Source organism: Drosophila elegans, unplaced genomic scaffold (assembly GCF_018152505.1).
Source record: "Drosophila elegans isolate 14027-0461.03 unplaced genomic scaffold, ASM1815250v1 contig_111, whole genome shotgun sequence".
Lineage (NCBI taxonomy): Eukaryota > Metazoa > Arthropoda > Insecta > Diptera > Drosophilidae > Drosophila > Drosophila elegans.
This window is the reverse complement of record NW_024545475.1, coordinates 1-61,960: the sequence shown is the minus strand read 5'-3', so window position 1 is coordinate 61,960 and position 61,960 is coordinate 1. Positions and strand designations below refer to the sequence as shown.

At 38.5% G+C, this 61,960-nt stretch overlaps 5 protein-coding genes, 1 long non-coding RNA gene and 1 other non-coding gene across 9 annotated transcripts; 4 read left to right on the top strand and 3 right to left on the bottom strand.

Moving 5' to 3' along the window:
- Positions 1-9,523: 9,523 nt before the first annotated feature.
- Positions 9,524-45,506, bottom strand: LOC108147015 (nuclear pore membrane glycoprotein 210). Of its 2 annotated transcripts, none has more exons than XM_041707642.1 (19): positions 45,291-45,506; positions 44,173-45,232; positions 41,998-43,368; positions 41,185-41,935; positions 40,806-41,123; positions 38,731-38,862; positions 38,462-38,661; positions 38,132-38,395; positions 36,989-37,114; positions 36,576-36,687; positions 34,198-34,319; positions 34,046-34,144; positions 33,754-33,987; positions 33,502-33,648; positions 26,336-26,488; positions 21,149-21,284; positions 15,526-15,576; positions 10,029-10,103; positions 9,524-9,959 (listed from the first exon to the last, which is right to left on the bottom strand). In XM_041707642.1, the coding sequence occupies exons 1-19, from the start codon at positions 45,443-45,445 to the stop codon at positions 9,826-9,828; spliced, it is 5,640 nt and encodes a 1,879-aa protein (XP_041563576.1). In that variant the 5' UTR covers positions 45,446-45,506; the 3' UTR covers positions 9,524-9,825. The 2 variants fall into 2 exon arrangements, with proteins under 2 accessions (XP_041563576.1, XP_041563587.1); XM_041707653.1 differs by having other exon boundaries at positions 36,576-36,681.
- On the bottom strand, positions 40,635-40,771 carry LOC121466878. Its single transcript, XR_005977041.1, has one exon.
- A 58-nt stretch (positions 45,507-45,564) lies between the features above and the next one.
- Positions 45,565-47,294, top strand: LOC108147018. Its single transcript, XR_001774509.2, has 3 exons — positions 45,565-45,642; positions 45,706-45,811; positions 45,869-47,294. It is a non-coding gene; the product is annotated as an uncharacterized LOC108147018 (long non-coding RNA).
- Positions 47,295-47,481: 187 nt separating this feature from the next.
- LOC108147016 (mitochondrial intermediate peptidase) lies at positions 47,482-50,485 on the top strand. The gene is made up of 3 exons (XM_041707666.1): positions 47,482-47,708; positions 47,776-48,305; positions 48,357-50,485. Exons 1-3 carry the CDS (start codon positions 47,574-47,576, stop codon positions 49,786-49,788), a joined length of 2,097 nt encoding a protein of 698 aa, XP_041563600.1. The 5' UTR covers positions 47,482-47,573; the 3' UTR covers positions 49,789-50,485.
- Positions 49,826-50,161, bottom strand: LOC108147017. Its single transcript, XM_017273274.2, has 2 exons — positions 50,044-50,161; positions 49,826-49,980 (listed from the first exon to the last, which is right to left on the bottom strand). Exons 1-2 carry the CDS (start codon positions 50,100-50,102, stop codon positions 49,884-49,886), a joined length of 156 nt encoding a protein of 51 aa, XP_017128763.1. The 5' UTR covers positions 50,103-50,161; the 3' UTR covers positions 49,826-49,883.
- A 1,369-nt stretch (positions 50,486-51,854) lies between the features above and the next one.
- Positions 51,855-53,557, top strand: LOC108147019 (glutamate-rich WD repeat-containing protein 1). Its single transcript, XM_017273275.2, has one exon. It carries the CDS (start codon positions 51,939-51,941, stop codon positions 53,295-53,297), a length of 1,359 nt encoding a protein of 452 aa, XP_017128764.1. The 5' UTR covers positions 51,855-51,938; the 3' UTR covers positions 53,298-53,557.
- Positions 53,558-55,030: 1,473 nt separating this feature from the next.
- LOC108147020 (hydroxysteroid dehydrogenase-like protein 2) lies at positions 55,031-56,445 on the top strand. Of its 2 annotated transcripts, XM_017273277.2 has the most exons (5): positions 55,031-55,155; positions 55,228-55,323; positions 55,378-55,541; positions 55,616-55,829; positions 55,894-56,445. In XM_017273277.2, exons 2-5 carry the CDS (start codon positions 55,310-55,312, stop codon positions 56,360-56,362), a joined length of 861 nt encoding a protein of 286 aa, XP_017128766.1. In that variant the 5' UTR covers positions 55,031-55,155; positions 55,228-55,309; the 3' UTR covers positions 56,363-56,445. The 2 variants fall into 2 exon arrangements, with proteins under 2 accessions (XP_017128766.1, XP_017128765.1); XM_017273276.2 differs by having other exon boundaries at positions 55,043-55,323.
- Positions 56,446-61,960: the final 5,515 nt, after the last annotated feature.

The following is a 61,960-nucleotide window of genomic DNA, read 5'->3' as shown; positions in this document are numbered from 1 at the left end:
AGGACTAACTTGTACTTTGTATACTCTGCCGCTCCACAAGTAGAGTAAAAGGGTATATTATATTCGTTGAAAAGTATGTGACAGGTAGAAAGAAGCGTATCCGACAATATAAAGTATATATATTTTTAATCAGGATCAATAGCCGAATCGATCTAGACATGTCCGTCTGTCTGTCCGTCTGTATGAACGTCGAGATCTCGGAAACTATTAAAGCTAGAAATTTGCGACTTGGCATGCAAAATTCTGATTTTTATCTACGCAGCGCAAGTTTATTTAAAACAGAGCCACGCCCACTCTAACGCCCACAAATTGTGAAAGTATGTACTATCACTCTGAGACATTTTAAAAGGTTGGGGTTGTTGTCGTGTATTCGTTTCGGTCATGTCTATCGGTAGACCCCAGAAATTTTCAAAATCGAGCTATTATTATAAAAGTTATGGGGCTTATGAAGTTCTCTGCCGCCCCTCTGCCGCTGCTTAGCCACTGATCGGCCACTGTTCTACCGCTGCTAACAGATGGTAGAAAGAGAAAGAGAGAGAATTACAAAACTGTTAGTGGGGGGTAAGGCTGCTGCACGCTCTTAGCTTCTAGTGTTGGTTAAAAAGTTCGACAGATGGCGCTAAGATTGTGTTGTAGGGGAAATAATTAGGTTGAAGCAACATATGTTGTATGGTTAGTGGTTGAAGTTTTTTGGGTGAGTAACGGGTATTGACTATAGCGTTCTTTCTTGTTAAACTTAAATACTCTGCCGTTACATAAGTATAAGTGTATGGACATAAATGAACAACTTTGAAACTTTGGACTTGACGAAAGAAGAAGGGTGATAAAGGCCAAAGATCGAGAGGAATTTTGTCACATTTACAACGCCACGCCGCCCTTGATCTTGTGTAACTGCCGATGAACAAGTAGAACATCGCCGCAGTCGTTTTTATACTTACGTAATCTGACGTTGTACAAGTATTAGAACACGGATCGGATTTTAAAGAAAAAAGAAAGGAAGCAAACTTCGGCAAGCGGATTTCATATACCCAAAAAATTAAATACTCTTAAAAACACTAAAATTGAAGCTATGATGATTTGCAGCTCGATTATTCGGTAGTTTCCGATTTTAATAAAACTAGAAGCGTAATTCTGAACTGTCAAATTTTAATAAGTCAAAAAGAATTTAAAACAAGAAAGAAAGCAAACTTCGGCAAGCCGAAGTTCATATACCCTTGCAGCTATTGCATGAATTAAATACTTTTGAAAACATTTAAATTATGATTTACTTGAGTATATGCTGAAAAACATTGAAACTATGATAATTTGCAGCTCAATTATTAGATAGGTATCTTATATATTTTTATTATTTCTATGGGAGCTATATGCTATAGACGTCCGATTTTGATAAAATTTAAACCATAATTCTGAAATAATTAAACATTGCTATATGTCGAAGAACTAAACAAAAAATTAAAAAACAGAAAAGTTATAATTTTTTTTCATTTATTTTTCCGATTGTTCCTATGGGAGCTATATGCTATAGTCGACCGATTTTTATGAAATTTAAACCGTAAATCGGAAATATTTAACCATTACTATATGTCGAAGAACTAAACAAAAAATTAAAAAACAGCAAAGTTATAATTTTTTTTCATTTATTTTTCCGATTGTTCCTATGGGAGCTATATGCTATAGTCGTCCGATCCGGCTCGTTCCGACTTATATACTACCTATAATAGAAAGACAATTTTTGGGAAAGTTTCATGCAGATAGCTTTAAAACTGAGAGACAAGTTTGCATATAAACGGACGGACAGACGGACGGACAGACGGACGGACAGACGGACACGGCTAGATCGACTCTACTAGTGATGCTGATCAAGAATATATATACTTTATAGGGTCGGAAACGTCTCCTTCACTGCGTTGCAAACTTCTGACTGAAATTATAATACCCTCTGCAAGGGTATAAAAAATTACAAAATAGAAAAGTTTGTATTGTTACCATGGAAGCTTTATGTTATAGTCCTCTGACTTTGATTAACTTTAAACCGTATTTCTAAAATATTTAACTATTACTATATGTCGAAGAACTAAAAAAACAAGAAAGAAAGCAAACTTTGGGAAGCCGAAGTTCATATACCCTTGCAGGTTTTGCAAATATTAAATATTATATTATTATTAAATTAAATTAAATTATGATTTACCTGCGTATATGTTTAAAAACATTAAAGCTTTGGTGATTAGCAGCTCAATTATTCCATATGGCTGCTATATGATATCGTTTTTCGAAATTAATAAAAGCAAAAGCGTAATTCTGAAATGTCAAAATATTAAAAAGGCAAAAAGAATTTAAAATAATTACTTTACTCCTTTGGGAGTTTCGTCGTATTTAACCATTTTTATAGATCGAAGAACTAAAAAGAAAAAAATGAAAAACATTTGCTATAGTCGTCAGATTCGGCTCGCTTCGACTTAGAATAGAAAGACAAGTTTTGGCAAAGTTTCATGCTGATAGCTTTCAAACTGAACGACTAGTTTGCGTAGAAACGGACGGACACGACTCTCCTAGTGATGCTGATATATATATATATATATATATATATATATATATATATTTATAATACTCTCAGCAAGTGTATAATTAAGATTGAGAGGAAATTCAGTGCCTGTCGTCACAGCGGCCACACCGCGTTTCTTCTTTTATACTCTGTCACTGTATAGGTATAGAAATCTTCTAAGGCTCGACTTAGTTCTGTTTGATCAAATACATGAGCATGTACAACATAAGGAAGAAAAAGATGTCAGAAATAGACTCGGATGATCTTAACAACACAATTCTTCAAAAAATTACGAAAAGAGAGATTAGTACAGGTGAAACTCTTTCTAACGATCCCAACACAGAAATCTCGGCTCTGTTATCACCACTGCGAGCAGATATATCGAAGATTAAAGATGGTCAAATGGTCATTCAATCCGATAAAAAAAAGGACACCTTGGAATACAACATATTCAAAATGGAATAGAAACGTTAACCGCCCAACAAAAAAAACAATACGAGATGTTTACACAGAAAAGTGACTGTGAAAAGTGAGTGAAAAGTGAGCCATCAGATTCAACAACAAGTCAACTCTGAGGTTCATAATATACAGAAAATAGAAAAAGAGAGGTCTGCACGAAACCATTCTATCCGACATAGCGTAAATCTGGAGGGGACATTGCTTAAACACAGTTTTGATGACTCTGCTACTTACTTCCAATATTCCAACAACAACAGAACTTAATACGCTGGCGTAAGTGCTTTGTATGTGAAGCCAAAGAATTAGTATCATATATGATGATATATCCAAACAACATCCAAGATATAATGGAAGAATTTGAGTTTTGGTTTGGAAGGCCAGAGTTATTAATTAGAACCCAATTGGCCAAGATCAAAGATTTTCTAAGATATCTTTGTTTGTTTCATGTTTAACAATTGTAAGCGAAGTAGTCAACTATCTGTATCGAGCTGTAAACAACAACTGTGTAATTCGAATTTGTTGGAAGAACTTGTTGGTAAGTTGCAAACCAATTTACAAACGAGTAGAACAATACACAGTGGATCCGCTTGTATGGTGACGTGAACATAAATACCTTTAAATGTGCTAAAAAAATTGTATAACTATATACTAAAAAAATTTCACAAATCGGACGACAATATTCCACAGCTTCCAAATAACTGAACGATCGAAAATGCCATAACTTTGGTGTTTTTTTAGTAAGAAGGATGGGTCGTTTTTTGGATTGTATTTTTATCAATTGAACCGATCTACAAAATAAATAAGGATCGGCCAATTATATCCTATAGGTAGCACATAACTGAACGTTCGGAATCGCCATAGTTTTGGTGTATTTAGAATATACGTTTGGGTTTTTTTAAGGATCGGATGACTATATCATGTAGCTCCCATGAGAACAATCAAAATAAAAAGCACAACAACCTTGGTTACAACACATAAATTTCACATAATACAAAAATTAAATTAGTTTTATATTTATTACACAAGATAAAGTAAATACCTGTAGCTTTAAAATCTATTTAAAATAATTTTAAGTTTTTAACTTGAACAATAACGAAACCAATTTGAAATGCGCTATTGCTTCGCAATTATTTAGCAAAGAACAGCTATGCTTCGGAAATTAACATGTGTTCATGCTTTTAATTCTAGTGCTGGAAAGTACGGTTAGATTTCTAGCAAAACCCGGTTTGAAAATAAAAAGTTTAGACATTTTTAAGTCAAATTGTGTACATGGAATCAAAAATTTTATGATCAATAAACACGGTCATCACATTTTTTTGGCCTATGGGCGGAACCACTGTCCAATTGGTCGAAACAACTAAAGAAGAAATGTCTAATATAGAATTTTCTAAATGTACCACCGCCAAAGTTATATGTCCGTTATCGACGCTCTTCTTAAAATCCCAAATAAGCAAGCGACAAGCCAGTGTTTATAGCGAAAGCCTTGAACAGGCTATCGAAATGTCCATTATGTGAACTGCAACATAACTTAAATTACTGCCTAATCTGGAACGAAAACATAAAAGTTGGGGCTAGTTTTGCGTGTCTGTCAAAGTGGAGAATTGTACAGAATTGCCAAAACAAACGAAACTGCAAGATTGACGGATGTAACCGTTCACAGCACGAAAATCTTCTTTACGAGATGCCCAACCAGGACTCGTCACACCAAAGGACACAACACAGCACATGCTTAATTGTAGTACAAATGAGAGGACAAGTGTACATGGACCACAGCGTAATTGAAAAAAACGTCCAAATAATCACACGTCTATATTTTCTGAGATTTAATTTAAAACTGTTTTATTTCATAAAGTTTCTTGCAAGTAACGTTCCAATTCTATTCTTACCTATGGCCTACGAAAATACCGCATCTGTTTGCCTTGAGCGGGAGAGCTATATTATGACCCCCGCACAAGTCCTTTGTTCAGTGCGCGTCACATTTTAATTAATAATACTTTGAGGATCAAGTGTCCTGCACTTACAGATTACCAGTGCTAACAACTGTTTCCTTGCATGGTTTAGGTTACAGATCGTAAATTATGGCTCTGGATCGATTGACAAATTGGTATGCACAGAGCTCAAAAAATCTATTAATCGGCATTATTATCTTATTTCTTAGTAGCTTTCGTCACCAATAACCCGTTTTAGAGTCTCACCCCAGCTTTCAATATACCTACAAAGATAGGTCCTGCCAAAGGAATAAAAAAAATAAAACCTAAAATAAACTGTATATAATTCTTCTAGCTCCCTATCTATCTCCAATTCTATATTATATACGGATTGCTAGAATCGTTGATTGTTACCTCCCGAAACAATCCACCCAAAATCGGGTTTTTGACCAAGGAATCCATCTACACCACTCCATTCTGCCGAATGTGATATAAATTTGTCTCTTCCGTGTCCAGGTTCGAGTCGGTTTCGGGAAGCTTCACCGGTTCACTTGTCCCACTATTGTCTGCACTGGCAGCAAGTAACACTGCGCGCTGAGATTCACTAGGTGAAGGGTGCTGGTGGGCTCGAGGTTTCCACCAAGGTGCTGCCTAGATGAACTTAGGTGGCAATTGAGAATGAGCTCCACGTGCCAACATCGCCAACGGTAGCTTTTCCTGATAGCGGCATCAAACGTGAGAGTCGCTGTATGGCGGTATACTGGTGGGCACAGTCGAATACATCAAATTCCGTTCCGATTAAACAAATAAACAAAATCATATAGCAAAAAAAAAAGAGAACTTCGAGGCCATAGAACGGATTGCGGAACGAAATAGAGCGATGTGTTTGGAATTTGGTCATTGTTAAAAGAGATGTGACCCATGGAAAAATATTCCTCCAGGGTCCTTTGAAAATTTTCAATTATTATTGGGGTCAGATTTAAACGGCAAGCGAACCGAAAAACTAACGGACGACAATCGTTGAGTATTTTTCACAAAGTAGGGAGTAGGAACTTTAGCCTTGGTAGGCAAGTCCTCCACAGACTAACATTTTTGCAGGGTTATGTCAATTGACTCCAACGCATACTTTCGCAGCAGAGATGTACCATTTTTCAGCCTTTATGATATTTTCAAAGGCACATCTTCCTGATTCTATCCAGTCGAGAACACATTTGTACGATGCGAAGCTCAGGCCTCGCTTTATCTGGTCAACAGATAAGAGCTCATATCTACACAGCATTTCTACTTTTTATGGCTTGAAGAAAAAGGATCTGCCAACTGAATATTTTCAGTGACCCTCAACCCGCTTGTGTTCACTGCTTGAAGCGGTTGATAGCCAGAAATATTTTTCATGATCCAAAAGTCGGACCACGACTGACTGTTCCCCTCTGGCGACTTCGCAAGCTCAAGCACACGTCCTCTCTTGTATTCTTGAGTCTTTGAGCGGTCTTAAAGTTTATTTGTGAACCTGAGCTCGCAACAGCAGTTGCAAGAATGACTCCATCCGATGCATTTGCATGCAAAACATGCGAAGTGTATGGAATCGTCTGCATGAGAGTGAGGTAAGAAGGGGGTGGCAACGCAAGATTTTTGTAGAAACGTACTGTGTGAAGAATTGAACGATTTGCATTATTGACTTAAAATGTCCTAAAGGGTATCCCGCTATACCCGAAATTAATTGATTGAATTTTTAAATGTCGTGCCAAGTGTAAATTAAGTCAACGAAATTTTTAAAAAGGCTCATTCAATTTTTTAATTGGTAACATTTTTTGCCGAATGTGAAGAGCGACGCTCGGCGGGGGTCATAGAGGTGGGCGATTTGCCGCCGGAGGGGATCTACCAACGTTATTTTCCTTGTCCTTAGTTTAAATTGATATGAGCAAACATTTTGTTAAAGCGGCTCTCTTTCCACTCTTCGCGGAAAACATATTTTGGATCTTCTACTTCTATTTTATTTTTAAGAAGTGAAGCATTTTCAACGTGCGTATTTTCTTTTTTTTCGTAAACAAAGTTCGTTCCGATCATGCGCAGATAATTTTTATGCACTTCATTAAATTAAAATTAGTACTGACAATAAAATTTTACACAATTCATAAAATGCTAATGTCAGTTGCAACGGATTTCTGATTGCAGAGGGTATTATAATTTCAGTCAGAAGTTTGCAACGCAGTGAAGGAGACATCTCCGACCCTATAAAGTATATATATTCTTGATCAGGATCACTAGTAGAGTCGATCTTCCCATGTCCGTCTGTCCGTCCATTTCTATGCAAACTAGTCTCTCAGTTTTAAAGCTATCTGCATTAAACTTTCCTAAAAGTTGTCTTTCTATTGCAGGTAGTATATAAGTCGGAAAGAGCCGGATCGCACGACTATAGCATATAGCTCCCATAGGAACAATCGGAAAAATAAATGAAAAAAAATATAACTTAGCTTTTTTTTTAATTTTTTGTTTAGTTCTTCGACATTTAGTAATGGTTAAATATTTCCGATTTACGGTTTAAATTTCATCAAAATCGGACGACTATAGCATATAGCTCCCATAGAAACAATCGGAAAATTAAATGAAAACCAAGAAAGCAAGCAAACTTCGGCAAGCCGAAGTTCATATACCCTTGCAGCTATTTCAAAAACTAAATACTCTTGAAAACGTTAAAATTATGATTTACTTGCGTGAATGTTTAAAAACATTGAAACTATAACGATTTGCAGCTTAATTATTCGATAGTTCCTATGGGAGCTATATGCTATAGTCGTCCGAATTTGATGAAATTTAAATCGTAGTTCTTCGGCTTGCCGAAGTTTGCTTTCTTTCTTGTTGAATTTAATGTTTTTTAGCACATCACATCACGGCACTTTTGATTATACTTCTTCAGCGTTTCGGAAACAGCAAAAAAAGAAAGCCAAATTGTGTTTTTAAAAATCCGAAATTCCCGCTTCCCGCAAATTTAAAAAAAAAAAACAACCAAATTTGACGATAAAAAAGCGGAATTGGAATCACGTCAAAACAATTGAACATTTTATTTTGTAATAGCAAATCGCGAAACTTGTGAGATTTGCAGTTTAGTTTTTATTTTTAGTGAAAATCGCGTAGTAGTAGTGAAAAAACAATGAAATTCAAAAGATCACTGACTTTAATCTCCAATCAATTTCTCTGTTTTAAGCTAAGTGGTGAGGTGAGACGCGCAGAGTATTTGCAAGAGCGAACGAAAGCTTTATTGGGTCCAGCTCATGCCTTACAAACCACCAAAATTCAAACAGGAGCGCCAAGTGCGCAAGCAACAACCAAAAAAAAAAGAGTTCGATTTTCGCAATAGCTGCAAGGGTATATAAAGTTCGGATTGCCGAAGATTGCTTTCCTTCTTGTTTTAATTTAATTTGTTATACCCTTGCAGAAAGTAGTACCTAATTTCAATCAGAAGTTTTCAACGCTAGTTGGTCTAGCCATGTCCATCTGTCCTTCTGGCGTCCGTCTGTTCGTAAACTAGTCTTTCAGTTTTAAAACAATCTGGATGAAACTTTCCCAAAGTTGGCTTTATATTGCAGGTAGTATATGAGTCGGAACGAGGCGGATCAGACGACTATAGCATATAGCTCATCGACTTAAAATTGTAAGCCAGTGTTATTTAAATATTTAATTTAATTAGTGGACCGTTAAAAGAGCGCAGAACTTTTACGGCATGATCCTTACCACGATTCATATATTGGAAAAATCCGATTAAAATGTCGCTTGCAAACAATTTAGTCAGCTGTGTAGTTATGACCGTGTTTTCCTCCTAGTTTGTTGGCCTTCAATGAACTGGAAATGAGCAAATCAAGCATGTTCGCCCACCCACACACGCACACATAAGTGAATTTATGTTCAACCATCTTGATCAGGCTGAAGTGGGTGGCAAAAATATATAAGCGCTCGGTGTATTTGTCAGTTGTCCAGCCGCGTCAACTCGGGGCACAGTAAATCTTCTCAAGATGCTAAGAGTGAGATTCGGTGAGGGTTCGTAGGTTCTTTTCAGGACAAGCAAAGGACTTACGGTTCAAAACGCCCAACCACGATTAAGTTATTTATAATTTATTAGAATGGCCGAAAGCTGGAAACGAAACTGAAAACGAGAACCAAAATTTCCATTTCACTGCTGAGCAAATTGTGTTAAAATGATGAATTGATGCGGGCATGTGTATGCACATACCGTAATCGTTATCCCTCCATCGCGGGAATAGTGAATATTAATGTCCATAAGTCAGTCGATGTGTCATGACTAGTACTTTAAAAAATTGCCTGATCTGGGGTCTCAAAATGGCGTCAAGTACTACCCCATTTGACAAGTGTTCCTGTGGGGCGTAACACCCTTTGAAACCGCAAATGTAGAATTAATAACGTATTTGATAATAAAACTGCAAATTAAAAAAATCGTAGCACACACGTAGAGGGACAACAAAAGATACCATTATTAATGCCAAAAAATGAATTCGGTAGTGGGTTTGCAGCACTCAAGGCTTAAAAGGCATAGGGGTTCAGAGAAAGCTGAAAAAAATTTAAGTGGCAGGCATACGCCTCGTTTTCGAAGTAGAGCTTCAAGAACAAGCTCGCTTTTTAATTATTTATTTTAGCATCATTGACTTATATATCAACCCCCGTGTGTGTTTATGTATTTTTTTGTGTCCTTAAACTTAAACTTATAATATTTGTGTATCGTTTGCAGTCGTTTGTTCATTCCTACAAAAACAAATTATTGATCAAGCCATTCAGATTCACAAACTACATACATATAAAATTACAGCCTGAGTTAATCTTATTTTATTTTACATTTTTCCCGAGACGGATTGGCGCGGGTCCTAATATAATGTATCCACGAAGCAATCAATTAAAGCGAGTCGAGTTGCCTGACCTATTTGGAGTGTTTAGCCGTGGGTGTCCGTAAACATAGGCCTCCGACAATGTATCGGAGTTTTGGCTTCGTCGACCTGGAGAATAGTTTCGCAAGTTGACGGAATCTAATAACATTGGGAAAATTGTTAACTAAATGCAATTAAACTGCATTATGACTAGACTAGTAGACTCACCACCAAAACTGTCATCCTGATGCATCGATCTCGGAGATCCGTTAATAGGGGACGTTAACTGTTTTTTTTGAAATACTGTAATTATAGAAAGAGTATTTATAGTCAATGCATAGTTATTGAAAAACAAAAAGGTTTGCTCAGCAGAGTCAGTAAGTAAATAAATCAAGAAATGTTTTATGAAGATTTTTTATTTTTTTTTCAGCAATCACAAAAACTTTGCAAACACAAAACTACTCGTTTTTATACCCTTGCAGAGGCTATTATAATATCAGTCAGACGTTTGCAACGCAGTGAAGGAGTCATTTTTGACCTAGCCATGTCCGTCTGTCCGTCCGTCTGTCCGTCCGTCTGTCCGTCCGTTTCTACGCAAAATAGTCTCTCAGTTTTAAAGCTATCTGCATGAAAGTTGTCTTTCTATTGCAGGTAGTACATAAGTCGGAACGAGCCGGATCGGACGACTATACATATAACTCCCATAGGAACAATCGGAAAAATAAATGAAAAAAATTATAGCTTTGCTGTTTTTAATTTTTCTTACTTCTTCGGCATTTAGTAATGGTTAAATATTTCAGATTTACGGGTAAAATTTCATCAAAATCGGATGACTATAACGTAAAGCTTCCCTAAGAACAATAGAAATATTTAAAACAAATTTTTTTTTAATATAACTTCTAATTTGTAATTTTTTTTTTAAAATTCTTTTTGACTTATTAATAATTTTACAGTTTAGAATTACGCTTTTAATTTTATTAAAATGGGAAAACGATATCATAAAGCTGTCATAGGAACTATCGAATAATTGAGCTACAAGTCATCATAGTTTCACTGTTTTTAAACATATACGTAAGTAAATGATAATTTTTATGTTTTCAAGAATATTTAATTTTTGCAATAGCTGCAAGAGTATATGAACTTCGGCTTGCCGAAGTTTGCTTCCTTTCTTGTTTTCAGTTAACTTATGCTAATATTCTTAATGTAAGTGCAATTTTTAATATAATAAAATTAATTATTAAAATCCCATTCTCTTAAAATGTTTCAGCTTTGTCCTAGGACTCTTTCAACAGTGACGTTAAAATGGATCGCGAATCTTTTGTCAACGCTTTATTGTTTCCGCCAATTTTTCGGAATCTTTATGTACATTTCTTGATCGGAGAAAAACTCTGCTCGCCTACAGCAGCTGCCAAAAACTTAAATGTTGTATTTTTTAGCTAGGGCCTGACGAATATTAGCCCATCTCATTTCCTCATTTCAAATGTCCTGCGACGCTTTCCAATTTTGTGGTATTTTTTTGTCGGTCTGAGAACCGGGGTGTAGAAAGACGCTGATGAAAAATGTGACGAGAAATAATAATAATCGAAAAGTACCGCTAAATGAATAAGAATTGCTCACCAAGACTTTAAGAATATTGATTGGTTGAGGAGAAAGGGCGGTGAAGGTGACATACTGTACATTTTTTTAAGTTGAGTTCCTGAGCTTTGGTTGGTACAACATTACACTTTTTTAACAGTTTAAATTTTATTCAAAATACGCGTCAAAAGACACCAAATTTGCTTGGAACCGATGCTCCGTTCAAAAGTTATTCCAAAACTACTTTTTTGGTATATTCTACGACTTTTTTAAAAACTAGCTAATTTAGCGAGAAATCGCTAAAAACAGCTAAATTTGCACGGCTTCTTAACTAGTAAGTTAAGCTACAAACACGTTGCCTTAACATAATTGGTCTATACAAAAAAGATTAAAAAATTATTTGTTCTTTTTTTTTTACTTTTTTACTTAATTTTAAAAATTGTTATATTTTTACGTATATAGCCCTTGAGATTCCTCAGCTTTTGGTGAATAAAAATTTTTCGAAATGTTTTCGAAAGCTATTAAATTTAACGCTGCTTAGGCAAGAGTAACCTCCTAGAGTAACCACCTCCAATTTTGTGAGGAAAATGACGAACAATTTTCATTAAATAATTGTAAAATATTAATTATTGTTTTAAATTTAAATTTAAAACTAACCCAAATTAGCAAACTTATTTGAAGTCCATATGTAAGCACATATATTAAAAGCAACGAAACTTCAAATTTTAATGTTCTATAGGGCCAGATAAAATTCTCGTTAATTTTTATATCCTTAGAAATGTTATTTTAATTTCATTCCGCAGGACTCATTCCCGACCCTAACAGCATAACAAGGAGAGTCGATCTAGCCATGTCCGATTGTTTGATTGATTGTTTGATTATAATTTGGCTGTTTTTTTTCAATTGATTTAAATATGTTTCGATACAAAGTAATGTTTTTTTGTTTCAGAATTACGGTTCTTATTTTATTAAAATATCAAATAGCTGATTGTAATACATAAAAGCAAAAGAATCAAAACATTGTTGTTTTAAAACATTTTAATTTTTGGAATAGTTGCAAGGCTTGGACTTTCATAACTTTTTGCTTCCTTTCTTGTTAGTTAATCTTTTAAGTCATGTTAAATGTAGTTTGTTTATACAATTGAGATATAGTAATGGTTTTGTTTTTCAGTATAGTATTTCAGTACATTACGGTTTAAATATCTTAAAAATCTTTGATGAAGACAATAAAAATTAAAAAAAAAACAAGAAAGAAAGCAAACCTCGGCAAGCCGAAGTTCATATACCCTTGCAGCTATTGCAAGAATTAAACATTTTTGAAAATATTAAAATTATGATTTACTTGCGTATATATTTAAAAACATTGAAGCTATGATGACTTGCAGCTCAATTATTTGATAGTTATTTTATATATTTTTATTATTTTTATGGGAGCTATATGATATAGACGTCCGATGTTGATGAAATTTAAATCATAATTCTGAAATATTTAACCATTGCTATATGTCGAAGAACTAAACAAAAAAATTAAAAAACAGAAAAGTTATAATTTTTTTTCATTTATTTTTCCGATTGTTCCTATGGGAGCTATATGCTATAGTCGTCCGATTTTGATGAAATTTAAACCGTAAATCGGAAATGTTTAACCAGTACTAAACGTCGAAGAACTAAACAAAAAATTAAAAAACAGAAAAGTTATAATTTTTTTCAATTATTTTTCCGATTGTTCCTATGGGAGCTATATGCTATAGTCGTCCGATCCGGCTTGTTCCGACTTATATACTACCTGCAATAGAAAGACAACTTTTGGGAAAGTTTCATGCAGATAGCTTTAAAATTGAGAGACTAGTTTGCATATAAACGGACGGACAGACGGACGGACAGACGGACGGACAGACGGACATGGCTAGATCGACTCTACTAGTGATGCTGATCAAGAATATATATACTTTATAGGGTCGGAGATTTCTCCTTCACTGCGTTGCAAACTTCTGACTGAAATTATAATACCCTCTGCAAGGGTATAAAAATGTAACATATCTATTTTTTTATTTTTTTTTATTGTTCTTGTCACAGTAAAAGTTTATAGTTTACAATTTTGCTTTTACTTGTGTCCAAATCGGAAAACGATTTTCTATTGCTGTCATACGGATTATATTACATATTATTATTATTATTATATTATTATATAGCCATCATAGCTTCAATGCTTTTAAACATATACGCAAATAAATAAAAATGTAAACGTTTTCAAGAATATTTCATTTTTACAATAGCTGCAAGGGTATATGAACTTCGTCTTCGCGAATGTATGTATAATCTTTGATGCAACATAAATTGTTTATTTTAAATCGTTTATTTTTCCTCAAAGTTTAAGTTTAAAAAAGTGGCGAATAAAACAAATATAGTGCAATTTTTTTAATACAGTCCAAATATTTTGGTTTCTATTATGTGTTTGTAGGCTGAACTATTAGTAGGTTGTAACTCTAAAATAACTAAAGACTGGTAGTGTTTTGTTTATTTTAAACAGAGCTATAAATTATTGAACTGTTCTTTATAGAGCACTTTTCCGCACTTTCTCTGCAATTCAAAATTTTAGGTCACATTACATTTGCCATTTGTAAATTGCTTCACATATGGATAACAGAGGTATAAAAAAATGCAAACAAGGTCGCCATTTTCGATTATATGAAAGGGAAATTTCTCAGACCTTGTTCCAAGCAAGATGAGTCAACTTTATTCAAGAAAGGTAGCATGCTTGCAAAATATCTCAAAAATGGCTTAAGCCCGAAATAAACTGAAAACTATTGAAGCGAAGACAAGCGTCTTGGCTAAGCACGCAATTAAATGTTACAATAACAAAGTTTAAAACGCCAAAAGATAACTTTTTTGCCATTTAGATGGCAACAAACGATTTGGAAGAAGATAATATTTTCGAAGGTAATGGGAGATTAAACTTGGGCAAAAAAAAACACCTTTGACTTCTTGAAAAAAAGATAGTACCACGCCTATTTTTGTTTCAAAAGTGTATTATTTCACCACTATCTTCACAATAAAAAAAATGCTAATATTGACAAAAACAACAAAAACTATTTAAAGAAGGCGGAACTACCCCAATTTTCTTAAAACATTTTCCTTCCTGTATCATAAAATAAATTTAAAATTCAGAGCCCAAAACTGTTGCTTCGTTCTTAAGTTATTCATTAATGCCACAAAAAGTGGTCGTTAGCCCCATAGTGCAATGGTGAAGCGTGAAAAAGGGTTCACGACAACCCGCAGTTATCTGTTTTTTTGTTTACTGAAGACACAGGTACACAGTCAAAAAATTTCACGATTCATTTGTACTTTTCCATCATAATTGGATGCACCTGATGGGGTTATGGCATGATTGGCCCCAATTACGCCAATGCACATTTACTTACACAGGAATTTCCAAAAGGCAAAATGCCGCATTTAAAATAAATGCGATTAAAAATAATTTGGAAAATGCCAATATCTAACGATATTTCGTTAGTGCCACCACTACAACAGCTGGTTTTAATACGCAATTTTTGATTACTTTCGAATACAAACTCATTAATAATCGCTATTTTTGGGTTTATTTTTTTTTTACCAACAATAACCATTTTAATCAACAATAATAATTTTTTTTTATCAACAATTATCATTAAGATTTTTATTTTTTTGATCAAAAATAATTATTATTTTTAAAAAATTTTATAGAACTAAAAGATTGAAATTTCTTTAAAGAAATTGACCAAAAACGATCAATATGGCGTTTTTCTTTTCTTTATGTGGATTTCAAGTGATTGATTTTTTGATTAAAAAATCACATGAATAATCATATTTGAAGTCCCTGATGAATGTACTTTATAGGGTCGAACACGTTCATTTCAACCTGATTCTTTTCATCGAATGCAACATTAATCCACGGTAACGGCTATTAAATTAATCTAAACGCTTTCAACAGTGCTTATAATGATACTTAAAATAGTGGGCCTTTTAACGCTCAGGCTGTCATAGCCGCTTCCCGAACTTTTTTGTACTGATGCTCAAAAGGGCTGAAGTTGTTCGTAACTACAGCTTTTTGTCCGAACTTGAGTTCCTCCCCCCGGGACAGTGTGCCCTTAAAGTTATTAATTAAACTTACCCTCAGAGTTGACTTGCGTGACACCCTGTGTTTGAAAACAAGACATGTACACTGCAAAAGATAAAAAAATCAAAAAATGGTTGGGTCAGTTGGATGGATTGCCTTTATATATTAGGAGCTTAGAACTAATGCAAGGAAAATGTAATTTATCAAAATAAGCTAGCAACTACAGAAAAAATAAAACCAAACATAACAAATTTTCGAATCAGTTTTTGATTGGCAGGCAAAAAAATTCAACAGTGAGCCAAAGTGGTTAGCCACCATTTTTATATATTGTAGAGGATATGATAATTTCAGTTAAACAAGAGAGGAAGAAAATTTCGGCATGCCGAAGTTTAATACTTAAGTCGTTAAATTATGTTATTAAATTCGTTGAATTATAATATTGAAGTCTTTGAATTATAAATTCGTTGAATTTTAATATTGAAGTCATTGGCTCGTCGTCGCGTCGTTAAATTAAGCACATCTTTACTCAATTGGATATCGTCAAATACTGCGTCGTCCTCTCGGCTCTGTGGCTGCTCCTCGTCTTTTCGTTATCTCGTCTTATTTTCGTTTACTCGTCTGGAATGCGTCTTTGTAACCGGAGGGGAATCAGGCGATCTCATTTCCACATTAATTTAAATTTATACGCGAAAATGATTTAAAACTTATAATATCGTTTTCCGACTTAAAATAACTTAAAATCGTAAATCAGAACTATCAAATTCCACTAATTTGTAATTTTTTCAGAGATCAAAACCTTGAAAAACCGGTGCAGATGGACTCCCTGATTAAAAAAATGATACTCAAAATTTGTTGTATGGTACCATTTTTTTTAAAGTGTAAATAAAGCTTTTCAAGTGTTTTATGATTTAGAAATGAACCTTCTATTAGTCGGAACGGGTCGTATCTGGCGACTATAATCATATAGCTCTTATAGGAACAATCGAAATCAAAATAAATAAAAACAAGAATAGAAGCAAATGCAAACTTCGGGAAGCCGAATATATATTTAATCTTTTAAACAAATGTACACAATCAAACATGTCGATTTTACGCTGAATTTTTCGTTCGCTCCAAAGGCAGCTATAAGATATCTTTGTTCGATTAATAAAATTTAAGCCTTTTTATTAAAATATTATTTCATTACAATATTCGAATAAATTGAAATTAAACCAGCGAAGTTCATTTTTTTTCCTTTGACATACTCTAGTCTTCTTCGTTCACTTCTTGTCGGCAGAACGTTTCTGGTGTATGGTATGGTATGGTCTATGGTATGGTATGATCTATGGTATGGTATGGTATGGTATGGTATGGTATGGTGTATCTGCAGCAAGTCATTACTAATTCCCACACTTTCCTGGGGCATACACTTTTGGGTCACTGCCCGTAAAACTACCATAAAACATATTTAGTCTTGCCAACCGAAAATTTGAAGACACTTGGTAAAAGCCCCATACTATACATGAAACACGACCATTTTTGTCAAAATTAATCTTGTATGTACATCTATCACTAGGTCAGCCACCCGTTTCAGAGCAAGAGTTCTTTTATTACAAATAGACTGGCCCTGACACTAGCCAGACCTTTAAGAGAAGAAGACTTAAAAGAATAGACTTATATAATTGCAAACTACTTACTACCAGATATTTTTACTTGTGTGAAAGTGAGTTAAGTTTTACACAGCAAAAAACCCAAAACAGCCTTTGGTTTTGTTACTATTAAACAAAAACAATAAAGGAAGCAAACTTCGTCAAGCCAAAGTTCATATACCCTTGCAGCTATTGCAATAACTAAATATTCTTGAAAACATTAAAACGATGATTTACCTGCGTATATGTTTAAAAACATTAAAGTTATGATGATTTGCAGCTTAATTATTCGATAGTTCCTATGGCAGCTATATGATATCGTTTTCCGATTTTAATAAAATGAAAAGCGTAATTCTAAACTGTCAAATTATTAATAAGTCTAAAAGAATTAAAAAAACAATTACAAAATAGAAAAGTTACATTAAAAGAAACAAAAATTTGGTTATTTTTACTGGAGCTATGGGAGCTAAATGATATAGTCGTCCGATTTTGATGAAATTTAAACCGTAATTCTGAAATATTTAACCATTACTATATGTCGAAGAACTAAAAAAAAATTTAAAAAACAGCAGTTATTATTTTTTTAAATTTATTTTTCCGATTGTTCCTATAGGAGCTATATTCTATAGTTTTCCGATCCAGCTCGTTCCCACTTATATACTGCAATAGAAAGACAAGTTTTGGGAAAGTTTCATGCAGATAGCTTTAAAACTGAGGGACTAGTTTGCGTAGAAACGGACGGACAGACTCTCCTAGTGATGCTGATCAAGAATATATATACTTTATAGGGTCGGAAATGTCTCCTTAACTGCGTTGCAAACTTCTGACTAAAATTATAATACCCTCTGCAAGGGTTAAATATTAAATATTATAAACATATGGCTATATGTTTAAAAATGATGATCTTCACCCCAATTTTTCAATCATTTGCATGCAGCTATATGATATCGTTTTCCGATTTAAATAAAATTAAATGCGTATATCTAAAATATTAAACCATTACTATGTCCAGAAGTAACATTTTGTTTCTTTTTTTTTGTTTAATATTCCGAATGTTTCCATTTGAGCTATTTGATATAGTCGTCCGATTTTTATAAAATTTTAAAAGTATTAAAAGTAAAGAAAGAAGACCATATGTTCGCCCAGTTGCTTTGGAAATATGCTTGCTCCATGTTAAGGTGTTATTAAAGGTGATACCCAGGATACATGCCGAATCAACATATTTGATTGGGCTATTGCCAATTAATAAATTAGGGAGTTTCGTAGTGTCGAAGGGTTTTTTGTAAATAGCAATACATTACGTTTTCAATGGCCCAGTTATTAATTTTAAAAAGCAAGGTACTACACATACTAATACAATCGTTAACTTGACATTAACGCTTACTAACATAGAACTGCACATCATCAGAATATAAATGGATATCGCAAGGGGAGAGAACATTAGGTAAGTCATTAATATAGATAGAAAACAATAAAGGCCCTAGCACAGATCCTTGGGGAACAACTCTGGACATTGAAATAAAGCCAGAAGTAAACGACCCAGACACGACTGCTTGTTGTCTACCTGTTAGATACGGCCTAGAGCATGACTGCATAGTCCGAAAAATTGAACAGGTTTCTTAGCTTTGTGCATAGAATAGTATGATTGACGGTGTCGAAAGCCTTGCTGTGATCGAGAAGTGTCAAAAACGTAATCCCATTAGTATCTAGCCTTGATCGAATGTCCTCAACTACATCAGTAATAGCACTAATACAACTCCTTTTTTCCCGAAATCAAGTTGCTTATCACCAATCATGGAATTGGTGTCCAAAGGTTGCATCTGTGCCGCCAGAATATTCGACATTTTCGACAAAAAAGGGAAGTAGGGATATGGGTCTGAACTCAGTTTGACTTTTCGGTATAGGGACAATTTTCACGTACTTCCATGCGGAGGGAAAGGTGGATGTGGGAAGGAGTAAGGGTAACAACAATTTAATAAATTTTGGGCTGATGCCATTCAGCCCTTCTGCGTTTGACTTCACCTAAACATTCGAGGACATCACATTGGCTAACGCACATACAACTAAATCTATTATCACAGTCTGATAAGGCATTCAGGTACTTGTTGTATGTAGCTTCAGGTACATCTAATTGCAAAAACTTCCTGTTCAGATCATTGACGTCCACTAGGTGTAGGGAAAACTGCTTGCTTCTACCAATTCCTATATTATTAAGTTCACGCCACATTTTTTTAATTGCTAGATTTTTAAATTCGGACCCATAATAGTCACAATTTTCAGATATCATGATCTGCCTAACATTGTCGAGCGAGTGTATTGTTTTCTAATAAAATCGGTTTTATATCGCTTTCACTTATTATAAAATGCGTCACGGATCGCTATGTTTCTTTTTATGTTATGGGTAAACCAGCGATATTGCTTTGGATGGATAGTTTTTTGTTTTATTAACACACATTTGTTATACAGGTTATCAATGTTGTTGTTAAAAATATGCAATTAATGCTCGATATTGGGAGACATATACATGGACGTGAAATCACAATTGTAATATTCCTTTTCCAATTCAGTGTAGTTAATATTTTTATAGTCCCTAAATTCGTAAGTATCAGAATTATAATCTAAGGGCAAATCATGCGTCAGAAAATTAAGATCATGCTTAGAGAAAACTGGTACAGAGAATTGGCCATACAATAAAATCTTACTAGGGACATTAACAAAGAAAAAATTCAGAAGGGTATCACAGGTATTGTAAATTAACTGAGGACAAGACAATAGATTAGAAACTAGCGAGCAGATTTCTTTCTCTTAAGATATTGCTATTCAGGTCCCCAGTAACAATAACGTATGTTTAGTCAATAGATATTTCAAACAAAACATTTATCCAGGGAGCAAGGTTACCATACCGCCGGTCGATACAACAAATCAATGCTTTCGAAGAGAAGAGAAAAGCGAAAGCTCTCACTATTAAGAGCACTAGCCCAATCATGCGCTCCAGATGAAGCAGCAGAAGTTGTAGGCGATGTAGATGATGAAGAGAGGAGAAGAGCGGCTTATGTTTGTACGCCCAGATCACTAGAGAGCGCTGTAAGCTCTCGATGCGATAAATAAATCATGTTATCACCGCAGCGGACATGTACAAGCCCTCTGCCAGTAAAGACTGCTGAGAAAATGTTTTGCGATTTTTTTCTTGCTTTTTAAGCTTCATGGCCTTTTTACATATTATGTATATCTCTCTTAAAAGATGATCATTAATATAGAGAGTAGCTTGGGAATCAAAGTGCGCCGGTAAGCTCCGATGCAACGTAGTAGAGTGATTTTGTCGTGGAAGTCAGGGTGTGTAGGGCAAGTGAAAACAAGGCAGTGAAAACAAATGGGTATACAAACAAATGAAAAAAAAATTAACTTTTCGCAGTAGTTACAAGGTTATATAAACTTCGGCTTGCCAAAGTTTGCTTCCTTTCTTTTTTTTTTTTCATTTATTTTGTCGTTTTTTTCTAGGAGAGCTATGGAGCGTTCACAACAACGTTCAACCCGGTCCGTTCCGACTTATATACTACCTGCAAACGAAAGAAGATTTTTAATAAAGACAAGACAACTTTAACAAGAAACGAACGGACGGACATAGCTAGATCGACCCTAATAGCTATGCTGATCAAGATATACAGGGTGGCCCACGAAACTATATGTTGTGGGGTGCCGTGAAAGATAAGTGCTATATCAGGCATCGACAATAGACGACCTTAAGCACGAGAAATGTGCTGAAAAATTAGGTCGATCGGATAACCTACTGCAAGGCCTCCCAGGGCTTAAGGGAATTCCCAAACGAATGTCACGCTTTAAGCGTCATCGTCAAAACGGGCCAATGATGTTCCCTACCACTCCGCTCAGCTGGGACCAGGCTCGCATCTCCAATTGGCGATCTTGTTTCTGTTCCTGCAGACTAAATGCAATGACGTTGTCCATAGCAACTTAAATTTCTTACATAATTTACACCGCCAAAAATTAGACTGAATAGAACTTAATTCTTGTTTGCAGGCGCCGTAACTTACCCCAGATAGAAATAATTACTATCACCGTGGTGGTAAGCACGAAGCCGAGATTCTCCAACATGCGATACACCAAAGGTCCACCATATAAGCTGCTGGAGCATTTTTGAGCCAGCATTGTACTACCGACAATGGGTACCTGCAATGACACAAAATAAAAATTTGTGATTAAAGCAATAAGTAGTGTTATTACACAGGTACGCAGCCAAAAACATTCCATGAACCATTTGTACTTTTTTATTATAATCGGAAGTCCCATACAAACATATGTTCTATCAGCTAAGGGCAGCCCATGTAATTGAAGTTACATAATTGTTTTTTGCTGACGAACAATATTAATACAGTTAAGAAGGAGAGGGTCTAATATAAACTTAAATTAAGGGCTAAGCACGACTTTTTCCACTAACTACAGTGTCTTCAAATTAGTTTCGAATACAATTTTTAGATACCACGCGCTAAACAGCAAAGAAATTGCTAATTTGTCTGATACAACTTGTTTCTCAAAAACACGCACTTTATTATCCTCATAAAAAACAAGAAAGGAAGCAACCTTCGGCAAGCCGAAGTTTATATACCCTTACATATATAAAATATTTTTTAATACATCTAAATTTTTATTTATATGCGTATATGTTTAGAAACATTAAGGAAATAAATAAATCATTATAAACCCATTTCTATATCAAAATTTAAAAAAATGAAAGAAAGGTTAAAACTTTTTCATTTAATTTTTGTAATATGCCGATTATTCCAATGAGAGCTTTATGATATAGTCGTCCAATTTTAATCAAATTTCAACCGTAATGCTAATATTATAAACCATGATTTTATCTCGAAGAACTTTGCGATTAGTTAGTTAAGTGCAGATGATATTTTTACCTTATTCTTTGATGTTTTAAGAACATTTTATTGCTATACAAATTTGGTTTATCGTCTCAGAATCGGTTCGATTCTAGCCCTCAGATTTTTTACAAATCCACCGTCCAATCCAATTCCCAACGAATTTAAGAGGAAGTTGTACTTATTATCGCATAAGAATAGTACATACTGTTTATGTATTTATTTACTAAAAAACTGCAAGCAAAAACAAAAACGACAAAAATCAGAAAGCAACAACAGTCGCTGTTTTTCGTTTCATTGCTTGCTTATGCTAACAGTTATGAGCGTAAGTCGGAGCTGCGGCAGGCATCGACTTTCGGAACTCGTTAGAAGTCGCAGTCGGGAAATTACTGCTTTTGACTGTTGGATGAATTTGCTTTTTGAACACTGGTCCACCCTTTCCCCTGGCACTCATTCAGTGTCGGACCTGCTGGTGCCAACACCGTCGTCCATGGTGCTACTTTCAAATCCTACTCTAGACGACTTTAATGGTCATCGTTGTGACGAGTCCAAGGCCTCTCCCAAAAACCTAATTAAGATGATAATGAGATATTGTTTAATTATTACTTTCTTTATGGATGTGACCGCCCCTCTCAACAATGTTGAGGTGTCTTCAATGCAGTCAAATCAGTATTATCTTTCGAGATGTTGACAATCTCGGAAGCCGACGAGCACTAGTTCCAAGTTAATTTCATATCCAGAGGACCCTCATCACCCAACTCTGCAAATTTCCATACAAGTTATTTTTCTAGGTTTCTTACACCCGCACGACGCCTTTTGCAAAACCGATTCATGGGTTCATATCAACTTACTCGTAGAGTATAAGGGTATATTGTTTATTGGGGGGTGGAGTCCTGCACGCTCTTAGCTTAAAATGTTACAGTTCAACAGATGACGCCACCTAAATTTCGATTTTTTTTGTAGGGGAAATACTTAGGTTGAAGTTTGTTGGCTATAGCGTTCTGCCTTGTTTTCTTTCATTACTCAAAAAACCTCTAACATTCCTCCGTGGTCATCCAAACACTTGGCTCACCCAAAAAACCAAACTGTATAAAAAGTTTTTAAAAACAGGAACAGAAACGGATTTCTTCAAGTACAGCGTCGCTAAGTCCAATTACATCCTTAATAATTCTCAATGCTATAATAGCTGTCTTTTATGCTGCAAAAACGAATTCCGCAGCAATATAAAATTATTTTACTTATTTGTCAATTCAAAAATTTTACATTATGCCTTTAATTGAACAACCAAACTGCGTCAAATGAGCAGATTTTTGCCAACCCACTTACTCGTCTTTTTTAAATCATCTCATTTTTGATCTTTGTTATTCCTATCAGTCTAGTCTGTATTCATTGTATTGATAGATGGATGCGAAGTCTTATCAAGTCTATCAATGATAAGTCTGTCTTGCTCTCCTGCGTCGGAAGGTAATGTGCAGAACCACATGCTGATCCATTAATTATTATTTTTCAAAAGTCCATCGACTTATGCACTTTTTCAGTAATTTGGAATGAATCGCTCATAATTCCGCTCCATAAAAAGGGCAGCCAATTCAACACAAGTAATACCGTGACATAGCCAAACTTAGAGCTGTTCCTAGCTATTAAAAAACTCATAAGCTATTAACTCCAGCATCAGTGCTGCGGAATCCACATGGTTTCACAAAATGTCGGTCAACTACAACTAACCTCACGACCTTCTTCTTATCCTCAAAAATAACTGATGTAATTTATACTGACTTCACCCAATCTTTCTATTCACTGAAACATGAGCTACTGATCTATAAGCTCCTTCTTCTTAGATTCCCTCCAGCTCTTTTGGTATGGATTCGTTCCTACCATACATGACGGACCCAATAGGTCCAATACAATGGCATAAATTCCAAAACAGTTTTTTTAAGTTCTGGTGTACCAAAAGGTCCTTGGTCCAATCCTATTGGCTTGTTTATTGATGATGCCAAGTTTTGATGTATGCAAATGATGTGAAATTGAGTAAGCATATGACATCGTTAAATAACCTTCAATCCTGGTGCCAAGTCAATAAGCTACTGCTCAATCCAAATAAATGTAGGTCCATGTCATTTTATTGGTGCAATCCAACTGTTCACACACACTCTATTGGAAAATCAATTCAAGTTCTAGGTGTCCTGTCCAATCAAACCAAACATTTATAAAATGCTGGCCCAAGAAATTTGATGATCCATACACCACGAAACTCCTATATGTTTCCCTAGTTCGTCCAACATTGCGCAAGCATATTATCTCCACAATCAAGATATGATAGAATCAGTCCAGAATTACTTATATTTGCATTGCGAGCCTTAAACTGGGAGTCATGACGCCGACTTCCTTCCTATAGAGACTGACTCCGCCTGTTGGACCTGCCAACTTTAATGGACCGTCGGATTTGTTAACTGCCGCTGTGGGCTCATTTCAAATTATAACCTCCCTTAATTGTAATGTTCCCTTCCGTCCATTAGCACTACAAGTGTGCAAACAAACTACTCCCGGTTTTGATCCATTCTGAGTTCTCTGCGACAAATATAATAAACTTTATCACCAAATATATTTTGAGTGCTCCTATGATTTAAACTCTAGTAGAATCGTAAAATTTTTGTCATCCATAAACAACTCATCAACTTATTGCTGATTAATTGATATTTTAAATTACTAAATTATTGTTTATTTCATGTATAATTTTTAAGTTTATCGAGCTGTCCATAGTTCTAAACCATGCTTATAGAGATATCACGGCCGCCACATAGGTAGCAAGCTTACCACATGCACATGTGTCTATACACTAACAATTTTTCGTTTCATCCTGGCGGTCCAATTCGTTACTCAAAAGACCTAGGCAGGGCAAAAACATTTACATTGTTTGTTTTTCGAATGGCTAAGTCAAATTAAATTTGTTTTTGTCTTTTCTTGTGCTCTTCAATAACTTGTTTTCCTGATCTTTTTAAAATATGTTGCTTAATGCACTGCCATAAGGCAGTTTTGAACGCCTGCTCTAAACAAATAAACAATTATAATTAAATATGTCGCTTAACAACGGATTTTCATATATTTAGCTATCTCTAGGTAAGGGAACTTATGTTTGTGTACGACTTTTAGTCAGGAGCTGCCATAATATAGTAAAGTTCAAATGGATCAATGTGTACCTGATTAAACCGTCACTGTTTTTCACCTCAATCTTAATTTTGACAAAAATCGTTAAAATCGTTCAAATTACTATCCATTATTTAATATTAATATTATATTTGTATTAAATAAATCTATAATTTTATATTAAGATTACCTTTAAATTAAATAATAGATAGTAATTCGCCGCTATCATAAAATCTAAGAAACAATTATTTAATTATTAACAATTGTTTGCAAATTTCATTTGGTTTTTATAATTTTCGGTAGTTTTTTGAACAAATCCCGATAGTTGTGTAGAAAAAAGTAAAAGAACGTTAATTACTAGTAAAACTAGTTTTCTATGTCCGAAATCGGTCTACAAAGACTGATTGCGTTTTCATACAAATACTGTTTGTGTCGCGTCGCTTCCCCTGGCAGAACTCTGAGAAATCATCTTATTTTTAAGAAACTATATTTTTTGCTTTAAGACATTTTTTTAAATATTTAAGGTTTAAAAATATTGTTTCTTGATTTAAGAAATAATATTTTTAGACTTAAGAAATTTTATTCCTTAATTTTATAAATATTATAAATTTCTTGGTTTCAGAGCTGCATTTCTTGTTTGAAAAAAGGATTCACCATTTAAATCAAATGAAGGTGACTCGCCTTTGGCGAAAATTCAAAGGCGATTTTACTGTGTTTTAAAGAGAAATTTCTGAGTATGCGTAAAAACGAACGGGCGACAGACGGACACGGCTAGACCGACTCAGCTAGTGATTTATACATTATAGGGTCGAAAATGTCTCCTTCACACACTTTTTGTATGAATTCGAATGCAATAACGGAATTTTCCGTGCAAAACTAATGGTTGTTTATCACACAAATGTGCAATACTAGTGTATGAATTTGCATCTTTTTGGATGCCTTTTCATTCCATATGAAATTTGTGACTGCCGATAAAAAAAACCGTAACACATCTTACACAGCCCTATAACTAAGCTCTACCATTAATAAGAGTGACATGATAGGTTCTCTCGTTTTGTGGGCGTTAACTTGCGTTGCGTAGGCATTTCTAAAAATTGCCATTTAAATCCCAAATCTCTAGCATTCATAGTTAACGAGATTATGATAAATCATCCTTAAATTAAAATGGGTTCTTTTAAGACTTTTTTAATTTTAGCTAAAACTCACTTTTATGCTCTGATCTGTTTCCGGCGATATTACTAGAAGGTAGAAGTGCTCATCCAGCGGAAGGTCCTCAAAAAAGCGCAAACGATATTTACTTATACCATGTCCGTGCTCAATAAATTCCACAGCAATGTATTTCGAATTGGAGGGTTGAACCTGGAAGAAATAAATAGTCTAACGTTATGACTCTTTATAAAACGTGTGATGGGCAAACTATAGTCGGTTAGGGTCCTTACCCCCAAAAAAAAATTATCCTCGATGGATCATGAATTTACGTTGAACAAGAAAGGAAGCAAACTTCGTCAAGCCGAAGTATATATACCCTTGCAGCTATTGCAAAAATTAAATATTTTTGACATCAAAATTATAATTTACTTGCTTGTATGTTTAAAAGCATTGAAACTATGATGTTTTCCAGCTCAATTATTTGAGTTCCTATGGCAACTATATGATATCGTTTTCCGATTTTAATAAAATAAAAATTAATTTAATTAATTAACTGTCAAATTATTAAATAGTCAACAAGAATTTCTGAAAAATATTACAAAATAAAAAAGTTCCTTTTTTTTTTTAATATTTTTATGTTATAGTTGTCCGATTTTGATGAAATTTAAACCTTAATTCGAAATATTTAACCATTACTATATGTTGAAGAACTCAAACAAAAATTAAAAACCATTAAAGTTATATTTTTTTATTTATTTATCTATATGCTATAGTCGTCCGATCCGGCTCAATCTGACTTATGTACTATCTGCAATAGAAAGACAACTTTTGGGAAAGTTTCATGCAGATAGCTTTTAAACTGAGAGACTAGTTTGCGTACAAACGGACGGACAGACGGACGGACAGACAGACATGGCTAGATCGACTCTCCTAGTGATGCTGATCAGGAATATATACACTTTATAGGGTCGGAGATGTCTCCTTCACCGCGTTGCAAACTTCTGACTGAAATTATAATACCCTCTGCAAGGGTTTAAATATAATAATAATTACGGCCAAAAATTTCACGAGAAGCGTACTGAAGTCGAGTATTGAGATTTATCACTACTAAAATTTATTCAATTTTGCAACGAATAATTTCCCTCGAACGACAATAAATTTATTAATTAAAACACATGTTAATCAGTATTTCAAAGAAAAAGAAAAAACTGAAACAATGTAAAAATCTGCGATATATATATTTAAGATTGTGAAGGCCCACCGTTACAACTACTCGAAGTCAAGCCAGAAACACTGGCGAGGACATGCGAAGACAAATGACAGATTTTATAAAGAACGACAACCACAGCAAGGAAACCATCAAACGCCTTCTAGAACTGTCTCAGAAACACGCAAGAAGCCCATTACCAGCACCTAACGGGACAACCGACACAGAGGAACACATAGAGAAAGACCATAAATACCTGCAAGTGCCGAGCCCAACGGAGATGTACGAAGAAAAATCAGTACCCAGACCCACAAGGACAGAAGGAAATAAAGTGGCCACAATGGGAGTGATACGAAGTTTGGGAGAAGAGGACGATGGCACTGTCAACGGCACCCAAACCCGATGCCGTCATGGAGCACCTTTCGATTAAAATTTCTAGAGTACTACAGGCCAGCGGACCATGAGGAGAAAGCTATGGAAAGCATCACACATAGGCACCAGGGCGAGGATGAGCCGGCGAAGGAATATGCGGGAGAACTTCGGAAAATCATGCGGTTCACTACGCTCACAGAAGAAAAAAAGCTGGAGTGGGTGTACCGCGTGGAGTGCAAACGGTATGTTAAACGCGGATAATGCTAAACACTAGCGGAATACCTTCGACTAGCCGATGAATTCGAGGCTCTCCAATCACATGAGCACACAGCACAGCAGATAACACAACAAACACAGGAAGCTCACTGGAGACACCAACCACCTGGAATTTACTGGAGACCACGAGGAACCAGTGGAGACCACAAGAACCGGCACAAGTACTTATAGAGGCGTCACGAGATCGTTTGACAAGAACAATAGATGCTCGAGGTGCAAAGCAATGGGACACATAGCACGTGGTTGCAATAGCCAACCAAGACTGTTTTGCTGGGTATGCGGACAGGATGGAATACGGACAATTCGTTGCTGTCGCCGGTATGAAACGACGGGAAACGGCAGAGGCCCATGGGATCAGAGCGGGCACCCAGGGCACACACCACATCCGCAACGTCAATAAAGTTCAACGGTCAACGCCTAATCGCACAAGTCAACATAGGCAACACAGGAATTCGCGGTGCAATGGACACAAAAACCACATGAAGTTTCATCGGCAAAGAACTAGCCAACAGAATAGCCGGATATGGAAAAAAAAAGCGAGTAACCGAAGCCATAAGACACACGGAACAACCCGGACAGTCACAGAAGCGCTAGAAGTACCAACAAACAAGCACAACAACACTGCTAGGCCTCGACGTGGTGATCGGAGACCTACTCTTGGGAATAGATTTCTTAAAACAATGCAACGCCACATAAGAATACGGAGGCATCACAGCGAGAATTAAAAAGAACAAGAGGAACCAACGCAGGAGCAAAACACACAAGAGACACGGCATCGAATCTCTAGAAACAGCCGAGTCACTGATCCAAGAGACCCTCAAAAGGGAGTTGGAGATGATGAACCAAATCAAAGGAGTTAGTCACATTGCAAGCCACAAAATCTTCATGAAGCACGATCGCCCAATTAAGCAGAGGTACTACCCTCGAAACCCAGCAATGCAATCAATAATATATAAACAAGGTGACGAACTCATAGCACAAAACCTCTTAGTACCCTGGCACACTGCCTACAGCTCACCAGTGGTAATTGTGGAGAAGAAAAACAAAGAATGGAGACTGTGCGTAGACTATAGGCAGCTAATCGAACACTCTGAGCGAGACGCGTACCCGGTACCCCGAATAGATCACATACTCAACCAACTCCTCGAGGCAAAATATATAAGCACACTAGACCTAAAAAGTGGTTACTGGCAGATACCGACGGACGAAGGTTTACTACTTTGCTACACTGCTTTTACTGTACCAGGACGCGGACTGTTTCAGTGTTAAGTAATGCCTTTCGGATTACACACAGCACCAGCTACTTTCCGCCATCCTCAACAAGCCAAGTCCACAGACAACAGAAGATTCGTTCCTAACTTCACTGAACTGGCACAACTGCTATACAACATGGTTAAGAATAGTACAAAGTTTAAATGGACCGAGGAGACAGAAGAGGCAACAAAAAACTTGAAGAAAGCCCTAACGGAAGCACGTGACTTGCCCTGACTTTGAAAGAACCTTTGTACTTCTGACGGACGCCAGTAACTGCGGATTGGGAGCAGTACTAACCCAGGAGGAACACGTTATTTCTTCGTCGTCATCACTGTCCACCAAGCTCTTAAATTTCTCAACTCGATCGAGACGGATTGCCAAATGGGCATTGGCAATGCAGCCATACTCATTCGAGGTACGCTATCGCAAAGGCAAGCTTCACGTCGTATCAGACGCATTATCCCGAACGCTCGAGGAAAAAGTACACGGAGCCGAGATAGAGGAAGAAGGACTCGGAGCCGAGATCGAGGAAGAAAAGTGGATGAAACAGAAACTCTTTGCAAAAGGAAAAGATCCAGAAACATGGCCAGATTACGCGGTAATAGAAGGAAAATTGTATAGAGATCTACCGTCATGGGCCGCAGACGAGGATACGTAACTGTGGAATCTATGCGTTTCAAAGAACCAAAAGGAACGAGTTCTACGAGAAAACCATAGCGAAGCCACAGCAGGCCACCTAGGGATTAGGAAAACTAAGCACCGGGTAAAGGAATCATACTACTGGCAAGGGATGCACAGAGATATACAGCAGTACGTACCTCGCTGTGAAACATGCCAACGGTACAAGACCTCACTGTAGCAGACGGCAGGGAAATACTGACACAAATAGCATGTGCACCCTGTGAAACCCTCTGCATAGACTTCGTTGGTCCACTGCCGAGGTCTAGCCACAGCAACAACATAATAACATGGTTGTGTTTGACAAGTTCTCTAAATGGGTGGAGCTAGTGCCGTCAGGAAAGCAACTACGAAAATCGTCATAAAATTATTACGGGAACAGATCCTCACACGATATTGAGCAACAAAAAAACTCATCTCGGACAACGGGGTGCAGTTTACAGGCAATAAGTTTAAAGCGCAACTCCAGTAATGGGGAATCGTCCACCAGTTGACAGCTCCATACACCCCGCAAACGAGCCCGGCCGAGAGGGCAAATAGGACAATAAAGACAATGATAGCTCAATTCTCCGGAATAGAACACACGCGGTGGGACGACTGGCTACCCGAAATATCAATGACTATTAACAGCAGCAGGTCAGAGTCAACAGGATACAGCCCGGCGTATCTACTATACGGACGGGAAATACGACTACCTGGGAGCCTGTATACCCGGATCCGGAATGGTAAAGGAAACGATCGAAGCACGGTTGCATGATAGAAACAAGCAAGTTGGCACATCGGAACATGGGAAAAGCAGCACAAGCCAGAACGTACAACCTACGTAAAAGAGACTGGAGACCCAAAGTAGGAGACCTCGTATGGGAACGACAACACCCATTATCAAAAACAGGTATTGGGTTTGCATCGAAGTTACCACCAAAATACGGGGGCCCATTTAAAGAGACGATCAAACATACGGTGACAGGAAAGACACACAGAGCATACATTAACGAGGGTGCGATTCCATCTCTCTACCATGTCGGCGAACAGTGAGGATCCAAATTGAGTCCCCTGTCATGGAACATCCGAATCCAGTGGGTGGTCAACGCCTTCGCAATAGTTTCCTCAGTCATGTTCAAAAGAGAAATAGCTAGTGGCCATCTACTAAAACGTTCGATGATCGTAAGGCATTAACGCAGGTTGCGAGCTTGGGGAAGCTCAATCAAGTCGATATAAAAATGCTCAAAACGGTTCAGGAATTTCAATCTTGTCCGCAGAGCTGCTGCAGTTTGTTGTGAGTCTAATATCGCTAGAGCGCTGAAGTTAGCCGTCATGCTTATCGCGATTATGCGTGCAATCTGCGATTACATTGTTCGCATTGTAAGCGATTTCCTTAAAAAACTGGGAAATGAAATCCAATTAAAGCAGTTGACGAAGCGATGCTTTGGAGGCTTTTTGCTGAAAGAGATCTCGAAAATCTTTTAAAGATGCTGCAAGTGCTTCTCATCAGTTTTGGAGTCATTATTGACGCGTGTTGAAAGAAGTATATTAGTGGGTGTGATTTCAATAAAGCGACTAAGAGGCTCGGAATATTGGCTGATTAATTTGACAGAACCCTATGAGCTGATTGTGAAAACGTTGTAAAGCTTTGCTTACGTTAACTTTTCCTTTGTTGATGTGGAAGTCAAAGATTAGGAGTAAGCCGTGATTCGTAAAGAATTCTGCTCCAATGATTGCTTGTTGGACGTCTGCAACGACGAAAAGTCAGTTGAAGTTGCGCTGTAGACTAAGTCCAGAGTAAGTATCAATCACTGAAAGGTATCGCTTTAACTGACGCTAAATGCTGTTAGAAAATTGGAGCTGTTAAGGCCGGCGGGAAAAATTTTCAGTGTTTTGGACTGGTTGCATTCTTGTTGAAAATACGCGCCATAAAGTTTTATTTTTATAGCTTTTTTAAATAAAAGAGAAACATAGGCATCGGTATTATCAACAAAAATCATCAGAACAGTGCTCTGTTTCTTTTTTTTAATACCCATGTCAAACGAGGACGACTCCTTAACATTTCTTGAAGAGATAGAAACGACTTAACAACCGCGATCTCAGCACCCAAAATGTATAAATATTGGGTGTACAAGTAGAAAACCGCCGTTTTCCACTGGGTGGCGCCACCTTTGGAAATCGGTGAGGGAATTCCGATCAGAAGCATCACATGGCAAGCTTAGGTATCGGTCAACAACTTCAAATCATCTCGCTCGTCTATTCTCATTGTCCATTTTTTTGTTGGTGCGCAAAGATGTCGAAATTTGAACCGAATAAGCGTCATTTGCGGGAGATTTTGCTCGAATGAATGTAGCAGCATATAGTGAGTCGTGTTTCAGTGAAAGAACGTGCCGAGAATGGTTCGAAAAATTCAAAAATGGTGATTATGACGTGGAAGACAAGGATCGGCCGGGTCCCGTGAAAAAGTTTGAAGATGCAGCTTTGGAGACTCTGTTTTCTACTTGTACACCCAATACATTCTACTAAATAAATCCAGTTTTTTCAATTTTTTCATTCGGCACTCTAAAGAAGCTCTAACAACAATTTTAGTTCATTATATTTCAATTTAAACAAGAAAGAAAGCAAACTTCGGCAAGCCGAAGTTCATATACCCTTGCAGCTATTGCAAAAATTAAATATTCATGAAAACAAACGTGTATGTGTATGTAAACGTGTATGTTTACATTGAAGCTATGATGATTTGCAGCTCAATTATTTGATAGTTCCTTTGGCAGCTATATTATATCGTTTTCCGGTTTTAATAAAATTAAAAGCCTAATTCTGAACTGTCAAATTATGAATTAATCAAAAAGAATTTCTAAAAAAATTACAAAATAAAAAAGTTACATTAAAAAAAAAAATTTTTAATATTTTTATTGTTCCCTTTGGAGCTTTAAGTTATAGTCGTCCGATTTTGATAAAATTTAAACCGTAATTCTGAAATATTTAACCATTACTATATCTCGAAGAACTAAAAAAAAAATTAAAAACCACCAAAGTTATAATTTTTTCTTAAATATTTTTTTCCGATCAGACTTATATACTACCTGCAATAAAAAGACAACTTTTGGGAAAGTTTCATGCTGATAGCTTTAAAACTGAGAGACTAGTTTGCGTGGAAACGGTCGGACAGACGGACGTGGCTAGATCGACTCTCCTAGTGATGCTGATCAAGAATATATATACTTTATAGGGTCGGAGATGTCTCCTTCACTGCGTTGCAAACTTCTGACTGAAATTATAATACCCTCTGCAAGGGTATAAAAAGGGGTCGGCAGTGGTCGACTCCAAAGCAGTAACAGCGGTTTGAAAAATTAGCGGATAACAGTGTGTATTGATTTCCTGTATTTTTTGGCCAAATAGATTGTCGCTTATACTTATGATTGTTAAACATGAGAACCCACCAGCGACTCACCTGAACCTTATGCAATGCCTTGTCTAGTCCACTAACATGGATCTCCTGGGGCTTCAAGACGGTCACTCGTACTGATTCAGGAATCACCTTGATACCGGGAACTAATTTCAATGACATCTTATCCAAAATGCCGTCGGCCATCGCCACCTGTTTATATTTTTTTAAGTAGGAAACAAACAATTTTATGTAAAATTTGTTTTAAAAATAATTTGCAAAGGGATTTTTGTCCATACAAAAAAGTATGCCACCAACCTCTAGCTCCAGGTAGACGTCGTTTGTCTTGACAATGTTCAGAAGCTCAATGAAACTTGAGAGCAGCTCTAGTCGACAAGAATACTGCCCAACGCTGGCATCAAACAAAGCCTCCACTTTGTATAACTTTAATAATTGGCGACCGAGCGCCTCTTTGGCAGCTAGCCGACAGGAAAAGACATCCACTGACATGCCATCCAGCTGCCCGGCGCACTTGGAAACGTTTTTTGCAATCTATCGAGGAGGAATTTTATTTTCTAGTTATATACACTCTTTATCCGAAAGCACTTACGAGGTTACTGTACTTTTCTGACTGTACGTGGTTGCGGAGAACTAGATGTCCCCGATACTCCGATCCGCTGAATGTGTCCAATGACTTGGCAAAAACAATCTATTGAAAATTCATTTAATATGTGTGTCAATAGGTAAGAACGAGTGTAATACCGCATCAGACTCGCGAACTTCGAGGTCAAACTTAATGAAACCGCCGCGCTTTTCTTCGTCGCCGTTGGTGATCACAATCTTTTCCCCAAGTTTGTGCTGATGATTCAATACCCGAGCAATACCTGCAATACAGATATTTTTTTAATTTGTTTATTTACACGTTTATTTACACGTTTATTTACACGTTTATTTAATTTATTATTCGAGATCTCGGAAACTATAAAAGCTAGACTAGGACTTGGCATACAGATTCTGATAGTTCCTAAGCAATAGAAGTTTATTTCAAAACGGAGCCACGCCCACTCTAACGCCCACAAATTGTGAAAGTATGTACTGTCACTCTGACACATGTTAGAAGGTTGTGGTTGTTGTTGTGCGTGCGTTTCATTCATGTCTATCGGCAGACCCAAAAAATCAAATCGAAATCGAGTTATTATTTTAGGAGTTATTGGGTTCTCAGCCGCCCCTCTGCCGTTTAGCCTCCTAAACTTCGAATGTTTTGTAGGAAAAATTCTTAAAATCGAAAAAAACGCAAAACGGAAAAAAATGTTTGCACCGTCATCTATAAAATAATTTTTTTAAATTTAATTACATATTATTATACAACTTTTAAAGAATGTAAGAAAAAATTTTCAAAGAAAAATAATAAAAAAAATAAGGCGGTAACGGTGAATCTTCGGAGGCGTATTGTAAAAAAGTTGGTTTGCGGTGAACATCATAACTTGTGACCGGATTATCGGAAAAAAAATGTATATGCTTTTTAAAGCTGATGAATTTTTCGTAGTGATCACAAAGAGTTCCTCTTTTTCTATTTTTTTAGCATTTTGATGTGAACAACGCGGTTTTGGCTAAAAACAAATAGCGGTTAAATTGTTATTAACAATAGAAAAAAAAACCTTCTGATTTATGTGAAGAAATGTTGAGCTCTGATATTCACGAACTTCAAAACGACGTTTTCGGGAAAATTAATTTAAAGTTGTTCATACGTCAACAATCTGGTAGCACGGCCAGTCTTTTGAAACGCTGTAACTTCGTTAGTTTTACTAGGATTGAGTTGAAATTTTTCCAGAATATTCTCAACATATTGTTGAATCAGAAAAATAATACAAAAAACGTTTAAAATAACGTTTTCCTCGAAAAAACATAGTCGACGTAATTAGAAATCTAAAGAATACCGTTTTTTTGATTTTGGATCAACCCACTCGCCAAACCGTGACTTAAGCAGGACCACTGCAGCAGCAAAAACTTACATGTGTTATGAAAAGCAAATTCCAAGGTTCTGGAACAAATTTTTGTTTAAGTTTAAGAACAAAATTAACAAGACAAAACATGTATCTTTGACAAAAAAAAAAATTTCAAATCTTTGCAGTAAAACTTTTGTAATAAATTTCCTAATAATCTCCTTAAAGCAGCATGAGTCCAATTGGATGTTTTTACTAGAGGTCTGCGTAAATGCATTCAAAATGGCAAATGAATCGTTCATTCTAAAACTGAGTGCACGTTTACAAGTACAACTTTCAATGAATGTGAGTGAATGTTGTTTTAACGCCAATATTGACATTATTGTATCACATTCTACAATACATAATTAGTACACCTTATTAGTGTGCAGTTCACAAACTGTACACTAAGTTGTAGAGAAAAAAATTTTATAAATCCATACTCAATGTACTTTCAATTCATTTGATTAAAACTTGATTAAAATGCAATCGAATAATTAAGTTGCAAATCACTATAGCTTCAATTTTATAAAACATATACGAAAGTAAATCATAATTTTAACGTTTTCAAGAGTATTTAGTTTTTGAAATAGCTGCAAGGGTATATGAACTTCGGCTTGCCGAAGTTTGCTTCCTTTCTTGTTTTATATGTAAATTGTATATTGATAATTTAACTTTTTGTACGAGGATACCTTCCTTCGTCAAATAACCATTTTATGGTCTTAACTAAAACAAATTATTTTTTTTTTTTGGTTTCTGATGATCCCGCGAAAAGTTATGCTGTCAACGCGGAGAGGCCTTTTTTCCAAGGGAGTGCCGAAAATGACGCCGCAATAGACAAGTTTATAATTTGTTTTTTTTTTTTTAATTTGTTTTGTACGAGGAAGTCCATGTAACCCGTTAAATTTTTTCTCTTTAGCGGTTTAATATGTAGCTTGTAAAGTTCGAAAGAGTGACAGATATCTGTTCCTTCTAAAGCACTCACAGCCAGATAAAAAAAATAATTTTGCTTTCTAGAAAATTAATATTGCAGTAAAGCAAAAATAATGTAATGCTGTGAAAGCATTTTTAAACGCCGAAAAAAAATAGCACTCAACGTTTAAGCAACCCATAATCTAGTCCATTCAATTGTTTTTTTTGAAGCACCAAAGTACTCACCTGTTTGTTTATTAATCGAAATAATATGCTCATTCGAACTGCTCCAAATCGATGACAGCGTTAGCGGTGAATCGAAGCAAATGATGTCGCCTACAGAGAAAATGGTCTGTCGCTTGTTTGACGGTTGGACACGAGCAGTTGTGTATAATTGTATGTGAATGTGTTTGAGAGGTAATGTGCGTCAGTAAAAACATGTTTTTCATGCGGGAGAAAAAAAAAAACAAAATATTTAATTTGTAAGAGGCGTTTAGAAATAACTCACTTATAAACTCATTCAATGAATTTCTAATTTCATTAGAATAGCTAGGAAAACATTTTCTTCGTTTTCTGCGACCAGCAATGCATGTTGCATCTGTTCTACCCCATGTTAATCTGTTTTTTAATGTCAATAGGAGTATTAAGTCCCAGCTTACCTGGGTGGGAAAGATGTTTTCTGACTCGACCACTGACAACTTGATGTAGTCCTCAGCATGCTTAACTCCAGTTGGGTCTCTTAGACTGATGGCGATGACATTGTTGGTCTCCCGCTGCAGGTTTAGCTGTGTGTAAATATGCGTATATCGTTAACATGTTTTAATCATTGCGTATTAAATTTGAGCTGCAAAAGCTACAGCTTTGACTCAGTGCGTCCTGCGGCTAGTCACAATTTAGAACCGTGGTCGCTCTGTGTTTATTCGTTTGTAAAGATTATTATAATGTTTATCAAAGGTTTGCAACGCAATAAAGAAATTATCAGTCCTATAAAGTAAAAAAATGCTTCATCAGCATCGATAGAAGAGTCTAGTCATGTATGTCAGTTTCTAAAAAGCTCCTATAGGAACAATCGCAAAAATAAATTTAAAAAAATTAATTCCGATGTTTTTTAAACTACACAATTTAACTTCGAGAAATAGTAATGGGTTTACAGTTCAAATATACAATTTTAATTTTATTAAGATAAAAACGACTATATTATATAGTTCAAAAAGGAACAATCGCCAAAAAAAAATTTAAAAAAAAAAAGCTCAGCTGTTTCTCCATTTTTACGCATATACTTCGATACTTATAGTAATAGTTTAATCTTTAAGAAATTAGGTTTTAATTTTATTAAGATCAGACAACGAATCAGCGAAACACCAAAATATCTATTGCTTATACGCGTATACTCATAAAAATCGGTATTTTGCAAGGGTATATAAACTTCGGCTTTCCAAAATTTGTTCCTTTCTTGTTAATTGGTGGCATCAGTTTGCATGGGTCAAAAAAGCTGGCCAGCAAAAACGAGCAATATACCGTGCAGCTTGATCTTATGATTTTAAGCACTCTCATCCGCAATCCAACCGTTCGCATATGTTGGTGGCAACAAAGCATACAGACTCAAATCATTTCTCTTTATTACCATAAGACAGGAGAAATGTATACAAAAAAGGTTACAAAAACAAACTGCCAACAAAAACAAGCGAATACCGCAAGCGAAAACTTTGTTCGGATTTGGCTACTTGGCGGAACTCGGCTATATACAGCTATATATTAACAGGCCACGAAAGGAGCGTTCAAAACTGAAAAATCGTACTCACTGCTATTGTCAGATTGTTATCTATCTTGGCGTCCACCACATCTTTGGTGGCCAATTCATACCGCAGTCCATTTGCATCCTCGATATTATGTGAGAACTCGTTGCCCAGGTTGTCGTGTAGCGATATCTTAAATAGAAAGTTCATACCTCGCGGAACCTTGTGTTCGGCTTTCCTAAGTTTAAGGTTTGGTATCAGTGTCACCAAAATGTATTGTACATTCTTCACTTCGATTCCGATAGACAGTGTTTGGTCCGCTGTTTTAGCCTAGACGATAAAAATAAAATTCAATTCAATAGAATTCCGCTTTTGTGCCCGCATGCTGGATCTTACAATTATCAGATCACGGCCAAGAATGTCCTTTGTTTGCACAAGGCCATCGGGTGATACGTTGATAATGCCACTGCTCTGGCCGGCTGTCCTATAGACCGTATTGTCCATATTAGACTTAAGCTGAAGAATGCTTCGCGGCGCTGCCAAAATGGAATCCATTTGGATTGGTTTTGGTGCGACCAGTTCCAGTGTTTTAAAAACTACGAGAATAATTTTCATTTGGGACCTTAAAGTAATTCTTGTAAATAGTCAAGTGAGCTCACACTAACCAGTTAGCTCCACGGTGGCTGCTGGCAGCATAGTTCCATCCGCCAAACTAATGGTTGCCGATATGGTAACCTTTCCGGGATTAAGGGCTCTTACTCGGACCGATATCAAGTCTTCACTTTGGTATTCGATTCCTGGAATTGGATTTAAACACGATGATTTACACTACACGATAAGATGTTTTCAAGTATCTGCAAAGTCTAAAAAATAAAATATTTTAAATATCATTTCTTGAAAAAAAAAACGAGAAAGGAAGCTAACTTCGGCAAGCCGAAGTTCATATACCCTTGCAGCTCTTGCAAAAATTAAATATTCTTGAAAACATTAAAATTATGATTAACTTGCGTATATGTTTAAAAACAGATTAACAGATTTTGGTGAAAACAGTGACATACGCGAGCAAGCATAATCAGTGGGGATCTCATCCAAACATGCAATAAACTGATATACGTTTTGCCGGACAGCCCTTCATATTGACCAGTAGATCCCAGAACCACAGATTTAATTGATTTCAATATGACAAAAACTTCTCTCGCTATCTAATATTTGCGAAAACGCTCTCGTTACTCGTAGGGTAAAAAAGTATATTGTAATCGTTCAAAAGTATATAACAGGTAGAAGAAAACGTTTCCGACCCTGAGTATGTCTGTCTGTCAAACTGTCAGTCTGTATGTCCGTATGAACGTCCAGATCTCGGAAACTATAAAAGCTAAAAATTTTGATTTGAAATGCAGATAGTGTGTGTAAAATCGTGAGCAACTAAACAAATGAGTAACTGAACAACTGAGAACTAATCAAGTGAGCAAAAGAGTTCAATAATTGTAAACATGTTCAGTCCAGTCACTCACATGGAAAAAACTTTATAATTGTGTATTTTTATACCCTTGCAGAGGGTATTATAATTTCAGTCAGAAGTCAGTGAAGGAGACGTTTCCGGCCCTATAAAGTATATATATTCTTGATCGGCATCACTAGTAGAGTCGATCTAGCCATGTCCGTCTGTCCGTCTGTCAGTCTGTCCGTCTGTCCGTCCGTTTCTACGCAAACTAGTCTCTCAGTTTTAAAGCTATCTGCATGAAACTTTCCCAAAAGTTGTCTTTTTATTACAGGTATATAAGTCGGAACGAGTCGGATCGGACATCTATATAATATAGCTCCCATAGGAACAATCGAAAAATAAACAAAAAAAAATTATAACTTTGCTGTTTTTTAATTTTTCTATTAGTTCTTGGACATATAGTAATGGTTAAATACTTCAGAATTACGATTTAAATTTCATCAAAATCGGACGAATATATAATATAGCTCCCATAGGAACAACCGAAAAATAAACAAAAAAAAATTATAACTTTGTTGTTTTTTAATTTTTATTTTAGTTCTTCGAGATATAGTAATGGTTAAATATTTCAGAATTGCGTTTTAAATTTCAGCAAAATCGGACGACTATAGCATATAGCTCCCATAGGAACAATCGTATAGCTGCCATAGGAACTATCGAATAATTAAGCTGCAAATCATCATAGCTTCAATGTTTTTAAACTTACACTCAAGTAAATCATAATTTTAACGTTTTAAAGTGTATTTAGTTTTTGAAATAGCTGCATGGGTATATAAACTTCGGCTTGCCGAAGTTTGCTTCCTTTCTTGTTTAATTAAATATTAAAACAATATGGTAGGAAACAATGTTTACAATGTATTTTAATGGTCGTTCTTTTCTTCAAAATATTAATTTAATTTTTGACATCATTTTAAAATGACAGCATATTTTGGTATGTTCTGCTACATATTTTTACATTGAAAAAGGAAAATTTTAATTATATAATTTGCTTATCTATTTTAATAGTTTTGCCGCGATTAAACTGGAAATAAGAAACTACTTCCAGGCCTTTACTTCATTAATGGAAGGGCTTGTAAGTTCCGTATCTGTTCCTGCGTCGAAACTCAAACGGGCAGGCTCATCGAAAAACGTTTGGAATTTAATGTTCGTGCACTTTGTGGGCATAGAGCTAGATATAATCTCTTCAGCGGTATCCGTGCACGTTTATTTATACTAAAGACTTGATAAAACTAAACTCACCTGCAGCCGTGAATACGTTAAATAATTCAACCACCTGCGTTGGGCTGGCTTTCCAGGAGATTTTGGTATTTTGCAGAGTACCCAGAACCATAGGCGATAAATCAGAATGTCCCCACAAGGTGGCGGGCATTACGGCACCGCAACGAACTCGGACCAGCGGCGTGCGTATCTGCACTCCCTTAAGGGCAATCACGTTTATTTCCACCGAGTCTTGAGAGACCACCTCGTCCTTACCGGTTATGGGGTTTTTTAGCACGAATTTGCCTACAATCTTACTGGTCCCCAGCCTGTGGGCCGTAACAATAGACGACCTTATAGCTGCAAGTGAGAAGGATAAGGATAATCTTATTGTCAAGCGATACACCAGAAATAAACTCACTTGCTATTTGCTCCGACTCCACTGTGTATACCATATTGGTGTTTGGCTGCGGCCCGCCCTGATAGTAGATCTGTATGCTGCTGCCGACCACGAGAGTTGAGGTGCGCGGATAGAGACGAATCGGGGCAAAAACCTGAACGTTAAGGGGCTCACTTGTCACCTGCAGGGTGCCCCTTCCGGACTGAAAAACGATCTTGGTCTCGCCGACGTTGTTGCCAGTGATGGTGTAGCGGATTTCCCCCGGTCGCAAGTCATTCTGCTCGCCTAAACGCACGCTCAAAACGCTTTGGTCCAAGACCTGATAAGTTAGGTCGTACACACTCAATATGTTCCGGTCCACGAGCAAAAGGTTGTCGTTGGTGTCAAAGACCCGGACAATCGCCTCAATACGAGTAGTCCTTTCCATCCGGTCCATGCTAGCGACTTCAATGGCCCCAATTCCCACAACGGAAATGGACAGATGACTGGGTTCGTTAGTCAAACAGCGGTCGGTCAGCTCGAGACGCACGTGGCCGAAACGCAACGGCGTCAACACTAATAGGCGGGTCTTCTCGTCATATTCGACCTGCACGATCCCCTCCTCGGAGAGCTCGAGCTGCAGGTAACCGCTGCCCTGAGTGATGGATATTTCTTCGCTGTGGCCCTTAGCAAGAAAAATGCTGATGTGGTCCTTAGGCAACAGCGTGCTGTTGACTGTATGAAATCGTATCTCGTTTTCGATCAGAGGCGTGCCAATTAACCCCGTTTTAGGCTGCAAAAGGAATTTTAAGGATTAATTAGCGAGAAGAAAATGATTTAGCAAAGATAACCGACATTTTTGAGTCCGAAAGCAGGACGCTCCGCGTAAATATCTTGCTCGGCAAGCAGCTTTTCGTTGTAGTGGGACACCGTGCCTTTAATGCGGAAGTTGGGCGCCACTTCGCTCAAAGTTAGGACGAGAAGATCACGGTTCGGAACGCTAACGGTGTGAACAAATTTCTCCTCAGTGACATGTCGGTGTAAAACAGTGTCCTCATGGTAGCGCTCGTCACCCGCGGAAAATTCCCAGTCCAGTTGAAGAGAGCTCACATTCATAAGCCGGCGATTATTTGAATCCTGCACCTCTATTTCAATCTCAAATTTGTTCTCCCGATCTTTTAGAAACAGTAGCGAGGATCGTTGTTCCAGGGGACAGGACTCACGCAGGTTGTGGCGAGCGTAGAGCTTTAAGAAGCGGGGACGCACGCAATGCACTTTGGTGGTCACCTCGGATCGGTAGACGGCGAAGTTGGGCGTGGAAAGGCTATTGTGGACACGGTAAGTGAACTCAGTCTGGCCCAGCTTGCGGCACAGCACCGTGAACGCGGTAATAGCATTTTGTATGTCGAACTTTATCTCAGACACCTTGATTATATTGCCATCGAAATCAGTGGACTTGGTTAGCTCGGCCGCCAGCGTATAAATACGCTGCGGTCCGTTTGAGTAGATAATGTTGCGTGATGAACCGACGGGCAGCACCACCTCGTTATCCGGCGGATTAAGCACGCCCAGCGGCTCAAAAACGTAAATGTCTACGGTGTCATGAAGCACTTTGTCCTGAAACATGTATGATACGCGTAACGAAGTGCTGCCCACAGCGGTAGCCCGAAGCCGTAACACGTGGCACGCATCATGGACCGCTTCATGTACCTCCTCGTTGCTCTCCAGCTGTAAAATGGGATGGCTGAAATCAAGCTGAAAGTGGAGGTTGTTGCAAGTCGTGTAGGGCACGTCTGAATTATTGATTCGGGCGTACACACCGACATGTACGAAAACAAAGCCGTTCAGGGATGTCTCAAAGTTGCAGTGCTTAATCTGGAGTCTGTTGGGGGGCACGAAGTAAATCTGCGCAAGACAGGAGATTTTCTGGTTTCTGGTCAGTGCTACTTTGACGGTGGTGTGAGCGGCTACCAAACTGCCGTTCTGAAGACGCTCCTGGAGAACGAGGGCCGGGCGAACATCTCGGATTTCAGTTTTGGCCAAGCCCTGGGCATCTATTTGAAGCATCTGCGGGTTTCCGGAGAACCAAGCGTAGTTGTTGTCTCCGCCAGAAGCATGAAACTGGAGCTCTAACGGTTTCACACTGCTTTGATCGTAGGGCAGTACCACCTTGGTTGGTATCAGCTTAAGCTCTTCAAAAATCTGAAGCTCAGCTTGTACCGACAGCTGTCATGAGTAAAAAAAATCAGTTATTAAAGAAATTGTAAGTCTAGAACATTTTTTGCATTGCAATCAAATTCTCAGTTTATATGGGTATTCAAATTCAGTTAACGAAAAAAAAAATCAAGTCGGCGCAAACTTATTGGCAAATAATTGTAAAAACTGCTTAACATTTCCTTTTCCGTTGATTTTCAATCATTTCTACGACATAATGTTGCTCGATTTTAATAAAATAGTAATTTTAAATAGTCTCGAAGTATATTTAAAGAAATAATAAAACAGCGATAATTTCATAATTATTTTTTAAATATTTTTCCGATTTTTCCTATGAGAGCTATATTCCATAGTCGTCCGACCCGGCTCGTTCCGACTTATGTACTACCTGCTATAGAAAACTGAGGTACTAGTTTGCGTAGAAACGGACGGACAGACGGACGGACATGGCTAGATCGACTCTCCTAGTGATGCTGATCTAGAATTTATATACTTTATAGGGTCGAAAATATGTCCTTTGCAAACTTCTGACTGAAATTATAAGAATGTATTATAATTATGACTGCTGTTTTTTAATTTTTTTTTTAGTTCTTCGTCATAAAGTAATGTTTAAATATTTCAGAACAACGTTTTAAATTTCATCAAAATCGGGCGACTGGTATACAGAAAATCTTTTTCCGATGGTCCCTATATCAGCTATACAGTCATGAATGTTATAAAATTGAAAAATCGATTATTTTGGAAGCAATAGGATATAGTCCGAAAAAAAATTATTTGTAATTGTCTTACCTACCGACCGCAAAACCATAAACTTACGTCTTTGTATGATCCGTACACTTGAGTGATACCCTCCTTTTTCGCTTCACCGACGAGCCGACTTCCGTTTCGTGTTCGGTGACCAATTGCGAACAGGGTCTCGTCCACCTCTGAGCTAATGGAATACCGGCTGCCCAGCGTGATCTTCTGCCCGTCAGCGGTAAATAGGTCCAAGGCCAGCTCGTGACGCTCGCCCTGCACCGTGGCCCAGTTAAGATGGGGTAGCAAGCTGATGCCCAGCCTTTGGGGCTCCGCCACAGTCAAAAGGGCGCTGGGTCCCTTAGTGGCGTTATCTGAGTCTGCCATGTTGCGATCCCGCAGAAAGACCTGAGTGCGACCCAAAGCCGATCCCGTGGCACTGTTGCCATGTAGTTTGGCAACGCTGACATCCTCCACCTCCAAGTAGTATTGCTTGTTGTCTATAACGTGCAGTCGGTCCATTTTCAGCTGCAGGATCCGGAATGAGACGGTGTCGCCGGCCAGAATGGTGACTTCGGAGGGCTCTATAATAATGTTGGCCAAGACATTGATGTAAACTTCAATGGGCTTCACGTGCCTGTACTCGACCTGGGGCATGCCGATTTTTACCTTGGCTGTGCCCGTGTTAATGCCCTCAAGGAGGATCATGTACCCCTTAGTACCCTCCGCCTCAAACTTCTCCAGGGCGGGCGGAGTCGTGTGATAGGGACTGTCCGTGAAGGTAAGGTAGCGCATAGCGGCGGGCTTCTTGCTTTTGGGTTCCGAAATCTCCCAGTCAAACTCAATGCCCTCCAAGGTGAAGAACTCGTTTCCCTGCTCATCAAAAGCGTGCAGTTCGAACATGGCAGGCGCCTCCTCGAGGTAGAGCTGTCGGGTGGCTGTTCGCACGTTTAAGCTTGCGATGACATCCACAATCACGTCGCAGCGCAGTGTCTCGCCCGTGTGAGCCTCCTCCGCAAAGACAATCGCTGTGTTCCGTCGCCGCTCGTGGGTACGCACCGTTACCACCGCCTGGTAAGCACATTCGCTGAAGCCCTTGTAGACAGGCATGATAGATATTAGATCCTGGCGGGAGGCTGACCTGCGGGGTTTACAAAGTAGGGTTATAATAGCGGAAGGCAAGTGGGACGGCGACTTACCATTTGTAGCAATTGGACTCGTCGACTTCCAGGGTGAAGTTAATGGCCTTCTCCTCAAAAATTGGCAGCAGCACACGTGGGTGGTTCAACCTAGCTGCTTCAGCACCGTGGATGGCTGCCAAAATCAGCAACATTAAGCATAAAACGTAATCCATTTTGGCGGAAAACGCAGCACGCTTAAAGAGATTTTTAACAAAATGCCGGTAGTGATGGACTATTAACATCGATGACATCCATGAAGAAACATCGATGTCACCGATGTTTTCAAGAAATCGGTAACATCGATTTTTGGCAAGCCAACATCGATATTTTTCATCTCTAACTGCTCTTCAAATCGGAAAACGTGCAAATTGTAAGTAAATTTGTATTAAAATATTTCTTCTAAATTACTTACATATATTATGTTGAAAATTAGTGTTCTGTTGGTGGTGTTGGATAGAGAATTTCCATTTATTGGTGCATATGTATGTATGCACATATGCCTATGCTTGAATGCTTGATTGCACGTAAGCACATGTCTTGTATGTGATTTTGTACGTTTACTAGGTATTTGTATTGAAAAAAAATTACATTTTTAGGAACCTGAAAATCAGATGAGAATGAACAGGAGCTAGCTCCAAAAAAGAAGAGGAAAGCTTTCATTTCTCGGGATCATCGGTCCAGAAATTTGGTTTACGTTCCCGCTTCATCGTGTGAGTCAAAACGCGTTTTTAGCAAACCTGGACAAATGATTTCCGACCGTCGGACTTTCTTCATTCGTCGTCCATGGACTGCGTTGGAACAGGGCTCAACTGCAAAAACATCGGCTAATAGGGTATTTCCACAGAGATCCATCCACCTTCCACCATTCGTTGAAGGGATGGTCCATAAGGTTTTGCCGGTCCAAAAACTTCCCAGTTAGTCCGCCGTTAAACTTTGACGGACTTTAACGCACAAATTTATGCGATGGATGGATCTCTGTGGAAATAGTCTATAAAGATAGAAACACTATCAGGCCTGTTCCGGTTTTTATTTGGAAGTGCATTTGATAACATTTTCAAATAACCCTTTAACATAGGCAAATTGCACTTCTTTTGGTCCTTTATGTTCCCAAACAAAATCAGTTGACTGGCAGCTGACCCCTATTGACAAGGGCGTTTGATTTGTCAGAGTTTTGCTGCCTCAGGGCTGATAACATTTTTGCCCGCTGGTGTTCCTTAGCTTATGGGATTAATGGTATACAAATTTTAGCGCATAAAATCGAAGGAACTAGCATTGGCGGCCAAAAATATAAATTTTCAAATTTTTGTACGCCGCATTTAGCCTGTGCTAGAAAATGCTGGTGTCAGTGCTGTTAACTTTTCACAAATAGTGTTGAGAACCAGAGTTGTCAGAATTTTACGGAAGTAAACAGAGAATTAACAGAGGGAATTTAGATTCCGTGTGAATTTTTCGGAAGTGAAAACTGGGACGTGTCTGGGATATTCGAATCCGTGTGAATCTTTCGGAAGTAAAACCTGAACAGGCCTGCATATGCAAACATCACTGCTCCTATTAAATTAATTAAAAATTATAAACTGTCGACGTGTTTGGAAAATCACTGAAGAAAGGGAAATAGCCAATTCAAATTCAAGCCTGTTTCCACACAGTCCATGGAAACGGTTAGAATTTTTTGACAAATGTGAAACTCCGAAATCCACCCTCCGTTTTCATGACATTTCAAGTTATACTGAACCGATTCCTTTGAAAATTGGCATATATATTGTTTATACTACTCCCTATCGCGTCTACCTCGGACTTGACAAAATTTTGATTAAAATATTTGAAAATGTCAAATAAGTGGTTAAAAAACATTTTTTGTTTTCAAGTCGTTTGTTGAAAGTGGTCGACCCGATAACGGAATTTTTACTAATGAACAATTTGTTTGAAATCATATCAACCAGGACGCCGCGATTTTTTCGAAGACCCCACACTCTGCGAATGTTAATTTTTTTATATTTTGTTTATTTTCTGTTTTCTTAAAATTTTAATAACAAACATATAAAAAACTGAATACCAAAAATGTTTCATTCATTTTTTATCTATCTTGAAAAAACGCCTTAAATTTAATTTTACTGCTATTGATTAGTTGTTAGATGGTTATCTGAACTTTTAAATAAAGGCTTATATGGAATGGTATTTTATTTTTGGCCGGAAGGTAATTCTTATCGTTATAGGCACGGTCACACTTGCGACAGGTGATTGCCTATGTAATCTTCCCATTATAAACAAGCAAGTTAAGTGGTCCACCTTAAATCAAGCACTATGTTGCAACTTAGTCGTACCCTGCTGCGCTCGCGATACTGGCATCGCGGCCGCTGGGTTTCCACCTGGACTCCGCTGGCCACAGCCTTTAATTCTCCTCCGGCCAGGCGGCTCAATTTTACCCGCGACGATGTGGTAAGAGCCAGAGTCACAAATAAGCAGGACCACTGCGACTAGGATTCCATGCGCGTTTCCTTTGCAGGGTCTCTTTTGTATGCCGGAACTGCGGGGCTTCGAGGGCTTCTACTTGTTACGCGACAACGCGGAAAGCCGGACGCAGGAGCTCATATCGGAGGCCATATCCGATCAGCGGCGGCGGAAGATGGTAGACATTTTCGACGAGCTCTCCGACACCTTGTGCAAGGTAGCGGACCTAGCCGAGTTCGTTCGGATCGCCCATCCTCAGAGCAAGTACACCCAGGCGGCAGAGCAGGCCTGTATCAGCATTTGCGGCGTTGTGGAGAGCCTTAATACGCACAAGCCCATTTACCAGGCCCTGAGCCATGTGGTTCAGCACGGGGACAAGCTGCCTACTAGTGAGGTGGATAGGCATGTAGCCCGATTGTTTCTATTTGACTTTGAACAATGCGGCATCCATTTGCCTGAGGAGGAGCGCCTACGGGTTGTTCGTCTCAACGACTACATTCTTCAGCTGGGCCAGAAGTTCATGAGTGGAGCCGTGCAGCCCAGCGTTCTCCCGCGCCATCACGTCCCTGAGGCTATTCGTAACTAGTTAGTCTATACATACCTCTATCCTGCTTGCACTGACAATATCTCTCCTAGCTTTCCGACCTCCGGCGACAATGTAATTATCACGGGACTGTGCACAAACGCAGCGAACGTGCAGGTTCGGGAGGCCGCCTATCGGCTATACCTGCAACCTTCCGACAGCCAGGAGAATCTTCTGCGAGACCTACTGCTCTGCCGGCATGAGCTGGCCCGCAGCTGTGGATTCGAGACGTATGCCCATCGGGCCCTGAATGGCAGCACCATGGAGAGACCCGAAATTGTTCACGAGTTTATTGACGAGCTGTCGGAGAAATTGCGACCGCGCGCTGAGGCCGACTTTGCCAAAATGACTCAAATGAAACGCCGAGAGTGCGGTCGGGAGGGCGCCATGGTTGAGGTTTGGGATACACCCTATTTCACCACCCAGATGAGGCGGCAATCCCTCGAGGAACAGACCAACGAGTTTCTTCCATACTTCTCGCTGGGTGGCTGCATGGAAGGATTGGATAACCTGCTACGTGCTCTCTACGGCGTCCGGTTGGAGAACACCGAGATGGAGCCAGGCGAATCGTGGCACAACGACATCTACAAGCTGGCTGTAGTGCACGAAAGAGAAGGACTTCTGGGCTACATCTACTGCGACTTTTTTGAACGCACTGGCAAGCCCAACCAAGACTGCCATTTCACCATCAAGGGAGGCAAGCGTCTGGCGGATGGCACCTACCAACTGCCCGTGGTCGTGGTCATGCTGGGTCTGGCGCAGCCGCGCTGGAGCGGACCGACCCTGCTGTCGCCTGCGCGCGTTGACAACTTATTCCACGAAATGGGTCACGCCATGCACTCGATGTTAGCTCGTACCGAGCATCAACATGTGACGGGTACGCGGTGCGCCACAGACTTTGCCGAGGTCCCCAGCGTACTCATGGAGTACTTTGCCAGCGATCCGCGCGTGCTGCGAACCTTTGCCCGCCACTTTCAGACTCACGAGCCCATTTCGGAAGATATGCTAAGGCGGCTGTGCGCCTCCAAGCACCTCTTTGCTGCCAGCGAGACGCAGCTCCAGGTGTTCTACTCAGCCTTGGACCAAGAGTACCACGGAGCAGGGGCCCAGAAAAGTGGCAGCAGCACGGAGACATTGCGCTCCGTGCAGAGCCGCTTCTATAGCCTGCCCTATGTGGAGAACACGGCGTGGCAGCTGCGCTTTTCCCACCTTGTGGGCTACGGAGCCAAGTACTACGCTTACCTCGTTTCGAAGACAATCGCCTCCTGGATCTGGCAGACGTACTTTGAAGCGAACCCCTTTAACCGACAGGCGGGCGAGAAATACCGATCCGAAATCCTAGCCCACGGAGGAGCCGTCCCCAGCCGGAAGCTGGTGGCAAACTTCCTGCAGCGCGAAATGACGCCCAGCGTGTTGGCCGACAGCCTTATCGCCGAGATTGACGCCGACGAGTCGAAAATCAAGGACCTGATCAGCAGAAGTTAACAATCCTAACGCCCTTTTCAGTTGTATATGCCTCTCGTATTAGTTAACTTTTATTGCCTTTGTTTTACGCGGCGGATTCAATTTTGGTTTCATGACTAGGCTGGTCCCAGCGCCGGCATCAGTTCCACGCCCACAAACTCCTTGGCCAGACGCACTCCCAGGAAAAACAGGCCGTAACTCTTGACCAGCATCCTGCGTACGATTTCGGTTATGTAAAGTTACGTTTAATGGAATCTGATCGCACCGCAAACTCACCATTGGAACTCGTTGTTGTAGATGCTCCGCAAAATAATCAGGGGGTTCGATTTCACCATTTTATTGTGATTACCTCGGATCTGCTTATTTCCAGGTGGATTTTTTTTTAGTTACCTTTTTGCACGAGGGAATGTTGACAATTGTGAACGAAAGGATTGGCTCTGCCAATCTGTTTTCGTTTTGGTATTTTACAGAGATTTTTTTGTTACGACAGCGCCTGTCAAAGGCACAATATGAACAGTTCAGGCACACTAATACCCGCTTCCCACACAGACTAGCCATGGGAAAATTGCTTTTTTCACTAATTTGACTAAACTAAAAAATGTACAAACTATTTTGTCTGTTGTATAAAAGCAAAACCTTAGGTTGCGGCTGATTTTATTGGTATTAAATTCAGAGGACTTAAATGATGATGAATTATAATTATATATATAAATACAAATTCCTTCCATTTTTCAATTGTTCACTGTCATCATTGCTGATAGCCAATACATATTGCAGTATTTTTTGGGTGACCGATGAGAAGACGGTAAAAAAGTGAAACTCAACGACTTCTTCTTCCGAGTGCTCAAGACAAAGTGAAGTTCATCCAAAAATTATTTAAAAATAAAAAGTTTATTGGATATGGCTATTTTTTTTTTTTTTTTTTTTTTGGCTGTCACCGGCAGCAGATGCTCAATTTATTGCTTTTATTACTATTTACTTTTTGGTTGGATATCACTTTGTTGTGAGCACTCGGAAGAAGAAAAAATTGACGGAAAACAGTGGCGTGTGAACTGGAGTTTCACTCTTTCATCGTCTTCTCATTGCTTCCCCAAAAAATACTGTAAATATTAATTTAATTCATTATAATGAGTTTTAACGTTTAAGGGATTTCAGTTGTTACCTTTTCTCGCTTTTTTATTCCGTTTTGTCGTCAACTCCAATGAATGAGCCAAATTGTACTTTTTATAACAATTTTGCTCGTTGATGTATCGATCACGGTGGTATTTCATCGAATGACATTTTTATACCTAAGTCCGGTTCATATTCATGGGGAAATCCAGCAGGAACTAGTGGATCAGGAAGTTGTGGTCTCCATAACCATCCATTATAGGCCATTATCAGTAAAAAATCATAAGCGAAGAAAAAAATTTCGACTGGCTTATGTCAAAATTGTATTTAGTTTGCGTTGATATCCATTTTATTAACGGAAAAATTTAATTTTGTCTTCACTTTAGTTTTGTTTACTTCTTGTAGGAAGTTCAGCTGCTCTTGCAAGAACTCCTTTAAGCGGCTGTGTGCTGAGGGTCTAATTCACATTTTTGACAAATATGAAACTCCGATTTCCACAGAGGACATTCACTATTCACCTTACGATAGCAGGTGATCTGAACAGCTGCGTTTCGTCAAAACAACAAATTTATGTTAATGTTTTGATGAGCCACAGCTTTTTTGGAAGGTTGATGTGCTAAGTGGAAATCGCAGTTTTGCACATATTAAAAATCCCAACAGTTTTCAGGGATGAGCCTAGGGAAGAGGGTTGCACCGAAAAAAACATGGGCTAACTATCGCATAAATTAGTCCGTCAAAGTCCGTTAAATTTTAATGGCGGACTACTGGGAAGTTTTTGGAAGGGCAAAACCTTAATATCAATCCTTTCAACAGATGGTGGAAGGTGGATGGATCTCTGTGGAAATACGCTATGAGTAGGCATATATGGACAATCCATAAATATAACCATAAATGATGGTGCTTTGTGGGAATAGGTTATAACAGATTTTGTTTTTAGGGATGCATGGGCTTCAAAAGATACATATATTGTCATTTATCTGATACCGATCTACGGTCACTTAAAAGTCTTAGACTACACGTGCTGATTCAAAACAAAAAAATTTGGGTAATAGCGCAGCATAATGGATGACGATGACGAAAACTTCAGTATGGAGGTTGTGGAGCCCGAGGACGCTGAGAGCGACATGAATTCGGACAGTGCTAGTGATGCGGAGGACAACAGCGCCAAGCCCAAAGAAGTCTATCTGCCCGGAAACGTGTTGGCCGACGATGAGGAGTTGGTCTGCGACGAGAGTGCCTACGTAATGTTGCACCAGGCTTCCACGGGGGCTCCCTGTCTGAGCTTCGACGTCATTCCCGACGAGCTTGGGACGGGGCGGCAGGCGTTCCCGATGACCGCTTACATAGTGGCCGGCACGCAAGCCTCCCGCACCCACGTTAACAATCTCATTGTGATGAAAATGAGCAATTTGTGCAAGACGCAGGAAGAGGAAGAAGACGAGGAATTAGAGGACGACCAGGACGACGTCGCAGACCGTGAGGAGCTAAGGAAGCCGCAGATGACTTGCGCCCTGATCAAGCACCAGGGATGTGTTAACCGTGTGCGTGCCCGCCGTTTGGGTAACACGGTGTTCGCCGCCTCCTGGAGCGAGCTTGGCCGCGTCAATATCTGGAACCTGTCCCAACCCTTGCAAGCTGTGGAGGATTCAAAACTGCTCAAGCAGTACGAACAGCAGAACGAGGCCCGTCCTGTATTCTCCTTCGGCGGGCACCAGCAGGAGGGCTTTGCCGTAGACTGGAGTCCTAGCGCGGAGGGCGTGCTTGCCACGGGCGACTGCCGGCGGGACATTCACGTGTGGAGTCCCCTGGAGGACGGCACCTGGAAGGTGGACCAACGCCCTTTGGCGGGCCACTCTCATTCGGTTGAGGATTTGCAATGGAGTCCGAACGAGCGCAGCGTGCTCGCATCCTGCTCGGTGGACAAAACCATTCGCATTTGGGACTGCAGAGCGTCGCCGCAGAAGGCCTGCATGCTGACCTGCCAGGACGCCCACGAGAGCGATGTCAATGTGATTTCGTGGAATCACTCTGAGCCTTTTATCGCTAGTGGCGGAGACGACGGCTTCCTGCACATCTGGGACCTACGTCAGTTTCAGAGCCAGAAGCCAATTGCCACGTTTAAGCACCACACAGACCACATAACCACAGTGGAATGGAGTCCCTGTGAGGCCACTGTCCTGGCCTCGGGTGGCGACGACGACCAGATTGCCTTGTGGGATTTGGCTGTGGAGAAAGACACCGACCAAGCTCAGGCCCAGGCCCAGAACGAAGATGAGCTTAACAAGTTGCCACCCCAGTTGCTTTTTATTCATCAGGGCCAGAAGGAAATAAAGGAGCTACACTGGCATGCTCAACTACCGGGCGTACTGCTATCCACAGCCCACAGTGGCTTTAACATTTTCCGCACCATCAGCGTATGATCCCCTTAATCAGCTGGCCCATTATGCTATGAGTAAACTACTAGAAGATAAAAAAACAAAATCATTAGAGCCCAAATGTTCTTTAAAATGTATATGGAACATACATATATTTTTCACACTTTAAGGAGGGTTATCAATAGCTGAGAAACGATTTTTGTATGCATTAATAAAATCTATAACTATCTAAGAAAACCGTTGCAAAGTTTAGTAGCCAACCTTTTTTTTATATTTGAAAATATAAAAGCATAAATGTACAAGAATTCGCCGTGCCAATCATTACCCATTTATACGGTCCATACTCAGATGCTTAACAGAGTTGTTGCAACCCCATTTACAAATCGCGGCTATAGTTCCGAGAAACCCCATCGGACGATAATTTTTAAATTGTCAGAATCCATGTATTTTTGAGTCCTGATTACGAATAAATAGATCAAAGACCGATTTCTTGGAAAATAACGGTAAAAATCGTTATTTTTGTTTTTTTTTTGTTGGCAATTTCTAGCTAAACATGATCTACATACATTAAAAAACACATCCAAACAAAAGTTCAAGGTCTAATTGAAATGCACAGTTTATGTTTTGTTAATATTTAACGAGATATCGACCGAATTTTAAACGACCGCCGAAGTAATCACCTAGATAGGGATGAGCAAACGCCTATCAATACATTATCGCGTTCGTGAAAGTTATCAAACTATTATCGGTTTCGTGAATGAAATCGATTTGCGGTATATATATGGAGGCAACATTAAAAAAATTCTCCAATCCCCTACTCCCTTCCCACACCATATCTGCAAAAAAAATATAACAAACACAAAAATAAAAAATTTTTCAACAAAAATCTAGCAAACACGTATGCATTCCATAACGTTTATTTAAATAAAAAAATTTCTTGTGTAATTCGAGTGTAAATTCATTTTATGTCAAAGAAAAATATAATTTAATATAAAGCGGCAAGCTTTGGAATGCGAAAACCTTAGAGATGAGAGTTTAATGGTCTAGGCCCACAGATCACCATCCACCACCACTTTCAAAGATGGTCCTTGGTAGCCCCTTTCCACGCAGATCCCTTCACCTTCCAACATCCGTTGAACGGATGGTCCATAAGGTTTTGCCATTCTTAAAACTTCCCAGTTGGTCCGCCAATAAAATTTGACGGTCTAATTTATGTGATAGTTAGCCGATGTTTGTTCGTTGGGATTTAAAAAAAAAAATGAAAATGCGGTTTCCACAGAGCACATCCACCATCCGATAAACGCTGATCTGAACAGCTGTGGCTCATCAAAACTTAATCAAAGATGGTTGACCTGTTGATAGAATCTCTAAGAAACTCGTATTAATTAAAATAAAAGTTAGAGCCAATTCTCATTACAGTATTTTTGGGGGGAACGATGAGAGACAACAAAAAGAAACTCCAATTCACACTGCCACTGTCTACCATCAATGTCACGTTTGAAAACACTTGATTATCAAGAAATTAAAAGGTTTGAATAGCAGGTAATAAATATGTAAATTCCCTATTAAAAACGCTCCTTCTAATTAGAATGCGTGCATGTAGCACAACCCCTATTAAATAAAGGAATAGTTATGCCCTCTTTCCTCATAGTCCATCCGTTGGAAACGTTGGAATTTTCGACAAAAGTGAAACTCCGATTTCCCCAGTGCACATCCACCTTCCGATTTCAGCTGATTTGAACAGCTGTGTCTCGTCAAAAGTCAACAGGTCAACCATCTTTGTTTATGTTTTGATGAGCCACAGCTGTTCAGATCAGCTGAAATCGGAAGGTTGAAGGTGGATGTGATCATTTCTTAATCCAACCGTTTCCAGCCGATGGACTGAGTGGAAAGAGGGCATTCGGTTAGTGACTACGATGGACAGTACCACTCTTCTATTCGTAATAAAAATACAAATTTTTGCCACTGTTATCAGGCACTTGACGTAAACGATTTAGTTTTCTGATAAGGGTAAGCATACAGCTTAAAGTTTACAGAAGTTAAGCAGCCACAGCAGCATGAAGAACACTGGGTAAGCTTTGTGCAGCATGGGAGATATTATTTTCTAATTCTTTAACGCTATCAGAAAGCTGAAGGGAAAAACTTTGTTCATCACCGGCGCCTCCCGTGGAATTGGCAAGGCCATTGCCCTGAAGGCTGCCCGCGATGGTGCCAATATAGTCATCGCAGCCAAGACATCCGAGGCGCATTCCAAGCTGCCCGGAACTATATACACGGCCGCGGAGGAGAGTAAGTGGTCGTCAAAGCAGCGGACAAATGGATACTTACTTTTGAATCTTCCATGAAATTTGCACCATGACTAGTTGAGCGGGCTGGGGGTCGGGCGCTTCCCTGCATCGTTGACGTGCGCGACGAGCGACAGGTGCAGAAGGCCGTGGAAGCAGCGGTGGCCAAGTTTGGGGGCATCGACATCGTGGTTAACAACGCCAGCGCCATATCCATTACAGGCACCCTTGGCACTGAAATGAAGCGCTACGATCTTATGCAGACAGTCAACGCTAGAGGAACATTCCTAGTGTAAGAAGCGGGAGGGGCACCTAATCAGTCAACTAATCTAACCTCGTCTGATCAAACTCCACAGTTCAAAGACTTGCTTGCCTTATCTGCTGCTCAGCGAAAACCCTCATATTTTAAACCTTGCCCCTCCACTGAACTTGAGTCCCAAATGGTTCGCCAACCACACCGCCTACACCATCGCAAAATACGGCATGTCCATGTGTGTACTGGGCATGGCGGAGGAATTTCGTGCCCAGGGCGTGGCTGTAAACGCGCTCTGGCCCCGCACCACGATTCACACGGCTGCCGTCGAAATGCTCAGCGGACCCGAGGGCGCTTTGTACTCTCGGAAGCCCGAGATTATGGCCGACGCGGCCTACGCAATATTTTGCCGTGACTCCAGGGAATACACTGGCAACTTCTTTCTGGACGACGAGGTCCTGTTGGACGTAGGCGTAAAAGATCTCGCCAAGTATGCGTGCTACCCGGAGAATATACACCTATTGGCTACGGATATTTTTCTTGATGAAGCTGATCTTTCAGCCAAACTGTAAAACCATTAGCTGGAGTATATACTATATATTTAAATGTATTTTTTTATCATGTTCAACTTGAAAATAGAGAAAAATTGTTTTAATCACTGCGGTATGACTTTAAATTTTGTTACTCTTTTACTTTTATTTACTGTTTTATTATAATCTACATACATATGAGCCGTAGATTGTTTTTGTTTGTTGACACTTTGCCGAACTGCTTTCTTTGTTTAAATTGCATATCGTCGTAACCCACAATTATTTGCGTGAATTAAACGCAAATATTAAAGGTCTTAGCACTTTCTGTGAGTAATAAATGCGTTTTTCCCCAGTTATTTAGGCTTTTTATAAAGTCGCCCTTTTAAATTCTTGTATTGGATATTACTCACCTACCTTTTTAGAAGCGAGTTTAATATTGACAAGAAAAGTGCAAACTTTGGCAAGCCGAAGTTTATGTACCCCTGCTGCTATTGTTAAAAGTAAATATTCCTTAACACGACTATATATCGATTTTTATGCGTAGATTTTTAGATTTTTATACAAACAAATTCATTTTGAAAGCTAAATCGAAGATGTTGAATATAAACGACGCTAGAGTTAAATTTGGTATTGGAATGGTGGCAGACACGCGGATTTTTCCTGTATTTCTTTCTTTCGCTAAAATTAAAACCGTTGTTTTGAAATAATTAGCCATTACTACATATGTATCGAAATGAATTGAAAAACAGCAAAGTTAATTTGTTTTTTTATATTAATTTTCGATTTGCTCTTGTAGTGTCGATGAGCCCCGAAAAGTGTGCGCAAGGAAACTCCTATATATATCCGGAAAATTGAAAATCAGCAAAAAATCTAAAGTCCGATGCTAGAAAATGATAAAGCACTCAAAAGAATGGCTTTGATAAGATTTTCTGCATATCAAAACTTTTAGAAAGTCAATTGGTTCACAAGAAATAAGGCTGAAAGTTCGAAAGAAAATTTTCGAATATTGGAGCTGTAGAGGCCGGTGGAGCAAAAAGTCCAAGTTTATCATGTTTGTATTCCTGGCTCAAAAGGTATTTAAAAATCAAGATTTAGACTGTTTGTTTCTTTAATCAAATTGATGTTTTGGGCATACAATTTTACTCGAAAAGCTTTTACATTTCTATACCCTTGCAGAGCGTATTATAATTTCAATCAGAAGTTTGCAACGCAGTGAAGGAGACATTTCTGACCCCAAAAAGTATATATATTTTTGATCAGCATGACTAGGAGAGTCGATCTAGCCATGTCCGTCTGTCCGTGTTGAAATTCACCGAGTTTACCGGCGCGCGTGAGCACCTTGTTCCAAAACCTGGAAAAAAGAGAGCGAGCTCGATCGCCGTGTGGCTGTGTTATATTTTCTGCTTTTCCTAATTTTTAGGACTTTCGGTATTTTTGTTTATCTAGTATTTTATGTGTCTGTGGTAAATATAGGTTCGAAACCCAACTCATTTGAATTTTTATCAGACCACTAACCATACAACATTTCATACGACGCATTTGGACACAACAAGTAATAAATAATAAAATACTTTTTATATTTTTGTAATGGTACATGGAACAAATATATTTTTTAATGATAATAATTTATTTTAATGATAATAATTATAGATTTTAAATGTACCAATATCTTGGATTATAACGAATTGTTTAAAGACAATTAAAATTACACTGCGAATCATTAAAAAATAAATCAACCAAAGATCACTAAACATAACATTTAAAACAAGTGTCCTAAAAGCCCGCTTCCCTTAAAAGCAATCGTCGGTAGGGTATGCAGGCATCAACCGCTCGCAAAACATCGACAAGAACTGATTTAAATTTGAAGTTTTCTCAACCACTGAAGAGCAGTCGGTGTTTCAAGTGACACGATTGCGATTGCTACCACTGATTTCAATTTGTAAACAAAAATAAAATGTATGCTGAATTATTAAACAAAATATATTATAACATATAATATTCATATTTTTATCATAACCCAATAGAAAATACACCCATATTCTTAGGGTACCAAGTTTGAAAAGTGGCAAAAGACAAAATATTTTTGATGCGCCGAAATGAAATAAACGCACGCAAAAAAACCCGAACGCACACGAAGTGCAGGGGCCTGCTGCTGTGAGCGCGGGGGGCCTCCCGAGATCCGTTTTTTTGTGTCCAAATGCGTCTTATGAAATGACCAGTCTATATGCTGTATGGTTATTGAGACTAAAAAACTACATCTTTAATAATTGACTCCTTGTCACTTTTCTCTAACCACCCACAATCTAAAGAAGAAATATGATCTTAGCACAAAAATGTAACTCGAATAATTGACTCCTTGGCACTTTTCTCTTAAAATCTACAATCTAAATAAGAAATCTGAAATACGTAAAAAAATACGAAATAAAATAAAAAATGGGTCGTCACAGGATCATTACTATTATGAGGAATCCACTATAAGTTGCTGCCGTTAATGGGCTTGCCGTCAAGATTATTGGAATATTGGCTTTGGTTTGTAAATTGGCTATATTTTCCGGAGCAGTGGAAGCACGCAAATGTTCATAACAACATTCCCTAAAAAATTTGTATAAGCCTTCTATCTACCTTCTCCAAGTTCTTCGAGCGAATTCTCCTCAAACGACTTAAGTTTTAATCCTTTTTGATGCAAATCCTGACCAGCAGTTTAATTTTAGGAGTCTTAATAGTGCTGCTGAGCAGATGCATTCATATTCTGAAAGTCTTTGATCGTGTTTAGCACTGCGGCATACTCTGTAACAGGGGTGCTCATGCCTATGCACAACGAGCAAATTTGTTTTTTTAATTGCACACTGTATAGGTAGATGGGAGAGCCAGCACAATAGGTATGCCACCTGGTAAAATTCGCTTTAAACTAACAATTTTTCGTTACTTATAAGGCCGAGGCAAGGCAACAATTTCATTGGGTTATTTTTTGGATGGCTGAGGCAAATTAAATTTGTTTTTGTATTTCTTCGTTATTTGTGTTCGTGAACTTTTTTAAATGTGTTGGTAAATGCGTTGTCATAAGGCAGTTTTGAGCACCCCTGCTTTATAAGCATAGGCCAATTCTCCCCTTGACATACTCCAGTCTTCTTTGTTAATTTCTTATCGTTTGAACCGTCCTGGTTGATTTTCGCGGATCAAAGTCTGCAACACGGCCTATAATAGCATCGGATCTTCCTTCACCTAGATTCACACATACTCTGACAGCTACGTATGCCGATGACACTGCGTTTCTGGCGACGAGTGCTCCCCAACGAGAAGAGAAGGTCATGTGACACGACCATTTTTCGAGATCTTACAATTTAATCCTGTATGTACATTAACCACTTAAATAGCCACCCGTTACAGAACAAGACACACATAGACTGACCTTGACACTAGCCTGGCCTGCTCTTGTTTCCGGACGATATCGGATGTCACAGCCCACGTCATATCTGGCACGGTCCCGGTAGATTTTCTGGCGGTGTTAAGCTGAAGATGTGTGGAGGACTGAGCACCCCATCTCAGAGTCGAACAGCCAAGGCTAACATGGAAGAAGCATGGAAAGGTGGCAGAGACGCTGGCAACAGTCACGAAAGGTCGCTGGACCTTCAGGATCATACCTGACGTAACCAAATGGATGCAAAGAAGACACGGAGAAGTAAACTACTGGCTGATCCAGATCCAATGGGGACATGGATGCTTTAGAAGTTATCTCACAAAGTTTGGCCACGACGACGACCACAACTGCCCTAGCTGCGGCGTTGAGGAAACCGCTGAGCGTGTAATGTGTACATGCTCACGGTTCGATCGCGACCGAGAAGTTCTTCTGGGTCCCCAACGATCCTAGGAGATCATCGCAGGGATTTCAGGATCTTCTTTCCCGGCTCTCTTTCTTACCTACCCCTTCAACTCGCCTATTCACCGAAAGGCGAGTTCTTCAAATCCCCTAAATATTCTGTTTATGTTTTCACCCAACTCATAGCAAATAAAGTTGATTAAAAAACACGATCCTGGCCTATGAAAAAAAGAAGACTTTTAAGACGATTGCAAAGGGTTTTGTAAAGGGTCTTTATTTTTGAACACTAAAACCTGGTTCAGTGTACATGTGTTAAGAGAATTATATAACACATTAGGTTTTTTCCTATATAAAAAAACAAGAGAGAACGCCTTAATCGAGTTCCCAGACTTTAAGGTATCCGTTACTCAGCTAACTAATAACGAAGGTTTAACACAGGGGTGCCTAAGCCCATTGCTCAAGTTCCTCGTTTGTTTTTGCATTGCTCATTGATATAGGAGGTGAATTGTCAAATACATGTGTTTCTCTCAGCAAAGCGAGACCGCAGGACAACAACACTTTCATAGGATTCACCGTAAGCCGCGCTAATCCGAAAGCATTTTGTGGTTGGATTGCCGAAAACTCCGCACTGTCAGGAATTACTTCTTGTCTTCGTTGCTGGCTGAATGATCGACATCGCAGCGACGAATTTCTTTTTCGCAGAAAGTTTTCTTTGTGATATTATTTTATTTTTTATTTATTTACATTTTTTTATATTTATTTATTTTTATTTTTATTGTTCTTATTATTTGTTTTATTGAAAATGTGACTATATATTTTTCAGCGTAACGACTTGAAATGAAAGAAGCTCTCGCACCAATGTATTTGTGTTTTATTGCATTGGTATTGGTTTTTGCTCAGCCATAAGCAAAGTTTGTGCGTTGGTGTGGGCATGGCTATGTTTTGAAATAAAGAATTAAGAATTAGTAAAATCTCCATGAAATATCCCAAATCTTTGGCTTTTATAATTTCCGAGGTCTCGGCGTCCATAGAGACGGACAGGCAGACGGACATGACTTGATCGACGCGGCAATTTAACCTTATCAAGAATATATATACTTTTTGGGGTCGGAAACGCTTCCTTCTACTCTTTAACGAATTTAATATACCCATTTACTTCACGAGTAACGGGTATAAAAATAAGTTCTGCTAAGTATATAATGGTGACAAAAAAGTGTTGCCGTATTTTTGGTATGTGTCGTTGCAAGCGCATTGTTCTAGTTGTATACTTGAAAAAAGTTGAAAAGTTCTTTTTACGTGCTGGTTCAGTCGTTCGTGAGAACGCAAAAATAACGAGAAAATTCGGCTTATATTACATTATTAAATTAAATTGCATAAATTGCTCAGCCATGAGATTATAGGTATAAAAATAATATCCAAAATTTGGTTTGCGAAAAGTCACCTAGGATAGGGATGGGCACGTTTGCTCGTGTTGCCCATGAAAATTATCAAATAGGGTTTTAAATACTACTATAAACAATAAAACATGAACGCCAATCTAAAAGAGCGCAAGTTTTAAAAAATAATTGAAAAAAATAACGACGAATAATTGAAAAAAAGGACGATCAGGCATACACCGGAGTTCGCCAATGCAGTCCTTGTAGGTAGGCAGCTAGTTCTAGACCACTTTCCTCCTGAGCCTACGGTTCCTCGTCGAAGGACTCTATTTGCTCAACTCTGTCGGACACGCCGGATGGGATACCAAGCTCAAATCGCGACAGAAGTTGTGACGCCTGGACTTAGCCGTGTGATGCCGTAAGGACCTCAGCTACAATGTAAACAGC

What these genes read in the sequence shown, in the direction of transcription:
- LOC108147015 (XM_041707642.1), bottom strand. Translation starts at nt 45,445, where the DNA reads ATGGATTACGTTTTATGCTTAATGTTGCTGATTTTGGCAGCCATCCAC. An exon ending in TTGGCCGTGATCTGATAATT is followed by an intron (nt 38,396 to 38,461) that starts GTAAGATCCAGC and finishes TTTATCGTCTAG; the next exon opens with GCTAAAACAGCGGACCAAAC. An exon ending in ATAACAATCTGACAATAGCA is followed by an intron (nt 37,115 to 38,131) that starts GTGAGTACGATT and finishes ATTTACACACAG; the next exon opens with CTAAACCTGCAGCGGGAGAC.
- LOC108147016 (XM_041707666.1), top strand. Translation starts at nt 47,574, where the DNA reads ATGTTGCAACTTAGTCGTACCCTGCTGCGCTCGCGATACTGGCATCGC. An exon ending in ATTTTACCCGCGACGATGTG is followed by an intron (nt 47,709 to 47,775) that starts GTAAGAGCCAGA and finishes TTTCCTTTGCAG; the next exon opens with GGTCTCTTTTGTATGCCGGA. An exon ending in CCTGAGGCTATTCGTAACTA is followed by an intron (nt 48,306 to 48,356) that starts GTTAGTCTATAC and finishes TATCTCTCCTAG; the next exon opens with CTTTCCGACCTCCGGCGACA.
- LOC108147017 (XM_017273274.2), bottom strand. Translation starts at nt 50,102, where the DNA reads ATGGTGAAATCGAACCCCCTGATTATTTTGCGGAGCATCTACAACAAC. An exon ending in TACAACAACGAGTTCCAATG is followed by an intron (nt 49,981 to 50,043) that starts GTGAGTTTGCGG and finishes AATCGTACGCAG; the next exon opens with GATGCTGGTCAAGAGTTACG.
- LOC108147019 (XM_017273275.2), top strand. Translation starts at nt 51,939, where the DNA reads ATGGATGACGATGACGAAAACTTCAGTATGGAGGTTGTGGAGCCCGAG.
- LOC108147020 (XM_017273277.2), top strand. An exon ending in ATACACGGCCGCGGAGGAGA is followed by an intron (nt 55,542 to 55,615) that starts GTAAGTGGTCGT and finishes CACCATGACTAG; the next exon opens with TTGAGCGGGCTGGGGGTCGG. An exon ending in GCTAGAGGAACATTCCTAGT is followed by an intron (nt 55,830 to 55,893) that starts GTAAGAAGCGGG and finishes CAAACTCCACAG; the next exon opens with TTCAAAGACTTGCTTGCCTT.